Genomic DNA, 52823 nt, shown 5'->3' on the forward strand with positions numbered 1-52823 from the left:
TACATTACATTTGTTAGGAGAGTGAAGATAGAATATGTTTTATCGTAAAAATGAATAATGTCCTACAGACCCAGTTTTACAAAGAATATACGTGTACGTTGGTGAAAAGGTGTTGAGTTCTTCCATTCTATGGATTAATTTTTTTAGTTGAAAGAGATTTGCAGTCTCATAAAGGTTTGTTGTGATGTATTTGACTGTTATTTTCAAGGCAACATCATTCATTAACTTTCTCCAAAATCGTTCCGGAGCTATTCTGCAATTTTCTGCTACTTTACGGGTATAAGTAAGGGATGGGCCTTTCTCGAGACACAGTTAGGTTATTAAAACTAAGGAAAGTGTAGTGAAATTAATAGCATTATTGTAGGCTTATAGCTTTGTTATGTAAATGTCAATAATAAGGTGTATCGATGTACCTATTTCAAAATGTCCGATATGCAATGTCAACCCGTGCACACACGGGTCAAAGTCTAGTGTATATTAAAAAGTAAAACTAAAGCATTTTAACTACAACAAGTGAAAAGCTGTCAATGTGACAGCAAACCGGGTTTTCTTTTAAGTGAACTGTATCCATAATCCATGTCAACCCATATCCAGTGAAATGGTGTACCCTATATGCAATATTTTGCCAAAAAATGACTAAGTTTAAAAGCTGGTATTTTTTTCATCAATTATCGGAAATCAACATCCTACCAATATGCACACCTCTGATATATATACAATTGATCTGCAAAAGAACAACTTCCTATCTTGAAAACTGTAGGAGGAGTTATCCGTACAATGGGGTACCCTATATGCAATATTTTGCCAAAATATGACTAAGTTCAAAAGCTGGTATTTTTTCATATATTATCAGAAATCAAAATCCTAGCAATATGCACACCTCTGATATATGTACAATTGATCTGCAAAAGAACAACTTCCTATCTTGAGAACTATACGAGGAGTTATCCGTTCAATGAGGGTACCCTATATGCAATATTTTGCCAAAAAATGACTAAGTTCAAAAGCTGGTATTGTTTTCATAAATTATCAGAAATCAAAATCCTAGCAATATGCACACCTCTGATATATGTACAATTGATCTGCAAAAGAAAAACTTCCTATCTTGAAAACTGTAGGAGGAGTTATCCGTACAATGAGGGTACACAGGGGATTTCGCCACATATCATTCTCGTATCAAAATGATATGATTCTTATATAATTGCGCTGATATGAGATGATAAAAAAAGGGCATCATATGAGAATCATATCATCGGTATCATATGAGAATCATATAATTCTGATATGAGAATTATATGATAAGGGCATCATATCAAAATTATATGATCGCTTATATAATGATTATATAATTCTTATATGACAATCATGTAATTTTAACATGATATGAGAATCATATGAATATAATATGTGTGCAAACTGTGGCTTTGCAATGCAAAATATGCCCCATATTTGACACAAGTTAATCCTCAGGAGTAAATAAAATACATAGAATGTATGCTATCCACTTATTTCACATGCAAATTCATGTAAAAATAAATGCCTCTAAATGTTTTCAGTCTTTAAAATCATTTGTTGATACTCTTGAACTTGCTGTTCCAACCTCCCATCAACTGATCTTGAAAATTCCATTGGTTTTCCTTTCCAAGTCACTTGAGTTTATCTAAAATTATAGCAAGAGAAAAATAACCACAACAATTTTCAAAATTAAAATGAATTTAATTCCTGCAAATGATAACATTTAGATATTTTAAATCTTCTTGTTCTTTGGTGCTTCGTTAGTTTTCTGAAAAAAGAAACATAATTTGACACTTAGAAATTAAGATATCAGTTTTTATGATTTGTAAATAAGCACAATGTTATAGTACACATATAGCTTCTGTATGCTACGATATGTCAATGTTATTCACCAGATTTGATGACAATTTGTTGCAAATAAAACACAAATTTCCTATCCTCTTACACATTTATTTCCTATTTAATAATGATTGCTAAATCATTACATTTGCAAGCTTGGATAGAGAGAGAGAAAGAGAGAGAGAGAGAGATTAAATGTCTAACATCAGTATCAATTTGACAAAGTAAAGTATTACCCTAAATTCATTTAGCCCTTCAAGTCTTTTCATCCACTTCTCCCTTTCTGACGTGATTTAACCAAGTTTGGATTTTATCCTGAAATGTTAACGCAACTTCACTATAGCCATGCTTAAGACAAAGAACATAACAACTTTTAGAATCAAAATTTAAAAAAGCAAAATCATTCATGTGTTGTTAACTATTAAATGAACTTTCATAAAGTTTAATATAATTCTTAGGAATCTGGAAATTATAAATATAAGTATCAACAATTCAATGAAATTTTAAATTAATTTTAATGATGTCATATATGTATCATACCAGATTAAGTACAGGACACAATCTTTCTATGAACTTGAGGAGAATGCCAGGATCTTGAAATTATAGTCATAGTCTTTAGACTAGTCACTACATCCAGACAAATCTTAGTACTAAGCTTGTGTACTATAATAGCCATTTGCTGAAAAATATAAAACACAAAATAAAATGATGAATATAAACATAGTTTAAATACATACATATTTTAAAAAAAAAATACTGACTTTCATACTAAAATATTACTGAAGGTTTAGTAGAAATAGATGTCATGCTACTATTTTGAAAATGTGAGCAAATTGTGAATTAAAATGTAATAAAATAACATTTATTTATGTGACTGACTGGTCATTTTCAACAAATACTAGTACTTGTCTTGAGCTAACTTGTTAAAGAAGAAAACAAAAACCAATAAATATATTTACATTATACATAATTGTAAAGTTTACTTATATTATCTGTTTGTAGAGTACATTAATTTAAAAATATAAATAAATAACATAAATAATGTTAATGAATAATTATACATAATTCTATGCTTGACATGCAGCACGAGTCATTCCCTATTGATCTTCGACAGTTGAGAGGAAGGCCTACTTGTTGCTTCATATCAAGCTATGCTCTAGATTTCGGCTACTTTCACTTTGAAAATTTTTAGTGTTCAGAATGCGCTTGTTCTTCATTAATTGACATATATTTTGAGTTGATGATTGTTTTACAAAAGTGTTGTACTATCTAAATCAAATTCAATTTAATAGCTATAGCTGCACAGAGATGTCTCTGCACTGTAGGAAATAGGCCTATATTTTAACACGCAGGTCTAAATTATGGTTGCATTAAATTTTGTAACAGTATTTCCTCACACGTTTATAAAAACACTCCGACTCTCTCCAGAGAAGGAATATAGTAGTTTTTATAAATATAAATGATGAATGATTCCGATCGACGATCTACTATATAGAATTTTCTTGGAAAAACACAGCAACATGTCTATAGCATGTGCAGATTTATTTGCAATCTACCGTCAGTTGATTAATTTAATTGCTCGTAAATGAAAAAGAAATAAGACTGGTAAATCCTTACCTTTTATCTGAAATCATCCTACATTTCTGATCTCTTCTGCGTTCGTGACGTAAAAATATGACGTATACATGTAAACGAAAAATCGAAGCCGATTCAGGTTTCATTCCGGAATTGTTTACATCTGGCTTAAGCTGATTATATAATTCGTAAAAAATATATTTTATTCTATATGCCTTTTATCAATAGTGATTTTATTCATTAAACAAAAATATAGGAAGTAATTAAGATGTCTACACTGTTTACCTACTTTACTTGAAAGCAATAGAAATCCACTCATTAAATATATAATTCGCTTATAATTTCAAACAAATTTTCATATCAAACCAATAATCATCATGCCACAATTATTTCGAATGTATCTAAAATGATTTTCATACATTTTCCTTGGAAATATTTTGATGTAAATCACCATCATATAATTATGATATGAATCTTATATAATTTTGATATGATTTTATTATGATATAATTCTCATATGAAGTAGTTATCATATAATTTAAATCATATCAGAATCATATGATAAGGATTATATAATTCTTATATGAATCAATTTTTATATCATTCTTATGTGATTTTGATATGATTCTTATATGAAAAGAACTTCATATCAGAATCATATGTGGCTATGTACCCTTTTGGCAGCCGCCCGCCCGCCCGCCGTTTTCACCATTTTAATAACCGGATTTTTCCATCGGAAACCGGGTTAACAATTTTGTGTTAAGAGTTTTAAATAAATAGTGAATTTTAATAAAATCTTTGTCAGGTTCAAACATAATTATAAACACTACTTACCTTATATCTACATAATAAACACTATTTACCTTATATCTACATAAGTAGCATGGAGTGGTTTGTTCCTTTTCAATCTTTATTTTAGATTTTATGAATTAAAAAAATTCATACTGGTACAAAGATATTTAAGACCAGGTAAAATAAAGAAAGGCAACTCTTAAATAGGAGCTTCCATACCAAGATGTTTGCAATAATTCTGTATTTCTTTTGATTTTCTGTTTCATTCAATTACTTTCATCTCATTAACCCACGAATATTGTTTATATTTTCAAAATTTTGTGGGATTTCAAACAACAGTTTGCCTGAAAGTTTTTTTTTTAACTTTTAGTTTAATATTTATGTAGATTCCAATAAAATCATAAACTTAACTCACGATTATTTTGTTTTTCATTTTAAAACTTTATAACATTTAACTTTTATATGAAATTTAAAGCAGAAATGATTAGAAATTTAAAAAAAATTGATGTTATCTAGAACAAGACTGGTGTTTTTTAAAAATTCCAGAAAATAGGGTAGAGTACTTTGAGGTCTTATATTGTTGAATACAGGGCCTGCTATTAGTAAAGATGCATGTAACAAAAATCTCCTACTCTTATTTGGTGTACAGATCTACCTTAACATAGAGAAAATCCAAAAACTGTTACCAGAATGAAAATTCATTTTAGAGGTTTTAAAACTAAGCTGTGATATCATAAAAAAACGCTAAAATTATATCATACTATTTGATGCTATATAATACTGCCATCCGATATTGTGCACTCCTGAATCCTGATGTAGAAAAATGGTATTGAAAAGTCGACATTGACCGGTCAGAGATAAGTACTGAAAAGACAGACATGAACCATTGGTCTCACACTTCCTGGAACAGTCCAAAGGACTCCTTGTAGAGAGTGAACGTATTGACCACAAATCAAATCTAATGTCCCTCATTTCGCTGACCATTACAAAACTTGCTCCTTGGTAACTCATGGCCGTGGTAATAAGTACCACGATAAAACAAAGTCTCAACATCCTATTGAGTTTCTTGGACATTTTACGAATGATAGCTCCCACTCAAAAAGATGATGTAGAATACAACATCATACTTATACATTTTATAAGCACGAAGTCCACGTGTCCAAACTACTATCGTTCAACAAAGTATTGGTCAACAAAACCGGAGAATTTTAATGTTTGTCCTCTTAACGTCGTTTGATAGATATTTAAACATAAGTAGAGTTACAATTGATAATTTCTTTGATACTTTGATTGGTTACTTTCTCGATTTATAAACTAAAGTGCATCCGCTTGTGATGATAAGTAAATGTATTTATTTTATAGAGAGTGTCACGGTGTACTGTTGCTTTTGATTAGGGATTGATTTTTTAAAAAAAAAAAACATCTAAGTCAAAATATTGAAATGATGAAACATGGATTTTTACTAGTAAATCAATTATTTTCATTCGTTTAGATATAAAACTCAAAATGGCCAGTGTACATATGCATGTTATACCTCAACCCCCCCCCCCCCCCCAAAAAAAAAAAATCCCAAGGGCTATTAAATGAAAATTTTATTGGTAGAATGCCCATTTTCTTCACTTATTTCTTATTACATTTATTCCTTTTATTCCTATATCAGCATATCTAAAGAACAGAAGTTAGCCCTTGCTCGGCATATTTAAAAACTCCCCTCTCCTCCTAAATTGAACACTTACCCGATGGAACAGCATCTCCGCTAGCCAAGGGTTTACGATCCACTCTGCTCAGAGTGGATCGTATACCCTTGGCTAGCGAATATGATGGAACAGAGGCTTTCATGTCATTTTAACTTCATTAACAGCAACTGACAACTTCATTATTTCAATTCAACAATTGAACAAAAGATTCAGATTTTTACAATATACTTACAGCGCCCCCCCCCCCTTTGGGGGCATATAAAATTTCAGAAGACAGTTTATGGTCTTTGTCAATAATGGCGTCAGTTTTTAATCAGTGTCAGCAGAAGTAAGGAGGAATTCTAACATTATATACACCGCCACTATATGTCTATGTTAGTCACACCTTCCAGTATCAAAATCCCCTATTATACTACCTATTATCCTGGCTCCAACTACACCGACTTTTTTTCAAATCATCATTTAGCTTCAAGTCTGAGTATTGATCTCAAATTTATACAATTTTCCTTCAGGACGGACTATAGTGATTTGAAAATATAAGTGACGGCGGGGCCAGAAAATAAAATCGTTGGTATATTTGTTTCTATTCAGTGTCAAAGGAATTAACAAAAACAACGTAAACACTAAATGACTCATTTGGCCACACCCTGCAGCAAGAACCATATCTTGAGGTTCATGCAGTAATTTTCACCATTCAGTGTCATAAAGAAAATGGTTTTAAACAATATAATTATATATTTACATTATATACAAATGTCATCATTTTGGCCCCATCCTAGTGCCAATACCCCTTACCACTGGAAACATGTAATTTATAATCTTTGTAGATATCTTGATAGTCTTTCTAAATATGTATGCGTAGCCAGTTTCTATTTAATGTGAGTAAAAGATTTTTCAAAGTATAGAATTCTAAGGAGAAACACTATATGAACATTTTGATTTCGCCGTAGTCAAAAATCCTACCATGGGAGACAAAAAACAAGATTTTGGACTTGCTAAGTCAGTTGTTTAAATTCTATCATAAAAGTCCAAAACAATTGACCCGCCTCAAAATGTTGTTTAATCTTGTAATTGTCATTGATGTATCGACAGTTATTTCCAATATGTTCATGGCACTCGAGATAGAGGATCGTGTGTTCATAGACAGCTTGATTTCACAGCTACTTATCTACAGAAGCTTTAAATTACAGGTAATTTTGTAAAGATGTAATTGTTGTCAATGTACTGAATGTATAGACAAAAGTTATAATATAAAAATTCACTGCTTTTGTATTATGTGTGTTGTTATAGCTGGTGAATTCACATTAACATTATAGCTGCTACATGTTCTCTATCATTATCAACTAGTGATACTGTGAGCGAGCTAACAAATCACACACACACACACACACACACACACACACACACACAAACCCCCCGCCCCCGCTAAGAAAATATTAAAACTGAAATATTTTTCTATTAGAAAATAAGGGATGCCCTTTCCTTGTAGTGACATTAAACTAGCACATATGAACAAAGCTCAAGTGAGGAAATATGTACAAGTCCCAAGCAATCTTTGTGTCACATCTAATCCTATAATTAATTTCCATTACAAGAGAGGGCACAGACAAGAATTAAGCATTTTTTTAAACAATGACCTTCATTTTACACAACAATCCTGGGTGAAGATCCTGACACATCCTCAGGTCATAAGCAATGTTTATGTTGAGTAAGGACTTCCAATGTTTCTCTATAAAAAAGATATGGAACATTGCATAGACAGACGGACAGACAAGGTGGTTCCTATAAAACCCCTACCCAAACTTTGTTTTATTAAACCCCTACCAGTTTCACCGGAGGGGACAATAAATTTCCTCTGCGTCTGTCAGTCCGTCTGTCGGTCCCACTTCAGTTTTCCACACTTTTTTCCTTAAAGCCTGTCTCACACAGAACACGGTTGGGCACACGGTTCCAATACGGTATACTCGGTTATACACGGGTTGACTGGTACGAGTATTGAGCTCCAACCGTGCCTGGGGATGAGTTGGTACGATTTAGAATCGGTCAAGCAAGGTTTGTCACGGTTTGAACACGATTTGCAAACGATTTTCATACGATTGTTGTACGGTTCCAAGTACGGTCTGTTACGGCCTAGTACAATTAAACACGACTTTTACTTGATTAACTGGACATTTACAGGGTTTACATACGGTCGCACCGACTTCTGTTCGAGTTATGCTCGAATTATCACACATTCGTGTATGTTTTGATATAAATTGACTCGTTTTGATGGCGTGGCTTCATAAATTTTCGAATTTTCAACAGAGAAGTTCATTCCATGAGCGAGCTCAACCGTGTCAATATCGTATATAAATCGTATGGAATCGTGTGAAACCGTTCCCAAGTCCTACATCCAACACTCGGATTAACACTTAAATGTCACACGATCACCGTACGATTCACACGAGTGTACTCACACGGTTTTATACGACCAATACGGTTTCATACGATCGCCATTCGACTAATACGGTTCAAGTACGAATAATACATGGTCAAGTACGACCAGACTCGGTTTATAAGTCTGTACAAAACTTCATGTGCGGTTGTATATACGGTCTCGTACCGTCTCACACGGTCTTGTACGATCGCTAATATGATCATACACGGACAAGGCACCCGTGCCAGTTTTTTAAAAGTTTAAAAAATCATACAGGACTTTCACGGATACACTCGAATGGCCCGAGTGTAAGTCGGATAAGGCCACGGTTGGTTCGGTTGTATGTACGGTTTACACGGGTGGCCAACCGTATAAGCCGTGTGTTCTGTGTGAGACAGGCTTAAGGTATTTCACTACACCGAGACTTATACTTTTTAAGACACTACGTCACAAGATGGCGATTTAAATGCTTTGTTAAACTGTTTGTATCAATCGATTCAGATGTATATCTTCATAGCTCAGTGGTTAAAGTATCGGGCTTGAAGATAAAAAAAAAAAAGTATCGGGCTTGTGAACCGTAGGTCATGGGTTCGAATCCGCCCGGGGCTTTTGTTCATCTTTACTGAATAAAATTTTTGAAAATATCATTTTTTATCTAAAATTGCACATTTTTTCGCCTATTTGACACATATACTTCTTATCCATCATGCTATCCATCATAATCAAGTAATTTTCTGCTGATTTGAGAAATTATTTCAAGGTGTAGTGAGGCACCTTTAGCGTTTGAAGAATAATATGAAACTTGCTGAAGAGCTTCAAAATGTCAAACTACAGATCAAGTTTACACTTTTCTAGCGTCTGGTATTTTTGAAAAAAATAAATGATTTTTAAATTCTATTTTTTAGGTCACCTGAGCTATCCGTTTTCGTCCGTCGTCGTGCGTTAACAATTTTACATTTTTAACTTCTTAAAAACTACAAGGCTGATTGTTACCATTTTTAGTGCGAGGCATCTATATCTTCTCTACTCCAACACATGTGAGGAAAACACTGGTTGCATAGTTATGATGTCCATGAAGCACTACCAAGTTTTTGAAATTCATGGCCATATAGTAAAAATGTACCGCAGGTCATGGGTTCGAATCCGCCTGGGGCTTTTGTTCATGTTTACTGAATACACTTTGACGGTTCTAATCTTTTTAAAAGGTATCTACCTCTTAATGGTATAACTGTCTCCCAGACACATCTTATACCGTACATTTTCTGTGATTTGAGGTTATTTCATTCTTTTTGTGTGTGTATATTTGGTGGGAGATGGGGGTATGGACAAATTCGTTAGTTATAATATTTAATATTTTTATTGGGTCTTTTTAAATTGTTTTAGCAATTGATTAAAAAAAAACCCGGAAGTTATATGAAATGACAAGTGGTGAAAACGAACAGTTAGTAGTCCAAAGGAAAATTACAAGACAGGAGCAGAGCGAATACGGATCTCTTAAAAAATATAGAGGTAAGATCAGGTGCCAAGGAGGAGTAAGCATCCTCTGCCGACCGGTCACACCCCTCGTGCGCCTAATGTCATATCGGTAACAATATCATTATCGGGGATATTGTCGTAATTTGGGAAAATATAATGATCGGGGAACACGGAGAAAAATCCGTTGACAATTCGGTATTCAATCGATAGTCCGAAGCAGAACAATCACGGACCTCTGGAAAACCTGAGAGGCAGGATCAGGTGCCATGGAGGACAGAGCATCCCCTGCTGACCAGTCACACCCGTCGTGTGTTCTTTGTCGTAATCGGGAAAAAAGGAAAAGTCCGTACACAATTAGGTGATTAATTAATTGATTAACTGATCTAACAATTTTGTCTCTCCAAAGATATTTATGCAGCACATTTGATTGATCTTTTTATAAAAATACATATACCTGTGAAAGCAGTGCTATTAAAATCGATGAAAGGGAAAATTTCCAAGATATTTTCACTGACATATTATCATTTTTCACTCGGAAAAATTAACAGGAACGAAAACTGATTTCCAACGGAGATTTATAATGGAGAATGTTTACATATTTTCTACATTCGGAAGTCACTCGAAATACCTTGCGCAATTTTTTAAACGTTATCATCCGGGCTTGCCGCTATACAAAATCCCCGTAGACATCACATTTTTAGCTGTTTTTGAAACCCGATAGGCTAACGGGGGCTTTTGAAATCTTGGAAATTTTTCATACTTTTGAATTCATATCATTCGAACCCTGAGGTTTTTTTTATATATCAAGTAATTAAGCAAAATGTGAATCGATGATATCTTCGGACAAGTATAGTATGAAAAAGATCTGTGTTACAATACAGTGATCGTGTCTTCGTTTCATTGATATTTTTTCTAAGCAACTTAATTACTGACAGGGCAGAACGGTTACAAGTGTTTTACAAATCTTATTTTGGCTTCAGTAAAATATAATATTTTCCTTTCATTAGTTTTTATAAAATTAAAAGAAAGTAATAGTTGTAAAGTTGTTTGCTAAAAAAGAATCGATACTTCACATTTTAGTTAAGCATATCAGATATTTTTAAAAAAAAAAAGGAACATTTAGAGGAGAGACATTGGACAGAGTTCCTAAAATGCAAAAGAAAAATTTTAACTCCCAAATCAATAGTCATATCTTATTTGAATCAAATATTAGACATGTAATAGTTATATGCAGTATGTACAACCACAAAGACAAAGGGGCTAAATACCTTGCACTGCATAAATACAATAACAGTTGTCAGTCTGAGATAATATGTGTATCAAGATATAAAATTGTTAGAAAAAATGTCTATTTTTTGTTCAATAAATGTTTATCAATCACCTCTTAAGAATCAAGATATCAGAGTTTCAGAAAAACTTGTTATTTTCTGTTCAATACATGACTATAAACTACTTTGTTACTTTAGTTTTTGAACTACAATATATAGTGAAATAGGGTTACTTCTATAATGAGGTTAATGGGAAAACATGTTTCATCTCTCTAAAACTTTACCGGAAAATATTTACGCAATAAAAACAACTCGCAAAATATGTCACACCGTGCAAGCTGTGACAAACCACTGTTTGTTGTTTTTTATATTTCTCAAGTTTCGCGTGTTTACACATACTGTAACCTCTTGTAAACTGACCATTACATTTTTACAACCTATTCAGCAGCCCACTTGTATCCTACATGGATAATGTTACAGCATATTATGGCCACTGTTAAATTTAGATCAATTCAACAAAAACTTTGATATTGGTGAGTATAATTATATTCATTTTTTGTAAATTATAATAAAACTTCTAAATGTGTGTAAACAAAACTTAAGATAAACTTTAGTCACCTCTACCGGCCGCGTAAGTTTTGAGAAAATTGTCCTAGCTAGGCATACTTCTAATTACGGACTTAAGACTAAGTGTATACTGCTTAAGCACTGTCTTAGACCTAAGAAAGACCCCCTTTATGTTACGAGCCCCTTTAAAATATGGCTTACTATATTGAATGAATTGATTGAGATAAATTTGTTCTCTGTAGAGGACCTTCGTTTTTACAATGCATTTAAATAACACAGACAAGAAGTATGGCACACAAATGTAACATTTAAAACATGCATATGTAGAATTAAAAAATATGTTACCAGTTAATCTAGTCAGAAAATCGTTTTCCTCGGTTGATGTAATAGAGATGACATTTGACTGGATTGCCGCGCATTCCTTCATTCCCTCTGTCAAGTTATTGAAACCAGCAAACATAAAACATATATCCAGGTCTCGACCATCTATAAACGGGTCTCTGCAGCCCCCTTAAACGAAAAAAAAATTCTCAAAGACAGTGTCACATATATAATAAAAAAAATCTGACAATTGTCACCAAAATAAAAATGCTTTGAAAGTATTTAATGCTTTACGTTTGTTGTGAAATGAGAAAATTTTGAAATTTTTTCATTCTGTGGTTTTATCAAAATTCGTTGAATATCAGTTTTTGTAGATTTCTTTGTTGATTTGATCCATGAAAGTTAATGTTCATTTAAGCGCGATTTCAAATAACAAATTGTATTTATAGGATCATTGTTCATAAATTCAAGTATGCTTAAAACTGGTTATCATTGAATCAAATAAAACTGATGCTCGCAAATACTTATAAAATCACAATACTATTAGATGCGATATAATACTGCCATCCAATGTCGTGCACTCCAGCATCCTGATGTAGAAAAATGGTATTGAAAAGTCGACATTGACCACTCATATGGGAGTATTGAAAGGAGAGACATGTGCCATGAATCTCGCACTTCCTAGAACAGTCTAGAGGACTCCTTGTTGTTAATGAACGTATAATAAACTGGTCGAATCTGATGTTATCCATATCGCTGAGAAATTTAAAACTTGATCCAAGGAAGCTAACAGCCTGAAAAGTCTGCACCACGATCAGTCCCAGACTCAACCAAATCTGGACTTTGCTGAACATTTCACAAATGTGAGTGCAAACATTAAAGATTACAATTACAATTCCAGTACCATAGATATACTTTTCCAGACGGCTACCTCCTGAATTACTATAGTCTAAGCATTAGTCAACAAAATCAAAGAGTTTTATATGATTGTCTAACAATCATATAATGGATCTCTTTACGTCATTTTATAGACATTCATGCCTAGGCAGATATATAAATGATAATGTTTTAAACGATTGGTTGTTTTATTGACTAATAAACTAATGTTCATCCGCTTGCAATTAAAAGTAAACGTATCTATAACAAAACGAGGGTCACTGTGTTCTAGGGCCTTTGAATAGGAATGGACTTGGTAAACAACCATTTAACATCTAACATGCATATCTAATATCAATCGTCAAATTTTGTTTAATGTGAAGAAAACATACAATATATGGCACAAATATATATTTGTCATTACCTCCAGTTTTAAATTCAAAACAAATACAATTTGCAGTCATAAGACCTACCATCAAAACGGGTGTTGCTAACACGCGGAACGAAAAACAGAACGGAACGGAAACGAAAAAATACTATGACGTTTATCGCTTAAATATTGCATAGATTAGACACAAACTTACTTTGTAACATTTATTTATATCTTATAAATGATCATTTTCAAAAGGTTGGTTAATTAGTTGATATCATTCCTACGAATGTCTAACAACTAAATCATTGCTAAATAAAGTCTAAAATGATGAAATGAAATGTACACACATTGTGATTAATTAAATAAGCTATTAAAAAAACTCTTTAATTATTTTCCTTTTGAAATATAAATGGAAAAATAGTGTAGGACAGTTGGTTAAAGCGTTTGGTTGTGACTTCGAAACTTATTTGGGATTTTATACTTATTTCAATAAAAAGCAAATATGATGTACCCTCATTTACATTGAAGTTTTAGAGATCCGAACTATTTAAAAAATTTATTAATAGCAATACTGATATCAACAAGGGCACCGCAAAGCGCAGCATCCCCTCGCGAAATGGAAATATTGTTCGGGGAAATGCATTATTTAGGAATAAACATGTAATTGAAGAGACCAAATTTTGAACTTGTTAAAAACCACTTTGAATTCCTATTCCCATGCAGGCTCTGAGGTGCATCCATGGGGAATGGGTGCATTTACGTAGTTGTACAATATCCCTCCCATTGCTACCGAAATCACACCTCAAACGTGTTAATCTTTAGCAATATACTTTTATAAATTTTCTTTATCCAGTGACATACATTACCCATTTAGAAAATTAGTGTAGGCAAATTTAAGTTTGATATTGAAACTGAAACGTAGCTAAGATCTGGCGATTTATAGTCAACTCTATGAGAAAATTCGAGTTAACATGTCGTTATTTTAACCCAAATATTTTTAATATATTAACATATCTTCAGCAATTTACATGAATTAATTCCATTAATCATGTTTACGATATTCGTCAAAGTCTCTTCTGAGTTATGAACCTGTTCTTCTCTGAGTAATTCGTTAAATATAGCCCAAAATTCGGCTCGGACGGTTGCTTGGTTTGATTAAATTAGGATAAACTTTATCTACTGCTTGCTTCAGTTTTTCATTTTGGATATCCTTCCAACTCCCCATTTCTCAAAAACGTTAGCTTCTTACCTTTACAAGCCTTACATTCAACAAAATATCAATTTGTTGATTTAAAATGAATGCATTCACGAACCGGAAGTCGTACATAAAAAAGAGGCCCTCTACCAAAATTGTGAAATTCATGACCCCTGGGTTAGGGGTTCAGGCTCTAGGGTGGGGCCAATATGGCCATATAGTAAAAATGTATTAACTCTTAAAAAATCTTCCTCTTTACTTCCACACATATGGGCAAAAAACTGAATACATGGTTATGATGTCCAATAACTCCTCTACCTAAATTGTGAAATGCATGGCCCCTGGGTCAGGGGTTCAGGACATGAGGGGGGGGGGGGGCAATATAGTGTTAATGCATATACTTTGTAAAAATTGTCTTCTCAATTCTCACACATCTGTATAAAAAACTGACTAATAATTATGTTTACCAGGAAGTCTATTGAAGTTTTAATTCTCATGTCCCCTCAAGGGTGGGTTTTGACTCTAGGGCAGGGCCAAAATGGATGTATAAGTGTTAATGCATAAAATGTTAAAAAATTATCTTTTTTACTCCCACACACCTGAGAGGAAAACTGAATTCATGATTTTGTAGATCTTATTGTTTTTCGCCAAAATTATAGGTTTCACAGTTCTTTTTGAACGATTTCAGGCAGGGAGGTGGTCATCATTACAAATTTATTTTTTCTACTCCAGTATGAAACCTTATTGATTAGATGCATATATGAGACTCCTCGACAAGTTTGTGTATGGGTTATATGCTACTCAGGTGACCGTTAAGGCCAATTGGCCTCTTGTTATGTATAATTTTGTATTTCTATATAATTCTATGACCTTAATCTTATACCTAAAAACATGGTTCAAGGTCACTGCACACCCTTTACCCAAAGGCACTCTGTGGGAAAAGTATGACCTAGAGAGGGCCAAGAGGAGAGAAGATATGCTCCGGACAAGCGATCTCGGACGGACGAAAGGGCGGAAAGACGGACGGACAGACTTATCACTATAGGGCGCCCGTAGAGCGGAATTCTAATAAAGTGTTTTCAACATCTTGAATATATTTGTCTTATTGTCGTCGGATTTACAGAAACATCTTATTTTTCCCCTGGGGTACGTGATCAACCAATATCATATCCCGGTGAACTTGTTGACTTGCTTTTATAAATTGTTATGAACGTTTATAAAGCACAAAACTGTGTAAAATTCTTTATAAACTTTTTAACGGGTAAAGGGTATATATATTTAATGTCACAATGATCATTGTACGCGACAACGGATTGACGGTTACATTAATTATAAACAAAAAACACGGTTTAATAATTCTAAAATATTCACCTTTCTAAAGGTTTATATCCCAATGAGTTTAGATATAATTGCTGTTTACGACTTTTAAAGCCCTTCGAACTTTTTAATCCTGTGACCAACGAAGTTGATTTTTCATTATTGATGTTCAGTTCCTAGTTAAAACAAACTCTTTCAACATTATTCGGCATACAATATATGTTTCATTTGGTTTCTCCTTCATCAAGTGTTCAGAATAAAATGTTGATTTTCCGAGATATACACGTTAAATCTACCCCAAATCCATGATATATAAAGTGCATATTTATGTACAATTTAATAGTCAAATTCAGAAACCGAGAAAATATACCCATGCATATCTATTTAGATGCAGCATCAGATAGGTATGATATACATGTTTTTAAATAGAATTGATATAGTTGAATATTCTAAGTCTAATCTGAGAACTCACTAAAAACATATTCTGGGGTCACAGAGAGGGCATAAAGAAGAGTGTCCAATATCATCTGTGAGAAATCGTGTGCAGGGCTGCCTTGTTATTTAAACTCTTGTGCCACTAGGCAAAATGCTGATAATCATTATATCTTATACCTAGTAGTGTATCAGCCCTGATACATGTGTTTTGGACTAGGTGAGACAGCAACCAGAAGCTAATGCTGTATCGCCATCGGGGCTGATATTTCTCTGTCTCAGCCCGTCGTCAAGGGGGTGTATTGCCCTCAAATTTAAAATTGCTAATTCCCAAATATCTCTGCTCTGATTAAATCTAGTTTGTAAAATAACGATAAAAAAAAACAAGTGAAGAGCTGTCAATGTGACGACAACCCGGGTTTTCTTTTATGTAAACTGTATTCATAATCCATGTCAACCTTGATTTGATAAACACTACCTACCGAATCCAATGAAAGGGAGTACCCTAAATGCAATTTTTTGCCCAAAAAAGACTAGTTCTAAAGCTGATATTTTTCTTAAAAATTATCAGAATTCAAAATCCTAGCAATATGCACACCTCTGATATATGTAAAATTGATCTTCAAAAGAACAATTCCATATCTTGAAACTGTAGGAGGAGTTATCCGTACAATGAGGGTACCCAATATGCAATATTTTGCTAAAAAAATGACTAAGTTCAAAAGCTGGTATTGTTTTCATAAATTATCAGAAATCCGAATCCTTGTAAGATGCACACCTCTGATATATGTACAATTGATGTGCAAAAGAACATCTTCCTATCTTGAAAACTGAAGGAGTTATCCGTATGTAATGATTTCTTTTTGATTTTGTCGGCTGAATGAAAAATAAGACTTTGTAAAGAAAAAAAACAAGTTTAATTTGAAAAAAAAATCAATAAATAAAAGAAATCAATATTCTCACACCCCCCCCCCCCCCTTGCACGCCACTCTCATTCGAAAATAACTTAAAACAAAGAATAATAATTCAATTAAACAAATGAAAAATATCTGATACTATCAACTGAATTCAAAATTAAATCACACTGTATCAGATATAAAATGGAAGTAAAGTACAAAATGTTGTTTAGAAGCTATTTTAACCAATAAAACTCTTGTTGAAAAATTACTCAAAAAATGTTAAAGTTCAATAAACCGTGATATTACAATTACTTCAAATTTCAGCTCGATATATATAATATGAAAATGAGCTTGTAATAACAGTCACTTTTACACACTTAAAACCTCTCACTGAAAGGAACTCGGTCACTTCAAGGACACCACGCACCCAAGACGCTCCTGCCCTCGTCAAATTGCCTGTCCCTCGAGTATCGCTATCCTGACTGCAAGCCCCGGACTCACAGGTCTCTCGCTTCCAGACTACGACCACTTTTTCGACAGAAAATGCACCCCGCTCAACACAGCATACGTCCCTGACATTCGTCTTTTACCTACATGTCCTTCCATAGGAAAATTTCCGTCTAGCGCCCACAGTCTGTAGTACAGGAATTTGTACCAAACACCCTTATGCACGGCTAGGAAAACATGTGCCCCCCCCCCCCTACAAATCAAGAATTCAATGGCTACCCGTTTCTCCTCAGTATTATAGTAACTGGAGATATTCACCATGTCTTAAATCAGGAGCTGCAAAACGTGGCACCCGGCTGATGTCGTTACCGGACCCTCTACTGACCACTACACCCAAACCGGTCACTTTAAATACTTGATCTAAAAAATAGCACACTCACCCGACACTCGTCACTCACATACGGTAACCCATTCATAACAAAAAGAAAGAGGAACACAAATACAAATACATGTATATACAAAACTGACTCAACTTTATTACACCGTACAATGAGGGTACCCTATAGGCAGCCGCACGCCATTTTCATCATTTTAATAACCGGATTTTTTCCGCTGGAAAACCCGGTTAAAAATTATTTAAAGCATCACCTTACACTTCTGAATATTTTAATTCTGCTAAAAATTTAAAAATAATAATTCAAAAATAGCTCCAAATAGCGATATGTATCTAAGTAAGGCGAGGTAACCTACACTACGGTTGTGCATTTAGAACAGTAACACGCTTTATTTAATATTATCAATCAACATTTAAACTATGGAGGATATAGAGAAGGTGGAAAGAAACCAAATAGTAGAACACCAGAGTTCAGATTGTAAAAATCAAGTGGTTAAAGTAAAGGACGCGCTTATGAATTTCAAAATTCTCAAACAACTTGCTATAGGACTAACAGTATAGATTTTTATGAACGAAATATGATAGGAAACTTACGAAATACCAATGAAAATTTGCCTCATTAGGAAGCTGCTTGGGGAGAAGTTTCTCTTTCTTGATAATTTTGAAATCTAGAAGATACTAGTGCTTGACTCCCTTCTATTGTATATTTCAAACGAAGATGGTTTGTCAACAAAGTCCGACAACTCTTACAGTTCATAAGGAATAAAAACGAACAAGTTTTGTAAATCCGGAAAAAATCTATACTGTAGCTTCATGATAAATTATATTACCTATTTGGACTTCGAATTCAAATAAAAGTCTTTGATTAGAGATATATGATATTAACAACATCACACTGTTGTTTTGATCTCGTCCCTGTAATCGGGTAGTCTGTAGTTCTGGTATAAATTCCAGATGATGATTAATTGTCAATGAAGGTTGAATATTTGAAAGCTGGAACAGAAGAAGTGAGTAACTCATGATCGATGGCTTTTAAAGATTAAATGCCCACAGAGAGAGTTTCCGTCCCTAGGGACGGCGGATGGGAGATTGTTTTAGATAAAACATGTATACTGACCACCTTGTTTTAGGTTATCAATAAAGACATATACACATAAAACCTAACTTGAAAGTTAACAAATATGGGAAATTACTTTTAATCCTAGTCTTGCACCTTTTTTATATCAGGTCCTACGCTCTTTTATGATCTTCAAGTTTTTCGCTAAAATTATAGGTTTCATAGTCCTTTTTGAAAGATTACAGGCAGGGAGGAGGTCGTCATTACATTCACACATTTATTATTTTTGGTAGTTGATTTTAATCAACTCTCCTATGCAGTTACTCTGGCAAACCGAAAGTGAAACAGTACTTGAACCTAAGCATAAATCATCACCACTGACAAGACTTAGTTCTCGAAAATAATCGATAAATTCGCTGTAATGAATTCTAAAGCACTGTTTTTGAAGGAAATTTATTTATAAATACCATGAAAATAGTCAGATTTTCAATGGTAGGAACAATTTAGATATTTTTTTGTAGTGGTTTGTATACCTACGCTAGAGATTACTAAAGTCTCGTTCAACCAGACGATCGGTGGTTTCCGTAAATTTTCGACAAGCCGAGAATCTCTCTTGCTTGTCGGAGATGAACGGAGTCAGCCGAGCGTCTGGTTGAACGAGACTATTTTTCGGAAAAGTCCGAGTATTCATATAATTAAAAATGTGCGTAATTCAAATACATACATTTATAAAAAACCACTTGCCATGCAAAATAACTTATCGTTGATTCTAAAATAAATAATAATCGATAAAAATCAATTCCCGTCAGTACTTCAGTACTTTGATTGTACTCTAGAATGAAAACTGCATATATGGGACTCCGACAAGTTTGTGTATGGGTAACATGCTTCTCAGATGATCGTTAAGGCCTATTATATATGGGCCTTTTGTTTAAAATATTTCTCGATATGCATGTATTCTTGGTACAAATTTAACCCCGTGTACAACTTATATCTTCACTACCTGAGGAAGGATGCTTCCACGCAAGATTACGCTTTTCTGGCCAATAGGCTCTATAGAAGAAGATATTTTACGATTTTCTTTATATATTCCTTAAAGCAATATCAGCTGTATTTTTTAGATTTTTTTTCCTGCAAAAACCTGCTAGTGTGATAAGTCTGCATTTAACTTAAACCTTTGATAAATAATATTTGAAAAAAATCAATAATTTTTGTCAAATGAAAGTTTTCTCTTCTAAGGAATAATAAGCAAAACAATTTTTTTGAACAGGATGACAATAATTCAATTTTGCCCGAAATAATGCTTCTTAACGGCCTTTTCCACAAAAAATATGGCTAACAGAACTTTAAAAACCATGATATTTTGTCATTTTAGTAGAAAAGAACATTTTAGTAAAAAAAAATGTGATACGAGCTTGTTAGATACGACAAAATACGTTCATGCACACTACAGAACAATTATAGAGTTAACAAACAGCTATGATATCGACTCCTGAAGTGTAAACTATCAAATCATTAAAATGCTTACAAAAATTTCCGGACCCTCAGTACCAATATCAAATGTATGAAACGCTCGCTGTGTAAACAAGGATGACTGAATGGGTTTTTCTTTTACTTTTGTTTGTTTTTGAAAATGGAGTTTATTGAACGTGTGTTGCCATAATAGGGTTTCGTCGTTCTTAAATACTGCTTTAATCAAGTAGATACATCAAAATGTATCCCATTATATATGAATGTCATGATGACCTAGAGTGGTTTGTAAATACATATAAATGAACAACAAGAAATCATATAGACGCAAGCGTCAAATGGGCCGCAAAAAATATAATTGGTGTATGAATCATTGGTTGTTTACATAAAAACACACCACAAAGAAGAAAATAAGAGTTGGTTGTACTAATTTTTATGGTAATTTTAATATACTTTCAGCAACTTGTTTTGAAGTTTAACATTTTACTATTATCATAAAGAATCGATTTCGTTACTGTAAGCATTTCTGACGGAAATTGTATGACCATTGCCATACTATGAAGTAATGGAGAACACATTGATTTGTACATTACTCTAATACAAAGTTCAGCTCATCATTTTTCTCTTGGAGATTATGTATTTCAAACCATTTTGGTTTTTTGTTGTTGTTGCATTGTATTGAATGAAAACTTAATGCATTAGTTTAATACTAGTATATGATTTCAAGGGACCTCATAATAAAATAAAAATGGATCAGTTCAAATTTTTCAATCAATTCAAATTTTCATTTCTGTCATATTCTTGCGTAAATAATTAATATAATGTCATTTTATGATATTTTCTACCACATTTTACATGGAAATATAATAAGTACACACGCAAAGTCATTTTATTTGACACGGCACATAGAAATTCAAATATATCATTTATATAAAATTTAATGACATTCAGGTCTTTAGTATTTCAGGTTTTTAGTATGTCCCGCATACCGATCCTGATGCATAGTAGAACTCCGAAATTTTCCGAATAGATTATAATCTCGATAAAAACGCGCCAAATACGACAATCTACTAAGTATGACCTACTTTTCATTTACGAGTAAATAAAAAAATATGTGATATTTTCTAAAAGGCATAAAACATATTTCTACATGCAAATTAATTTTTAATTCATAAAAATAAGCATAGTATTTATTCTATTAAAAAAGAACTATCCCGCAGAAACGCAGTAACAATATTTAGATGTGTATCAAATAACGGACCGCCCGTAATCAGGTACCTCACTCATCCTGTTTAACTATTATAAGTAATACATAATGTAAACCAAACATTGTCGTATATGAAAACACGAATTCGTCTGCTACATCGCGGTTATTTCCCTTCTGTGAACTCTTTTACTCTTCGGTAGCTCTAACTTTACGTAAAATGCTAAATCTGGATCGACCCTACACAGTATGATTGGACATCAATGAGTTAACAAAATGACAGCGTCGTCGATGTAAACAACCTATGAAATAAGAAAAGAAATTGCTCTGACATCTTTCCGTAAAGCTTTCTGTACTAAACTACGAAGTGTCCGTGTAGTGCCGTCGTTTAAGATTCGAATGGAGTGAAAAGTATCGTAGTCCATGTTCTAAGCACAATCAGGTTAAGTCTTCATGCATTTAATTTCAGAATTTTCAAATATTTGAGTCACAAATATTTGAGTCATTCAATGGTAAGATCTTGACTTTGATCAGGACATAATAACTTGATTATATTGTAAGTGGCTTTTCAAGCAATGCATCAAGCAGACAAATCACAAGAGGAGTTGTCCCAAGGGAAGGATCGGTTTGAGAAATGCTGAGCGACGATGGGCCAGATATTTTCATGAAGAATCTAAATATATATATCTATGTGCATTTTGCCGCCAACTGGTAAAAACTTCATGATATGAAATGCCACTCTCCATTAAAAATAATTCATAACATACCGTAACATATTCGAATAAGTTACATAATCTCTCCCTGTCTCCAAATCCAATTAGACACTCGTACACGCTCCTATGGCTTTTTCTAGACATAAACATAATTTTTATTTCATCACCGAATATGACTTAAGTTGGTATGGGACACCTCCATGTTGTGACGTATAATTTATCAAAAAAACAAATAAATCCAAATATAATTTTTTAAATAGTTTCTATTTTAAAATTGTTATCGAACGGCGAAGAACAGTGGGTTGACGATCTGTTAGTCAGTTCAAATCCTGCTAGGGCTTTTAAAACTTACATTATCATAAATTTTTAAAACGTATTTTTTAGTTAAATATTGTAAATTTTGAAAATTCTAATCCGCTTAAAGTATTTTGGTTATAACGCACTTTAATCCACAATAATATCGACAGATGTCCCATACCATTTTAATTAGTACTGACTTTTACGTACAGTATATGGTAATTTTACAACAGAATTTAATGTTTCGTTGCCATTCGGTAAGTGAGAGTTGATGAATCGTTCGGAAACGACATGCCTTTTTTAGCCATCATCTCAACATCTTCTTTTCACAGTTCTTTCAGACAAATTACATCCTGTTCATGGCTCTTATGTTGTTAAATCTACTTGTAAAATATTTTAATGATTGACTTCAGTTTTATTTTACCCGTCTTTATAAAACTCACATATCGGTGATGTTTTTCTTGAACTCTTGTTTTCTATGGTTCCTCTCCTGTTCATCCTTTTCAAAATAAATTCATACAGGCCTTGAAAGTCAACTGAATACCACATCCCTTTGAAAGACCTCCCAGAGGGGGTCCCATTTTGCATTTTAAGCTTCAATTTGGAGTGTAAAACCTAATCCGGAAAACAATTATTCCTAAAAGAGGGTGGGGGTGAGTTTGAAGAATCTTGGATTATCTATATCTAGCTAGAGGTATATACTTTTGGTAAACAAGAGGCCCATGGGCTACATCGCTCACCTGAGGAACAATAGGTATGATTAAATCAGCTTAATGAAGTCATAATACAAACAAACTAGACAATGTCCAATAATACATGTAGATCCTGTATAAATAAAATCCATTTACCCCCCTGGATATTCTTATGTTTATAATCATTAGTCCCTTTTCTAACAGGATGATTTTATAGTCATATCACATGTTGAATAATGCAGTCCTCAAAAAGATCCTTAACAATTGTTTATATATGGGATATAAAGCTACATCAAACTCTGAACCCTCTGGTGAGGCCGAAGAATTGTCCTGGAGCCAAAGTCTTAACAATTATGAAGAATCACCATGCTGATTAGTTTCTGAGAAGATTTTTAAAGATTTACTCTATATATTTCTACATGTATGACTTTAACACCCCAATGTGGCACCTTCCTACCCCCAGGGATCATGATATTCACAACTTTGAATCTACACTACCTGAGGATACTTCCACACAAGTTTCAGTTTTCCTGGCTGATTTGTTTCTGAGAAGAAGACTTTTAAATATTTACTCTATATATTTCTAGGTAAAACTTCGACCCTCCATTGTGGCCATAACCTACCCCCAGGGATCATGATTTTCACAACTTTGAATCTACACTACCTGAAGATGCTTTCACACAAGTTTCAGCTTTCCTAGCTGATTAGTTTTTGAGAAGAAGATTTTTAAATATTTAGTCTATATATTCTTAGGTAAAACTTCGACCCTCCATTGTGGCCATAACCTACCCACAGGGATCATAATTTTCACAACTTTAAATCTACACTACCTGAAGATGCTTTCACACAAGTTTCAGCTTTCCTAGCTAATTAGTTTTTGGGAAGAAGATTTTTAAAGATTTACTCTATATATTCCTTTGTAAAACTTCGACCCCCCCCCCAACATTGTGGCCCACCCTACCCCCAGGGATCATGATTTTCACAACCTCGAATCTACAGTACCTGAGGATGCTTTCACACAAGCTTCAGCTTTCCTAGCTGATAAGTTTCTGGGAAGAAGATTTTTAAAGATTTACTCTATATATTCTTATGTAAAACTTCGACCCCCCATTGTGGCCCACCTTACCCCCAGGGATTCCAAGTTTTCAAAACTTGGAATCTACACTACCTGAGGATGCTTCAACACAAGTTTCAGCTTTCCTGGCTGATTAGTTTTTGAGAAGATTTTTAAAGATTTACTCTATATATTCCGATGTAAAACTTTGACCCCCCCCCCATTGTGGCCCCACCCTACCCCCAGGGATCATGATTTTCACAGTTGTGAATCTACACACCTGAGGATGCTTCCACACAAGTTTCAGCTTTCCTGGCTGATTAGTTTCTGAGAAGAAGATTTTAAAAGATTTACTCTATATATTCCTAGGTAAAACTTTGACCCCTCATTGTGGCCCACCCTACCCCCCGAGATCAGCTTTTCTTGGCTGATTAGTTTTTGAGAAGAAGATCTTCAAAGATTTACTCTATATATTCTTATTGTAAACTTTGACCCCCCATTGTGGCCCCACCCTACCCACGGGGGTCATGATTTTCACAGCTGTGAATCTACACTACCTGAGGATGCTTCGACACAAGTTTCAGCTTTCCTGGCTTTATGGTTCTCGAGAAGATTTTTGAAAATTTTTCGAAATTTGTCATTAATTTCTAATTATCTCCCCTTGAAAACGGGTGTGGCCTTAATTTTCACAATTTTGAATTCCCTTTGCCTAATGATGATTTGTGCAAAATTTGGTCTAAATTGGCCCAGTAGTTCTTGAGAAGATGTTGAAAATATGAAAAGTTTACGAACAGACGGACGGACGACAGACAAAATGTGATCAGAATAGCTCACTTGAGCTTTCAGCTCAGGTGAGCTAAAAAAAAACATGCAGGCCTATAATGGTCAATGTTTAATAATTTCAGTTTTCCTTTCAGATGTGTGGGAGTAAAGAAGATACTTTTTTAACATTATATGCATTAACACCTATACATCCATTTTCGCCTTGCGTTAACACTATATTGCCACCCCCCCCCCCCTCCCCCCCCCGGCATGTCCTAAACCCCTGACCCGGGGGCCATGAATTTCACAATTTTGGTAGTGGAGTTAGTGAACATCATTACCATGTATTCAAAATTTATATGGGAGTAGAGAAGAATATTTACTAATATTAAATACATTTTTTCTATATGACCATATTGGCCCCACCCTAGAGCCTGAACCCCTGACCCAGGGGTCATGAATTTCAAAATTTTAGTAGAAGGCTTCATGGAAATCATAATCATGAAATTAGTTTTGAACAAATATATATGGTAGTAGAGAAGAAGATTTTATAAGATTTAATACATTTTTACTATATGGCCATATTGGCCCCACTCAAGAGCTTGAACCCTTGACCCAGGGGCCATGAATTTCGCAATTTTGGTAGAGGGCCTCATGGACATCATAACCAGGCATTTAGTTTTTAACAATTATATATGGGAGTAGAGAAGAAGATTTTCTAAGATTTGATACATTTTAACTATATGGCCATATTGGCCCCACCTTAGAGGCTGAACCCCTGAAACAGGGGTCATGAATTTCACAATTTAAGTACAGGGTCTTGGACATCATAATCATGCATTTAGTTTTAAAAAATATCTTTGTTAGTAGAGAAGAAGATTTTCTAAGATTGAATACATTTTTACTATATGGCCATATTGGCCCCACCCTGGAGCCAGAACCCCTAAACCAGGGCCCATGAATTTCATAATTTTGGTAGAGAGCTTCATGGACATCATAACTATGCAACCAGTTTTTTCTTCACATGTTTGGGAGTAGAGAAGAAGATTTTTGAAAATTTAGCCTATTTTTTGGCATATTTGGCCCTATATGTGGCGCCCATAGGTGGTAGAGCCATGAATTTCACAATTTAGATTCCTCTTACCATAGAGATGCCTCCCACCAAAAATGGTAACCATCAGCCTTGTAGTTTTTAAAAAGTTTAAAATGTAAATTGTTAACGCTCGACGCACGAAAACGGATAGCAATTAGTCACCTGAGTTTACTTCAATTTATTTTCACTTGTATGGCCATATTGGCCCCACCATAGAACCTTATCTCCCCCCCCCCCCCCCGACACAGGGACCACAAAATTCACAATTTATGTAGAATACTTCAGTAATATTATATACCAATTTCATGTATATTAAACCCAATGTGAAAACGCACATGGTGTGCGGCTCAGAGATGCAATAAATTTCACAGGATGAACCTTTGCAATTCAGTCAACTGAAAGGTCTGGAAAGGTGACTGAATGGCAAGCTATGCCATTCAGTCACCCTTCAGTTACCGATTAGTTACATTTCAGTTAACTGAATAGCAGAGATTCATACTGTGAAATGTTGCGATTGGGAAACTATCCTACCTTAAACTAACGTTTATACTTTACATCAGAGCTCTTTGGTATGTAGTTCCACTTTTTATGCGATTATCGTATTTTGACATTATTTTATAGCATATTTACTGAAAAGAAAACATAACAAAACCTTATATTTACATTCCACATATTTTTTGCTTGAAAGCTACGGCAGTTATAACACTGTAATGCACACCGAGTACTTCAGTGTCCTTCATGGACGAAAATGTTAACAGAATACCCAAGATCAAGTCACCCAAAAAAACTTAACAAAAAAACAGGGAAGGCCAAAAAATGTCTTTGAGTAGATCGACAAAAATCTGTAGAAAAAAAGCGAGAATGATCCCGTTCCACAAAAATCTTCAGCGCATCCATCCATGGATAAAAACACTTAAAGTGTTTTACTACAACTCCTTAGAGAAAAATGAAGATTTTGAGATAAACTGGTATGATGATCCAGAAGTATGGGAATGTAGATCGGATAGTTCTAATTCTATAGTTATAGAAGTAATGCAAATGACAAATCTCCTCTATAGTGTGATCTTTTTGTTACAACATGCAATATTTGCAGATAAACATTTCTCAATACTGAAACAATTCCTGGACAAAGTTTTGGCCTTGCAAACTGATGAACGTGAGTGCAGTGGGGAAGATATACCATATAGCCCCTTAATTGTTCACCCAGTTATGACTGGAGATGACACAGCTGTGAAAACTCTAAACGCAACTGATACTGTCCGTGTTTTTCAAAGATAAGAAAAAGTCTGACTGACTCTATCAGTCAACTTGATAATACTCCTTTCTTAAAGAATATTCCTAAGCCCCGCTTCAGACTCGAAAACGAGGCTAAGGTCGGTAGGTAGAGTAAACAAATATGGTGGATAATAAAGAAAATGCGATGGGACAAGGCAACGACAAACACTGTTGTGTGTCACATTGCACTAGAAATGGGAGGCTAAACCCCAACCTCTCTTTCCATAGGATACTGGCGGACCAAGAGCTCAGGAATAAATGGATTTTAGCCATCAGGAGAGACCCGGGACCCCTTTTTAACGTAAGCCACCCTGACCTGCATATAACGCGGTCGTTTTCATGAGTCTCATACAAGCTCAATATTAGGGCATGTATATAATGATGACATATATAGTATATTCACTGTATTTTTCAGTAATATATAAATGTCCGCAAATCACAAATTAATTATCAAATATCGACTTCGTTTTCTACTAGTCAGTAAAGAAAATGTTTCCATTGTATATGAACACACTGGAAAATATGATATTTGGAATTAAGGCTGGTTTGTATTTGTTGCTTGTATGTCAGAACCGAAATATTTTGAAGTTTGCTTGTGCAAAAAAATTTTAATTATAATTATTTAGATGAGTGACAAACAGTAGTTTGCTCCCAGCATTTTAAGTCCGAAGACTTTAAATGGACACCTGTAAGGAAAACCTTAAAACCTGGGAGTGTACCCTCTGTTTTCACCTGGAAGGGAGAAGTAAGGCCATTCCAAGTTTTTTCTATGTTTAGCTTCCGCGGACGGATTGGTTTTCAGATGTAAAAGTAAAAAAAACCCACAATGGTTCATAAAATTTACAGGACAATTGATCTCTAATAATCCAAATGGTGGATTCATTGATGGTTGGTAGACATTCCTGTCTGGACTTGCAGCGAGCCAAGGGGCATGAGGACTGACGATGATTACACATGGATAGATGTTAATGTTGTTGTCTTGCAGCTGTTATTAAATTAAATTGAATTTAAATGTCGAGGATTCAAAGTTATTTTTTTCTATTTACATTTTATTATGAACACATAAATTAAGGACAAGTTTAACAATACCTGCACAAAGGCTTCAGCAGCCACTGCCTCGCAGGATAAGCCATGCTGCATACTCTCCGTTTACACTTTCCTGGTGCTTTTTAATCGTCCGATTAAAGGTTCATAGTCTTTGAAAAAAATTATGAATAAGAATTCAAGAGTTCATGAATTTAATTCATGCAACACAGAAGCAAGCTGACTAACATTGATTTAAATGTTAATACAAAAAAGCTACCTGACGTGATTAATTTTTATATGTAAAAGTCAGAGATAAGATATGAAAGAATAAGATGTACAGTATTTAAGTATTAAAGCATATTTGCTGAGTGTTTCTTACCTGCACATCTTTTTACAATTTTACCAGCCACTGATGCCGTAAGTCTCTCCCTGCGTAGGGCATGCCACTTAGGACTTTCAGACTGTAATCGAGTTATCTCTTCAATTTGATGACACGCCTTAGCTGTCACGAAAAAAGATGTAAAATTTCTACTTTTCTTCTCATTTAGAACAACTTGATCTTCATGTACCATCACATTTGTAACTGGCAATAAGGGAAAGTCAAACTACATGAGTTAACTAGCTGTATATCAGGAGACAGCATAACACCCAAACGTTAGATTCGGCACAATCGTAAGATTTATTAGCAGACGTTTTTTCTTCGGCCTTGATAGTTAGTGTTTATATTCGATACGGTATAGCCTCGTTTTGATATCAATATGAATATTCATTAGTTCTCATTAAGAAAGGAGTATGGACACGGTAAAAACATGGATGAGATGGTAAAACTTATCAACGACAATACCGCCCATTCTGTTAAGTTTAGAAGACAAAAAAACCAAATTTGTAGAAAAACTAGAGCACACTCTGACAATGTGCAATTCCATCAGTAACTTCAACGACGAAATCTTAAAGACTGTGGAAAGACTGGAGGCTCATAAAGAAACACTACCGGTAGAGCAGACTCGGGCAATGTGCAATTCCATCAAATTGCGAATCATATAAATGCTCCCCAGTCCTATGCAGAAGCTGCTGTCAATTAGCAACGTAAAGAACAATGGCAGTTAGTGAATACAAGGCGTACTGGTGAAGGTGTTACCAAAGGCAAACCGAAATTTATTTCTTTTTAGCACATCAAACATTAAAAGAATTCTTGAAAATAAAGTTGAACCAATTGTGGAGTTGACAAAGGTTATCATATATATTCTGAAGGAAACAACAGACTAAGTACCATTTTGCAATGAACATCCAAATATGATTGCGCTGCATTCCGTTACAAACGATCTAAAACAAAGGAGCCCTTAGTGTGTGTTCAAAACCTTCAACACCTTATTAGTCCCCTACCGCTTTCACCGGAAGGGGTTATAGCTTTCCTCTGCAACTCTCTGTCTGTTTGTCCATTTGTTCCACTTCAGTTTTCCACACTAAGTCTTGTTTTCGTTATGCGTTTGAGGAATAATATGAAAGTTGCTGAACAGCTTTAAAATGTCAAAAAACAGATCAAGTTCACACTTTTGTAGAGTGAAACAAACCATGAACCATCTTAAAAATCAATAAAACGAAATACAAATTTAAAGCAGAGCGACATGAACCTCCAAATAGATCAGGTGCTTGGGAGAAGTGAGCATCCTCTGCTGACCGGTCACACCCGCCGTGTGCTCTTTATGGTAATCGGGGAAAAAATCGAAAAGTCCGTAGACAATTAGGTGATTAATTATAGTCTAACAATTAGTATGAAAAACGGCAGTTAGCATGCGACTCAGTGGAAGATTGTATTTGCTGACAAGGTCGTTGTATCGACCATAGAACTTACGAAAAGATGACTTCAAGCGAGACTGTTGATAGTCCTGTTTTATCAACCTGTTTGTCAGTAGCTTGCTTCGTCTTAGAAACTGTTCATACAAAGGCATGCCCTTACGTATCGAATCAACTGAGAGAAAAAAACACCATATGCAGGTGATGAAGGTATATTGCTACATAAATAAGGAAAGTTGACTATAGAAAAATTGAAGTCATCGCTTTTATCATTTATCATTGTTGTTAGGTTACCATCAATGACCATGTCCAGTAAAATATCCAAATATGAAACAGATAACGCAGACTCGGTGGTATCTTTTATTATAAGTTCACTGGGAAATATCGAGTCGACGTATAAAGTATGGAAAAAAACAATTGTTAATTGATAATACGTCGTCGATATACCTGAATGATGAGCTGAAGCCCACAGCGAGTGGTTAAATTTTTCACGTAAAAGTTTTTGAATAAATTCTGCTTCATAACAATATAAGAATAGATCTGCTTACAATGGGGCACAATTGGTACCCATGGGATTCCAACAGATTGTTGGAAGACTTGATTTCCCAAAAGTATATAGATGTTGTCTATAAGAAACTCAAGCATCTTTTTAATGTCAACTTCAGAGTACCTGTGTGGGCAATCAGAATGGTTTTTAACAAAATATTTTTTTACATTTCCAATGACAAGGTAAGCATTTTTACGACTTCCATTTTTATTGAAGAAACAACTGTCGACGATATCAAAAAGCCTAGATTTTAATTTGTTATGGGGAATGGTTGTATAAAGCTTTGAAAAATCGTACGTTTTGATGCTATTGATTTTGGTAAGATTTTGTGTCCTCAAAGTTTCTAATAATTCTTTATAGTTTTTATATATCCACATCTGATTCGCCCACTTCTGGAGTATATTGTTTTGCAGTATTCTTGAAGTTTCTCCCATATGGAGAAATGGTGTACATTTTACTAATTTGCATAGCGGCCATATCAGTACAATAGAATATATAGAAAGGAATGAGAAAAATCATTGATATTGAAAAATAAGTATTTCGGAAATATTTTTCCTCATTTGGTTTTCTCATTTACTACATCCGGGATCGGAATGTGCTTGTTTTGTTTACATTAGATATTGAGATGGCGGTTCCTTTTGAATCTGAAAAATTGAAGCGGGGCGTTGTAGGAATAAAGTGTGTTTTAATGATGAAAGACGTCATGAAGGGATTTTGGAATTATACTTAAAATACTTGCCATACCTAGGTAAAGTAGTTCCTCATATATTTAAAAAGTTTACATTGCAAACTAGTTGTGTCAGAAATCTTGACTCAAATTCAAAAAGTCTTGTCGGTTCCTTTTTACTTTCAATTTTGCATTTTTCAAGACTTTCTCAGTAAGCTATCGGACTTGCAACTAGGCATTTAGGCTTTATATTGAATCATTAGGCATATTGCATATTTCTATTTAAGAATTTTCGTTATAAATTGAATGAGATTTTTCAGGTTATAATTCTATTCTGTTTCAAGCTGATATTTTTAGCGGTTTATTTATTTATTTACTCATTTTAGCCGGTATAGTCCTATTTTTAAATTATCTATAATGCTTGGATAGAGAGGCATTCAAAGTGAATTTGAAGCGTGAATCACTGATTGTGGTGACAAAAACATACACAGATAATCTTTGCATTGCCCCAACACATGTTCTCATTCCAAAAAAAATTAAAGTTTTGACATAATCACACAAATTTAATACATAAAAGGTACGTTATTTTCATTCGTATGGGAGACAATTTGAATACATGAATATTAATGAGAGCAGTATCACATGGCATTAAGCTCATGAATAAAGTGTACGTGATTTCTCCATATGCTTCACTAACTGACCTCCATTTTGCGTATTGATTTACAAAATCGTTACGACATTTGTGTAGGACATAAGGAGGTGACCTCTTTTTCTCTCATTATATTTCTGTTATAGTGATCCCTGGTGACCCTACAGTGGATGACTGATAACCTTCCATCTTGTAAAATGACATAAGGTGACCCTGGTCTCCATATTAATATAAAGAAATAATAGAAAAGGTGCTAAGAAAAAACCTTAAGTTACCTCTGGTCCCTTTAGGCATATTTTAATTAAGGTGACCTCTGGTCTTCCTCAGGTGGATAGCTTTGATAAATCTTCACCTTGTATATTGAAATATTTATTAAATCTGGTCTCCGTAACTCGAAGAATTACAACAACGCCAATCTAAAACCTTTGGTGATGTCACTTATCCATTTTTCACTTAAGGTGACCTCTTGTTATCCTACAGTGAATAACCTTAGTGAATCTCTGTCTTGTAAAATGATCTGAGGTAACATCAGGTAGTCAAGGAATGGATGTAGACTGATTAATTTCCATTTTGCAAAATGCATCAACTGACCTCCATTTTGCGTATTGATTTACAAAATCATTACGACATTTGTGTAGGACATAAGGAGGTGACCTTTTTTTCTCTCATGATATTTCATTTAAGGTGACCCCTGGTTACCCTACAGTGGATGATGACCAGTGTTTCTCCTTCTTGTGAAATGACATAAGGTGACCCCTTTCTTTAAGAATATTATACTGCTTATTTATTGTTCCCGTGATTTCTACTCACAACAGCCACCCAGTGGCAACTCTTTTCGTTCACACATCCGATTTCTATACCATAGTCCCTTATTTCCTGCTGTAACACAGAATTCAATACAACACCTATTACACCTTTAGTCATTGTCAATTTTACTGTTTCATATCGCATAAAAAGTAATTAAGCCTTTCAATACAAAGAAAATCAGATTTGATTTTTGTTAGTAATTACTATTGTGACCATGGTTATCATACATTTTGTGTGGTATTTACCTTTTTTGACCACCCCATATGGTCTTTCCCCGACATAATAGAAGAAATGACAGGGCTGCTGACACACAGCATTGTCTTAAATAATTATACACTTTTGTTTTAGAAAATAAAAGAGAGCTGATAACACTATACAATCAGAGTGACAAAAATTTCCATGCTCTAAGAATTAATTTTTTTTATCATTTGTTTATTGCAAAAGTGAATATTTTCCATGTATCTGTTTTCAAATGTTTATCAATCCTGGTTCACCTGATCTGTGTTCTTTTTTTATAATTTTTATATGCTTTTATTATCTAAAATTAAATTTGAATAACTGAGCATAAATATGACATATTCATGATAAATGCTACATAATGAAATACTATATAGCAAATGTTCTCTTTATTTATTAATAATCTTTTAAAAGCACCTAATACACATGCCGTACTATTCTCCTGACATACCTGTACGGGTCACTTTATAATAGGTGTGCCTTACTCTATTGAATTTACCGGTATGTCTTATTTAACTGTCTTAACATACAAAAATCTGGAAGTGTTAAATATCTCTATATTCAATAACCGAAATAGATGACAGAATTCCTACTCTAATATCAATGAAAGATAAAACTTAACTTTACCTGGCCATTAAGTTCTTCCCCAGGTCTCAGAGAAGCAATGTCTCTTGCATAGATTGTAAGACCATGAACCAGGCCCAACTTCTCTTCCGAAAACCCCACCCATTGGGACCAAATGGCTTGTACTAAATCTTTACTAAACAAAAAATAAACAATATATTGACTAATAAACTTGCTACCTTATTAACTGCAGCAAAATTGATAAAAGATAATTTGTTTGTCTATAAGTTTTAGGCCCAGGCTCCAGTCCCAAAATTAAGGGTTAAAATCTCAGCGGGGACAAATTATGATGGAATAAAGTCATACTGCGTTTTTCATACAGAAAAAATTAGTACTTTGTTTTTGAAATCAGGAAACACCCGATTTTCAGTTTCACACTCATTAGATACAGTCTCGGAGCGAAACGTCTCATTGCGAATGGTCTCCGAACCTCCGCACTCCATCACACCCACCCTATAATCGAACACACCGATACTATAGCTACATACAGGTATCAACTTACCGGTGGTCTTGTGTTTAAGGAGAGCCATTCTCGTAGACTAATAGCACAAGTTGAAGAAAAGAGAAAAAGAAAGTTAATTTACATTCTTATCTTCAATGATAAAAGAGTTCTATAAGTGCTCATTAATACACACTATTTAGGAACTATTTTCGGGTGACCTGGGGTCCAAGTTGAGCATACGAGTGCAAACTATAGGTCTCTAATGTCTACACGCTAAGGCAAGCTTTGCATGATTATAAACATTATTTCCATAATCACCACGCGTTTTTGTTTTTTCTGCACATTACAAAAATGGAGGACGATATCATAACTGTAGCAGCAGTTTTTTATTGGCTACGGCAATTAAACTACGTAAAAAGAGGAAAAGGGTAAACATGCGCGTATTGACACGTGAAAAGCTGTGCACGATGCAAACATTGCATTGCTGCATGAATTGTGCCTAGAAGACCCTAGTACCTTTAACAATTTTGTATGGATTGATTTGCAATGCTTTGTAGAGTTATTAAGCCTTTTAAGGGTGTATACACGGCAAGGCAAGAACTTAAAATCAATTCAATGTAAAAATCTAAATAAAATTCGGTGGCCACGCATAGTCACAGATTTTCCTCACACTTTACAATTTAAACGACTTTGATGAGTAAAAATAGCTAACACCATTTATTTGATGCTATGTGGTCCCGTTGCCATGTTTACAGAAGGTAAAGATGTAAAATTAACATTTTAATACTTATTTGAGAACATATTGCAAGTAATGTGCACAATTTGGGGCCTCTAGGGTAGAATGTATTGTTAAAGAAAATTTTCATATTTCAAGAGAAAGAAAATCATTTATGGAAAAATACATGTACATATTTTTAAAGTGTTTCTATGGTAATTAAAGAGATATTTCAAAATATGATTTCTTCGTTTAATTTGAATTAAAAATGCAAATCTTTAGTTTTTTGGTATACACTATTATAGTTGTACAATTAAAAACTTATAATTAAAAATTGAGGTCTATTGCTATGGTAACAAGCTGAAAAATAAAGAATTTTCTAATATTTTGAGGCATTTTTGAATGGTTATTATTCATATACAAAATATACATAACTCATATTTATGGGTTAGATAATATCAAGTATGTCCTGAACTTGAAATCAACTTGAAAAAAAAATTGGCATTTGCTAAAAATACTGTCGTTGCTATGGACTTTTAAAAAAGTAAGATTTTCTATGTGATTTTCTATTCAACAGTAATTTCCTTAGCAACAACACTTCTGTGTTGAATTACAAAATTCTTTTTGGTATACAATAAAAACTTAGGCATAGTTCCAATAAAAAGAATTGCTAGAAAGTTTTAAAATCGTGAATTGCAGTATATCACAATCATCTACAATTTTTCAGTTTTTTCTATTTCTTGGCCTTGTTGCCTTAGCAACGTGTGTCAATTTTCATAAAAAAAAGTGTATTTGGCATGGACATTAATTAGGATTTAAAAAATGAATAATATCCCATTTCAGCTCATAAAAAACACTATTAACAAATTTTTAAAAATTCTAACGGTTTCCATGGTAACATTTCAAAAGTATTGGTTTCTCCAATTGTTTTTTTTTCAATGAAATAAGAATTAACAGTAGAACAAAGATTGTGTAATGTCTTTGACAGTTTACATTAGTGGGCAAAACATTCCAATATGGCCTTAAAGTAGGTAAGTTTTAGTAGAATTACAATTGTTCTACTTGATGCTATTTCCTCAAATGTATTTATGTGTCTTTCCTTAAACAGGTTTTTTTTCTGCAAAGATCCTAATGCATGCATTCTTATCTGCATGACACACCAAAGCATTCCATATGTTGTTATATATTCATCGAACATATCGGGTAAATATGTTTACAGTATATGTAACTCAAAAGTTGAATCAGTATCATTTGCCTGCTTATCTGTTGATTTAGTCACAAACATGAACTACATTCTTGTAAGGAAAATGGAATTTGGAGTACCATGGTTACCTTAAGCTTATGGCGGAGAGATATGGCCATCGAGCCGGTACCATGAACACTTGTGTTGATGGCGATCCAGACACCTTGCATGGTGGTCACACCAATAAAAATAGTAAACTATTCTATTCCGTAGATATTCGTTGTAGCTCCTTGAAGTGTCCACCCTATGTGGAAGGAAGGGAATTCGTATACTCTGTTTGTTCTTAAGATTAAACGAATGTTCTGGTGTTATCTCGTGACTTTTGTACGTATGCTGGTATTTAAAGTTGGATGAATATATATTTGTTTAATATTGCTAGTATTGCAGTATTTATTGTTGTATTTTGTGGAAATTGCGCTTTTGATTTTGATCTGAAATTTGGCGTCTTCGAAAGTACTAGATCATATCCCACGCAAGCGCAGGAATTAACACTTTACAAATTAATATGATACAATGCTTATTACTAGTATGTTTAACTTCTTTATGCCCCTCTTCGATGAAGGGGGGAGGGCATATTGTTTTGCTGCAGTCTGTCTGTCGGTCGGTCCACCAACAGTTTCCGTTCATTTTCTTCGCAGAAGATCAACTTATTGAAATGAAATTTGATATTCAGGTTTATCATGATGATATCCAGTTCAAAGTCGACGTTGGGGACGTAGAAAAATTCCCATTATTTTCAGTTTTCTTTTATTTTCTTCGCTTTTCCTTTGGTCAACAGAATAACTAAATGTTCCGAATAGGTGTATAATAGTTCATCGAACTGACGCACTTTTTTGCAGGGAATCAGTCTGTTTGGCAGGAAATCAGGCTGTTTGGCAGGAAAGCAGGCTGTTTACGGCGATTCAAGGAATCAGTTAAATACTTGTAAAGTAAATAAGCAGAGGTATATTGATATTAAAATGGCAATCATCTTTAGGTAACACCTACAACAATGTTCATGAAATATGATGCATGTCGTTGTAGAATGAAAAGTCTCCATAGTTATATCATTCCTCCAAATAATTCATGTCAGAATCAACCATCCTGACATCCGAAATTGTTTCTCTTGAAATTGACACTTCTGTAGTTGGACACGGCTTATGGCGTTCATGACCCAAATACCAGATTACTCTTGCGATGTGGGTGTAACAACCACCGACTCTGGACCTAACCTTCCAAATACAATACCATCCTTCAATTGAATATCATTTATTAGAGCAGTGAAGCTATAGCCATAGAGTGTGGATTGTGTCTTTTAGCCTTTTGTGAACAAAGAGTTCATATAATCCACAACCAGTGAAACGCTCTTTTGTGTAAGAAGCAGCCTGTTTCAGCTGGTATACTATCAATGTTATATTGCGTAAAAAATTAATGATAATTTTGGAAAAATTTTCAAGAATAAAATCTTTCTATTTGGTCCGTGTTCACTTTTCTCTTGCTGATGAGTTCATTTTCCTGTAAGTATTCTAGTAGACGGTTCGGTTCTTTAGATAGCTGTAGCATGGTGAGAGTTTACTGATCAAGAGTGTCGGGATCTTCTGTTGGAGAAAAATTGTGGAAGGGAAACGATTACAAAGAGCACATCTAATGCGAACAAAGTCTCCTATTCTTGGTGTAAGGGTGTTCAGAATAGCTTGTTTAGCATTCTCCACTGTTTTATTCTTCTGTTTACGCTTCCAACTACCAGCGTACTTAAATATTCATGCGTTACATGCTGGCTCCCTCAGTAGAGTGTTATCTTGTACCTGATGGTAAATGGAATGAGTTTTTAACATGAAACTCTGCTACTTCTAGATAGTCAACTGCATCTCGTAATTTCTGCATAATTCCTTTTTGTGTAGTCGTGTTTTACTGGGTTTTTATTATTACTTCGTATTTCTGTGTTATTATAATATTTCCCTATCTGTATCCGTGCGAGAGTTGTTTTGTAAGACTTTTCACTCAGACAGTCACTGTAGTTTCATGTAAACAACCCCCAAACCGCACTGGCTCGATTATATCACTAAACCTTGGAGAATTTGGGGGCAGGTTATTACTAGATAACAGCTGGGGCCCGTTTCACTAAAAGGCGTACGCCCGGCGTAACCCTACGCCTGTCGTAAGTCCGGACTTAAGTCAAATATTTTGACTAAATTCCGTTTCACTAAAAGGCGTAACTTTGCGCCCGCCTTATGTTAAGACAAAAATCTACGTCTAGTCAAGGGTAGTCGTAACTTATTGCGTAAAAAAGAACTGACTGCTAATTCTGTTGCTGAGAATATCGGTGCTGACCGTAATGTTAAATTGTACAAATTGTCATGTAAATTTTATTACTGTTTATTACTTTTACTATTGTAATCATACCCCCCGCAAACAAAGTTTGGGGGGGGGGGGGTATATAGGAATCACCTTGTCTGTCTGTCCGTCTGTCTGTGCAATCGTGTCCGGTCCATATCTTTCTTATGGAGAAACATTGGAAGTTCTTACTTCACACAAAGATTGCTTATGACCTAAGGGTGTGTCATGACCTTGACCCAAGGTCATTCGGGCAAGGTCAAGGTCACTGGCAGAAAAAAGGCAAAAATCGTGTCCGGTCCATATCTTTCTTATGGAGAAACATTTGAGGTTCTTACTTCACACAAAGATTGCTTATGACCCAAGGGTGTGTCATGACCTAAGGTCTTTCGTGCAAGGTCAAGGTCACTGGCAGAAAAAAGGCAAATTTGTGTCCGGTCCATATCTTTCTTATAGAGAAACATTGACATTGGAAGTTCTTACTTCACACAAAGATTGCTTATGACGTAAGGGGTGTAAGGACCTTGACCCAATGTCATTGTGCAAGGTCAAGGTCACTGGCAGAAATATGCAAAATTCGTGTCCGGTCCATATCTTTCTTATGGATAAATATTGGAAGTTCTTATTTCACACAAGGATTGCTTATGACCCAAGGGTGTGTCATGACCATGACCCAAGGTCATTTGGGCAAGGTCAAGGTCACTGGCAGAAAAAGGCAAAACTCGTGTCCGGTCCATATCTTCCTTTTGGAGAAGCATTGAATGTTCTTCACAGAAATATTGCTTATGACGTAAGGGTGGGTCATGACCTTGACCCAAGGTTATTTGAGGAAGTTCAAGGTCATTATTTCGAAAATGCTAAATTATGTCTCCCCTTTCAAAGGGGAGACATATTGTTTTTGTCGACTTTCTTATTCTTCTTCTTCTTATTCTTCTTATTCTTCTTATTCTTCTTATTCTTCTTCATCCAAATTTGTCCAAGCCGTAACTTAAATACCCTTTGACATTAAGACTTCAAACTTAGAACATAGGTAGATGGTATTGAGAAGGAGTGCACGCCACCAAAATTTTTGACCTTGACCTATTTTCTTTTTCAAGGTCAAGCGTTTTATAAAAAATAGAGTTTGGACTATAACACAAGATTCCTTAAACATACAATCTTTTAACTTGTATCATAGATAGATGGTATATAGTCCAGTTGAACCTTACCAAAATTTTTGACCTTGACCTTAAAATTTTATTTCAAGGTCAAATCAGAAAAAACTTCATTGTTCATCTCCTAAATATTCTTTGACAGAAGGACTTCAAACTTTACACAAAGAACAATTATAATACACTGAGGTGTACTATTGATGAATATTTGACCTTGACCTTGTTTTACTCAAGGTCAACTTGAGAAAAAATAATTAAATTTTGTCTTGGTGGTACCTTAGATACCTTTTGACATTAAGACTTCAAACTTGGAACATAGGTAGATGGTATTACGAAAAAGTGCAGGCTATCAAAATTTTTGACCTTGACCTATTATCTTCGTCAAGGTCAAGCATTTTATAAAAAATATAGTCCGGACCATAACACAAGACTCCCTAATCATACAATCTTTTAACTTGTATCATACATAGATGGTATATAGTCCAGTTCAACCTTACCAACATTTTTGACCTTGACCTAAAAATTATATTTCAAGGTCAAATTAGAAAAAACTTCATTGTTCACCTCCTAAATATTCTTTGACAGAAGGACTTCAAACTTTACACAAAGAACAATTAGAATACACTGGGGTGTACAATTGATAAATATTTGACCTTGACCTTGTTTTACTCAAGGTCAACTTGAGAAAAAATAATTAAATTTTGTCTGGGTGATAACTTAGATACCTTTTGACATTAAGACTTCAAACTTGGAACGTTGGTAGCTGGTATTAAGAAGAAGTGCACGCCATCAAAATTTTTGACCTTGACTTATTATCTTCTTCAAGGTCAAGCGTTTTATAAAATATATAGTCCGAACCATAACACAAGACTCCTTAATCATACAATCTTTTAACTTGTATCATACATAGATGGTATATAGTCCAGTTCAACCTTACCAAAATTTTTGACCTTGACCTAAAAATTATATTTCAAGGTCAAATTAGAAAAAACTTCATTGTTCATCTCCTAAATATTCTTTGACAGAAGGACTTCAAACTTTACACAAAGATTAATTATAATACACTGAGGTGTACTATTGATTAATATTTGACCTTGACCTTGTTTTACTCAAGGTCAAATTAAAAATAATTAAATTTTGTCTGGGTGGTAACTTGGATAGCTTTTGACATTAAGGCTTCAAACTTGGAACATAGGTAGATGGTATTGAGAAGGAGTGCACGCCTCCATAATTTTTGACCTTGACCAATCTTGTGTCTCAAGTTAATTCATTTTCTAAACTGTATCATATATGGATGATATCTAACATATAGCTGACTTCATTCTTTTTCACTTATTAAATTTGCCCCACATTACAATCCTTTGGGAGAAGGGGAGACATGTGTTTTTTTGTATAAAAAAACAATACCCACTAGTTTTGTCTGTGTCATTTCTTGTATTAATGGAAATATTAGAAGCTAAAATTTGACACAAAGCTTGCTCTTCTCAGGCCACATAAAATTATTTTTAGATTTTCATCCCCGTTTCTCTGGAAATGGCCTGCCCCGATGAAATTTTTATTTGGAAAAAAAAATGTGTGGAAAAAAAAATTCGGAAAAAATCGGGCTCAGTATACCAATAATTCAAAATGTTTAAATATTAAATGGCTGCTTGACATGTGGATTTCGTTTGATTCGAGTTTGATTTGAGTCATGGTTGTTAAAGGAAGGATGCAAATGTCCTCATGCATTAACAGTTAACTTAAAATAAAATGGAATTAAAGGATATAAATTGGTTTGTTTACTCCTATTAGCATTAACAGTTTTAAAAAATAGAGCAGTTGTTATTTATAGAAAATGGTCAGTGAAATAGATTCATCCAATATTTTCTATAATAGCAAAAATACACGTGTTATGACTTTTTTCTTAGCGGGGGGTATCAATTGTGAGCTTGCTCACAGTACCTCTAGTTTCATGTGAAATTAAGAAAATGGAGAGTTTTGACAGGTGGTACCAATTCTCGATTAGAAACTTTCTTACCATGTTTTATGCACATTCTTTATATTTGCACTTGCCGTTTACCTGTTAAAATTACATATTTAGACAATCGATATATAGTTTTCATCCGATTATTTTTATTCATTTAGTAAATTGGGCAATGAATTAATAATGCAGAAAATATGCATACATGATGCACATGTAGTACAAAGGTATATTTGTAAAAGAAATGTCTAGCATTTCCAGCATTTCATCCCCCCCAACTTCCACGCAAAATATGTTTGAGCGGGATAGTTTAAAATTTAAAACTCACTAAGTGAATAATTGACTTTTATATTTTCCTCTTTTTTTATTTCATTTTTGGTGGGTAAAAGTATTAGCTCAGGTAGTTAAACTAAGGTTAATCACAAAAGTATTTTCAGTATTGTTAAAATGTAAATACCAAAATATGATGAAAGCTCCAACTGTGTTTTAGAATCGTCAAAAGTCCCTAATTTTTTAAAAATATAATTAATGTATTTATCATACAACCGATGCAAAACACAGACTCCAGATTGGATAGATTTTATTTCTTCAAATTTATATGAAGCCTCGTTCAATATACTAAATACACATGTAAGTGTACTTGGTTAGTTTATGTTGAGTCCATCACACGTCTGACACATACATCTGTACCTTGGATATTTATATTTAGTATCTGTTGTATGGTTGTTCGATGCTTGCTTAATATTGTCCAATCAATGGTTAAATAGCTCATTACTGCATTAGTTCGCTATATTTTCTATTTTGAAACAAATTCACTGATTTTCTTTCAATGTTATAGCAAGAGGAAACCAGAAAATTTAATTTAAAAAAATATTTATACTCGGGCCATAATTGACCATTGATCAAAAGAGAAATTCCAAGGGTGTTCGAAGCATGGTTAAATCACCGTAGATATAGATAACAAAATAGTTCTGATAAGTTAATTATTTTGAATGAAATATTTCCTATCTGCTTCATCAAATATATCTTTCAAATAAAACATTCCAGTAAGTTTTGCTGTGTGATTGTCACTTAACATGATTAATATATGCCTGAATGTGGCGCTCTCTCTCTCTCTCTCTCTCTCTCTCTCTCTCTCTCTCTCTCTCTCCTCTCTCTCTCACGCACACAATTGACAAGTTTCTATCTTTTTATCTAAAGAATATCTATCTATTTATCTATCTTCCTTTCTGCTGTTAATCATCTGTCTGCGCATGTGCATAAGCTCGTTGTCAAGGACGTAAGTCTGGCTTTAACTTAGTCCGATACTAGTGTTTACGGCCAGGCGTACGCCTCTTAGTGAAACGCAGTTTACGCCGGACTAAATTTTGGCGTACGCCCTAAGGCCTAACTTAAGTTTCGTCGTATCTTACGCCTTTTAGTGAAACGGGCCCCTGGACCTATCATCCTTTTTAATAAAATCGGCTGATAATTATTGTGAACTATAATAATAAAGTTATTATACAAAAGAGATGTACGTAAAAGTTTTAATTGATCAAAACTATTATTAGCATAAAGTCGTGTACACGAACAAAGCTTTTTTTCGAATTGTAAGTATTTTTATAACAATTTTAAAAACATGTGAATCTTTTTAATAACATGTGTGATTTTAATGCTTCTAGTAGTTTTTATCAAAGTAAGGTTACAGAAATATGCAAAAGGTAAACTAAACGTTTTCTATATTACCTGATGATATTACTAAGCCTATTAAACATGTACATATAAGCCTTCATAAAATATATCATTAAAATTAAGCACTTAAAAAAAACCAAGTTCATAATTAAGAAAAAAAAACAACAACAAACAAACCTTTGATCTTGCTACATATTTAACAATTTTTATTGCTATTTGATATGTGTAACTAGTATTGAAATGTAATTCAGTGGCGGATCCAGAGGGGGGAGGTTTCCGGGGGTCGCAACCCCCTTTCTCTGGGACATATGAATGTTTTGGAAAACTTTTCATGCCTATTTAAAGGCAATTTTTCCAATTTATAATATAAATACTGTAATTATCTCAAATAAATCCTTTTAAAATTGCTGATTTAAATTAGTCTGAATTATATTTTTGTTTTTTTTATGGCGGGGGGGGGGGGGGGGTTCTATTAATCATTGAAGCACTTTCTCATTGCTGGACACTTATGGTTTTTTTAGGCTAGAAATTGTGCAAATCTTCCTAACCTAAACCAAAACTGCAAAACGCTCAATGATGCAATGCACTCTGATGTTGAAATAGATAGTCACGAGATAAATAGTTATTTGCACGTATTGATTTTCATCAAATTGACCCCCCCCCCTTTTCCAAACTGCTGAATGGCGTCGTTTATACTTAACACATATTTCGTGTAATTTTACCATGAAAACATCATATTTTTAAATTTCAAGCCAATATCCCTATATTCCTACAATCTCCCTTCATTATATATATTTTATTTCTAATGTACTATTGATAATGTATGGACAATGAGTAGTGGACAGCTTTCTTATTCATATATACATCAGTGTGTAATTGAAGATAAATGAAAAGTAATTTAAATTACAAGCTTTTTTAAGTAATAAACTGAATTACAATTATGTGTACATGTAATTAAAAATTAATGCAATTACACCAGAACCAGTAATTAATTGCACTCATTTACATTTACATATTATCATTACCCCATTCCTGCTCATAATATTTTTTAAAAAGTTTATGAAAGAAATTAAATATCTTTAGATTATGATCTATATTTCATTGATTAGCAATCGACAGATATTATAAATGTAATTTCATTTGAATACATAAGTAAGAAATGAATGTTACTATCATTAAACATATTTTATTAAATGTCTAGTGATAAAATTATTAAAACATAAATCATAAATGCAACCAACGGACTCGCGAATATTGAATATCACATTAATAAAATACGTTTCTTTTTGCGTTTTCAAACTATTTAAATGTATATAACATCACAGCCTTAACTCCTCTGAAAGGTAAAAAAACTGAAAAAGAAGACATTTTATCTCAATAGATCCCTTCTTTAGTATATATATCACTTTCACTTTTTTGTGGCTTCCTCATAAGTTGGGGGTTTTCCGGTTGTTTCTTCATATTTGGGAGGCGCCATGATGGTTCCATACCCCGACTCGTGTCGACCTGACTCGACAGATTGGGACTGTTCCAATACGGGGGGCAGGGGTGAGAAGGGTTCCGAGGACTGAGTTGATGTCATCGCACGGTTAATGTCAGGTTTCTTTTTATATTTTTTGACAATTAAAAGCGTCCCGAGGGCCCCAACAACAAGAGGGAGGATGAAGAATAACATAACGTAAACCCAGTCTTTCGAAATGCAGGCTACTTTAATAACAGCGTCGCCCTCTAGATCTGAGCTCGAGGTAACATTGAGCACGATGGATGGGTGCGAATGTAGAGAGGGGAACTGAAGCGTACAAGATTGAGAACTCTGAGAATTAGAACATTTAGCGACGCTGTTTTGGAGATCATAGATCCGCTTTTCCAAAGTAAAATTGACTGCAAGATTAGTTGGAAATGGTAGGATATAGCGATTAGCATAAATCAAGTAATATTCATCATCTCCCGAAATCTTATAGTGAAATCTATCTGGTCTATCAAAGGTGCAGCTTGACATTTTATGGAAAACACTGCAGCTGTACATACACTCGTCATTTTTAAATCGGTTGAAACTCTCTTCGCCTCGAACAATCATAAAATCAAGAATAGAATCTGGACATGAGGATATTTCAATGATAGAGTTCTTCAAAAGGTAAAATCCCCAGTACTCATAATTGTTGTAGGTTATCTTTGTCTTCTTCCGAAACGTTACATTTTGTACGTCATTTCCACTGACAAGCGGTTCGCCATCAACCAGAAAAGCTGTAAATGATGAATCATGTGACGTGATGGTCACCCCTGAGCAAAAACTTTCCGATGCTGTTTTCGGAATTTTTCGCATATCTGTTACGGTTGCGTCGACTTTCTGTTCTTTGTTTACGTGAAGCAGAGTAACTAAGGAGGTAGTTAATACTATAGCTATTAGCCAAGTCCACAACGTTAGTATTCGAACTTGAAACGATTGTCCGCGACAACAGAAGCAAACACAAATCCACGAACAGTCGCAATCGTCGCCATGGCCGTGACGTCGGTAAGAGTGGGAGTAGTTGTGTGCCACGATTGTTGTGGAGAATCCGCCGCCCCCGCTAAATCCGCCCCCGCCACTACCAAAACTTCCGGTTCCATGAACCATTTTTTTCTACAAAATTTGAAATTATATATTAATAATATTGATGAAATGAAATTATCAGCAATTGCTTGCTTTAATAACAAAACTCTTTGCTAAAATCATGTTTTCACCGGAGGGGACTATAGCTTTCCTCTGCGTCCGTCTGTCTGTCCCACTTCAGTTTTCCACACTTTTTTCTTTATGCGTTTGAGGAATAATATGAAATTTACTGAACAGCTTCAAAATGTCAAACTACAGATCAAGTTTACACTTTTTTAGAGTCTGGTTGACATATTTTCGAGAAAATTAATTTCCTTTATTCCAAGTTTTTAATGGTCGGGCTCGTTATCGGATTCGGTGTGTATTTTAAAAAATAAACGAGGAAGTACATTTGTATGTAGTCACTAATATAATATCGTGCATTACTTGGACCATTCCGTTTATTGTTTCTAACAAACAAATTAGTTCTGTAAAAAAGTGTCAAGCATTGTGTTGTAAATTTAATCGACAGGGTTTTTTGTATTATTACAATCGGGTTCGTTATCGGGTTGGTCTGTTGATTCGGGGTACATAAGACGGTAAGAAATGATATTCTGCATATCAGTGCATTGTTTTCACAAATTTCTACAAACCGGTAGGGGACGTGTATTGCTTATGCAATACTCTCAGAATGCTTGTTGTAGAAAGGTCCTGGATTCATTAACAAGCATGGTTATAATTTTGTGAGGACCTTTGCACCTTGTTAATACGTATAAGACAGTTGTAAATTTAGTTAGAAATAAAAGATTTTGAAAATGAAAATCAATTGCTATATTTAAAAAATACTTTCTGCCCTCTGATAAACTAGTTATGTTAATTGATTATAATATTGGATCGTAACCTTGTGTACTTACCACAGTATGATAAATCCAAAGTAAACGGTGTTTATATTTACGTGTATATTTAAAGGCGGATGTTGGGATTTTGCAATATTCAGATAACAATTAAAATCACATGGCAGTCTCAAGTACACCACGTGTTTATTAATCGAGTTAAAGTAAGGACCTATGACCTATATAATGTATAAATTATTAATACATGTATACGTGTATGTGTGACATACGCAATTTGTGTAATTTTAAAATATAAATTCCAACGAGAAGATATTGTGTTGTACAATTCTTTTTAGAGGAGACAGGCATTTTTAACGTAATTCTTATCGCATTATCCGCTTTAATTTATGTATACACGCAAAATACAAATGCATAAGGCACTGACCTCGTGCACTATCAATCGTCTGATCGCACGACCGATTTATTTTATCAATCCAACGTGTGCGTGTACAGTTAGAGTGAAATATGTTAGTGATACTGTTTGCATAATAAACAGGAATAAATTAACAATGGATGTATTTAATTGTGATACAAAGCCTAGTATAGCAAATATAACATCCTCCTAATGACACCGTACCGCAATCAAGATGTGTTCAGTATCTTACTACAATGTAACATGGTGCAAGAAGTAAGAATTTTAAATCAAAAATCTAATTCAATAGTTTTGGAGTGAACGATACGCCTTAATAATCATGTTTATGAACAACTATATAATCAGTTGCCATGTAAATCAATAACCAATAATCCAGTTTGATATAATTTGAAACTTTAACCAAAATTGTCCAAGAATTCGCAAGTTAAGGTCAAGATCTAGTAAATGAAAGGTGCCTATAGGTTTATGAAATTCAAGATATAAATTCTTTTAATGAAGCTTCATAACAATATCTTTGTTTCATAGGGTGTACCGGGGCTAAAATGTTTGGTAAACACAATGAAAAATCATATTTTAAATAACCATTTTCTATGAAATATGAAGGATAAAAGTAACAAATCCCAGAGTTTTGTCCATTTTTGACTAATGAAATTTATCTAGAATGCATAAAAGTTCTCCAAAATGGCATTAAACAAGCTCTTGACCTCCTCTTTAAAATGATGTTAAATTGAATATAGGTACCGGGATTACTTTTCCCGTGATTAAATATATAATGTCAAAATATTGTTTTATTTTCTACATGTAAAATTCCTCTAAAGTCGTAAAATACGGGAAAAGATTCATCAAATCAATTATGACGTCATAATGGTTCTAGCACCAAAAAGACACACTGGAATCATTTACTAGATCTTGACCTTAAGAGGGGAAGGATTTTATTTATTATCAGTTATCGAGCCTTCACTCTTCATCAGTTTTGATTAAGAAAAACCCTGTATCTCTCATTCTGCCTGCGCCGACTACAAAATTTATTTGACATTTTGACCTTAGGAGGAAAATTTATATTTTGACGATAGACCACTTCAGTCCCCTTTTACACGTACATGTATATCATAGTGGTTTCTTGTTTTCAAACAACATTCAAAAGTAAAAAAAAAAAAATCCCGTTCCCCTGAAACAGTGAATGTTGTTGCTCACCGGATTGACTTTGTAGTACATGCTTGAGTAACTCATCGAGACCAATGTTTGTTGTGTTACGTAACCTCATGATTTGGATTTAATAAAGTCAAAATGGACTAAGAAAGGTCACTCTTATAAAACAATAACAGTAACAACAGGGAAATTTAAAAAAAAAAAACAAATACAACATTGAGGATTTTTTACACATGCATAGCTATTTGAGAAAAACGTAAATGTTGAAAGAGGAGAAACTCTTAGAACTCTTCATAATTGTTGCAACTTGGTTAATATTAGCATGCTCAGGGTAATCAATTCTAGCGTAGGAAATCTAAGCAAATCAAGGTGAAGTCTTAAATTGTAACCCAATTATTCCGTTCATTAAATTACAATACATTACCCTCAATTTTTGAAAAGTTTTTTTTTTGGCATGATACTAAAGGACTTAAAAACTAAAACTTCTATCAATTAAATTCATTCTTGCATGTATTTGTTTACAGTAAATATTTGATATGCAATGCTTAAGGTAAAATTTATTAAAGAAGAAGAAAATGGGCATAAGAACAAGTATGAACTGATTTCATACATCAGATATTGTCGGGAACTGTTGGATATGTACCAAAGCACTTTAAAAAAAATTGCAAAGTGCGTTATATTGGAATCTTTAAAACAAATTTCAAAGGGACTAGTTGAAGTTACATCAACATTTTTCATTATCAAGACACTCGCACTTGTATAAACCACAAATTCTGGGATTCGATTGTTTATGTTGATAGTATGATGATATGGGAATACTAATATGATAAACCGTCTTTTAGAACGGGGAGGGGACAACGAAAGATTCGTGTACAGTTCATGCAAGAAATGAACCAGCACCACATCATTTAAATTGTTAACAAAAATAAAGTCTCTAACCTCTAATTCAAGATACGTTTCATGGATTCTCCAGCACATGTACATCATTAAATCAATTACAGGAATACTAGACTTTGACCCGTGACATTGCATATCGGATATTTACGAAATAGATACATTGACACACCGCATTGTTGACATTTACATGACAGAGCTATATAAGCTTACAATAATGCTATTAATTTTACTACACTCTCCTTAGTTATTCGAATAATCCATCTGCGTCTCGGGAAAGGCCCTCACCACAGTAATAATGCCTCCCATATACCCGTAATTTAGCAGATTATTGCACTCAAAGCAAAACGCTTCATCGCACTTTGAAATAAAAAAAAAAACAAAGTGCGTTGACGTAGTTTTTTAAGCTAACGTTGTGACAAACAATCGTTTTATTTTTTAAAAATATAAGAAATATTATCAGTTGAAAACGCACCTTCATTTTCTTAATCTGGCAGTTTGATATAAAGCACTAGAACCGCTTTAACAATAGCTTGGACTTTCTGTGGGACGTTACCATCTAGTTTGCTCATCAAAACAAGCTTTCAATTATTGACTGGACAGTTAACCCTGAGTAGAACCCGCCCTTGTCAAATCGGAATTTGTCACGTACTGCCCAGAGTCCAAGCTCTTGTTAAAACGGTTCTAATTTTATTGAGATAATAAAGATCACACGTTATTTTAGGTCAGATAACACGTTCCTCAATTTTATAACTTTTTCCAGAAATTTGTTATTGACAAGTTTTCTTCCAAAAAATTCAGGCATGTATGCAAGATACTAGAGTATGCAATTTCCTATTAACAAATATGTAATCTTCTTGAAAATACAGTTGAAATACTGATATAAAATTTTGTCGCATATAATAAAATACATTTTTGAAATTTTAATCACTTTGAAAATGATAATTAATAATTTTATTGATATATTATCAGGTCGTTGAAAATTTGAAAAATAATCATCATTTTTTGGGAAAGTGTCGCCTGACCTTAATTTCGATTGTTTTGGCGTTTATAATTACGATTTTTGATTGCACATGTTGTAAAAACAGCGTCAATCAAATTGACGTGAAGTCGTTGTAGAACATCGTTGTCGTAAAACAAGTTTGATTAATTTCCACGTCATTATACGGCCTCGATTGCTTTAAATTAATTGTTGACCAATGTTTATGCGTAAAAAGTTTCACATAACAACAACAGCATGTGTTTCATTATCACTAATCTTTAGAACTAATTCGTTTTGCAAGAATATTCTACCACTTTTTCTGTGTATTATTAATGGTCTCTCGACTCCAATTTACAGAGTTTCCTTATGCAATCACCTCTTTGATTGACAACATATCCAAACTTCATTAATTATTTACATCACTGCTCTATGATCGAAGCTCGGTTTCAACGTTTCCTCAACATCACTGTATCTATGTGTACAATACCCTCCACGTAAGCGATTCCTAAGAAATTGTTGCTTGTATCGATTTATGGGTATTGAGTGTACTGAGACCCCTTTTATGACCACTAAGTGCCATAGTTTAGACATCAAACATAAAATTTTAATATACATGTACACGTGTACGAAAATACTCTTTTACAGCTGATTAAAGTATGTATATATATATATATATATCTCTCGGACAGATTGTTATCAACCTTCACTTATCCGTTAAGCGAGCGCAACAACAAACAAAATTTTGTCCGGGTGTTACATGTAGAGGGTGCGTAGGTATAGTATATCATAATGGGTAGTCGCAGTTGAACCAGCCTACATTTATATCGGTACAATACCGATGTTAGGAGACTTAGTCTGTTCAACTTGTGTTTTTATAATTTCACTTTTCCAACAATTTTGAAAAAAAATTAAAACAGTAAATACGATATGCTTTATTGATATTAATGCCATGCCACACCACCTTAAAATAGGCAGACTTAAAGATTCAGGGGTCCTTGTGTAAATTATTATTCTCCCATCTGTCTTAATCTTATCCCTGTCCAAAATCTGTATAAACCACACAACCAAACCTAAACCTACATAATCACTTTTACTAAAGGATAATGGAACCATCATCTTATGGACGTTACATTTTTTCTGTTGTTGAAATATAATTTTTATGAGAAGTATTGGGTTCAAAAGCAGTGTAATGTATCGACGTGACGCTCTCTGTATCTCAGACTAGTGCTTCAGCATACAGAAATGTTAACTGGCTTATAGCCTTTAAATGTAAAATGTCCCTGGGGTAAGGATGACAATACTAACCATCAACTGCATGGGAAAAAGTGATCTGCTACAAATATTGTTTCATTGCTCGTAACTCGGCAGGCATTTTGATTTATCGCTGTCAGAATCTATCCGCTAATGGAAGTTAGTCTTTCGGAACCACGTCGGTATCAGTGTATATCACTAATCACATTCAATATCGGTTGTTAATATCAAATAACATAGACACACCTGTCAAACTCGGAGAGAATCCGGCAAAATTGGACGTTAAAATGCAGTTCATTAATCAATTACCATATATATATTAATTGAATTTTTCGCCTGACCGTATCATGTGTCAATTTATGTGGCGATGGTGTTTATGAATTATGGAACACTACTTAGCGAAAGTGAAATAACAAGGCCACAGAAAAAATAAAGCCGTCCTATATGTGTGGCACACTATACGGATGTCCTCTAGTTAAAACTTGGAGACCTCTATATTGTTATGGTCACCTTATTAAATGGTTAAAAATATAATTAAAACCTAGTTTAAAAAATGGCATAGTTTTGTAAAATATAGAATTAAAGCTCAATGCTTCACCTGTAGAATGAACAGTTATAGGAACCTTAACCCAGTGACAAATTACAACCTTCTAAGGAGATCATAAATTTTTCTTTTAAATTTATATACATGTCCCACGCAATCTTCTTTATGCCAAAGTTTGTAGTTCGTCTGGAATTCAAAAAGTATGAACGCTTCGCATCAAATTTGTAACGTATAGTTTAATGCATTTTATCAATGACGGAAATGACGTATTGTTAGGGTGCAAGCGGGGTTACCATAATTTTACGACATGAAAGTAATGTAAGAATAATTGGATATTTATTATAATACCCCCGTTCCGAAGGAGAGGAAGGTATACTGTTTTACGCTTGTCTAGCTGTCTTGTCTGTATGTCTGTCCTTAACAAATTTCTGTCGCATTTTTCTCAGCAACTGTTTATTGCAAATGATCAGTGGCGTAGTGTGCCCCAAATATATGTGTAGGCAAAAATTGAAGCCAGAGGCTTCATTGACAAGCGTAGCGCGGAAGGGGGTAGGTGCGGAAGGGGTCGCAAAGTGGAGGGGGGGGGGGTAGAGGACCTCCCTCTTGAAAATTTTTACAAAAAGGACGCAAAATTACCACTTATGAGAGCAGACATTTGTTAGTTTTAACAAATTAGTTATTTATTTTTTAAGGGAGCATTATGTAAATTTAAAATATTCTATTTCCTGTCCTCAGTCTTTTCAATTCGTAATAATCAAATAGAATCGATGTTTTGTTAATGGAATTTAAGAGAAATCATTTATACA

At 34.0% G+C, this 52823-nt stretch overlaps 2 protein-coding genes and 2 long non-coding RNA genes across 4 annotated transcripts; 1 reads left to right on the plus strand and 3 right to left on the minus strand.

Moving 5' to 3' along the window:
* Positions 1-1449: 1449 nt before the first annotated feature.
* Positions 1450-3772, minus strand: LOC117685788 (uncharacterized). Its single transcript, XR_010708661.1, has 4 exons — positions 3472-3772; positions 2395-2533; positions 2091-2169; positions 1450-1783 (listed from the first exon to the last, which is right to left on the minus strand). It is a non-coding gene; the product is annotated as an uncharacterized lncRNA (long non-coding RNA).
* A 7153-nt stretch (positions 3773-10925) lies between these two features.
* On the minus strand, positions 10926-12905 carry LOC109619167 (uncharacterized). The gene is made up of 3 exons (XR_010708860.1): positions 12508-12905; positions 11991-12155; positions 10926-10956 (listed from the first exon to the last, which is right to left on the minus strand). It is a non-coding gene; the product is annotated as an uncharacterized lncRNA (long non-coding RNA).
* A 14710-nt stretch (positions 12906-27615) lies between these two features.
* LOC117690450 (THAP domain-containing protein 6-like) lies at positions 27616-28475 on the plus strand. The gene is made up of 3 exons (XM_066068946.1): positions 27616-27817; positions 28057-28060; positions 28161-28475. The coding sequence occupies exons 1-3, from the start codon at positions 27638-27640 to the stop codon at positions 28322-28324; spliced, it is 348 nt and encodes a 115-aa protein (XP_065925018.1). The 5' UTR covers positions 27616-27637; the 3' UTR covers positions 28325-28475.
* A 15373-nt stretch (positions 28476-43848) lies between these two features.
* Positions 43849-46959, minus strand: LOC109620157 (uncharacterized). The gene is made up of 2 exons (XM_020071922.3): positions 46846-46959; positions 43849-45982 (listed from the first exon to the last, which is right to left on the minus strand). The coding sequence occupies exon 2, from the start codon at positions 45974-45976 to the stop codon at positions 44771-44773; it is 1206 nt and encodes a 401-aa protein (XP_019927481.3). The 5' UTR covers positions 45977-45982; positions 46846-46959; the 3' UTR covers positions 43849-44770.
* Positions 46960-52823: the final 5864 nt, after the last annotated feature.

Source organism: Magallana gigas, chromosome 8 (genome assembly GCF_963853765.1).
Source record: "Magallana gigas chromosome 8, xbMagGiga1.1, whole genome shotgun sequence".
In the NCBI taxonomy this organism is placed as follows: Eukaryota; Metazoa; Mollusca; class Bivalvia; order Ostreida; family Ostreidae; genus Magallana; species Magallana gigas.

Bases quoted from the DNA above. Each gene is read 5' to 3' on its own strand.
- LOC117690450 (XM_066068946.1), top strand. From the start codon at position 27,638: ATGGTGGATAATAAAGAAAATGCGATGGGACAAGGCAACGACAAACAC.
- LOC109620157 (XM_020071922.3), bottom strand. From the start codon at position 45,976: ATGGTTCATGGAACCGGAAGTTTTGGTAGTGGCGGGGGCGGATTTAGC.